Here is a 72,089-nt window from a genome sequence, read left to right on the forward strand (position 1 = left end):
GTTCTGGAGGCCATTGCAAGAAGATTGAAAGCAGATTGTTACTACTGAAACTTACCCAGTGCAGGTCATCCATGCAATCCCACACATACATGCACATGAGAGGAGGCTGGTAGGAGGAGCTATAGGAGGACGGGCTCATTGTAATGGCTGGAATGGAATAAATGGAACAATCAATCAATCAATCAAATGTATTTATAAAACCCTTTTTACATCAGCTGATGTCACAAAGTACTGTACAGATACCCAGCCTATAACCCCAAACAGCAAGCAATGCAAAATTAGAAGCACGGTGGATAGGGCCCTAGAAAGGCCAGAACCTAGAAGCACGGTGGATTCTGGCCCTAGAAAGGCCAGAACCTAGGAAGAAACCTAGAGAGGAACCAGGCTCTGAAGGGTGGCCAGTCCTCTTCTAGCTGTGCTGGGTGGAGATTATAACAGAACATGGCCAAGATGTTGAAACGTTCATAGATGACCTACAGGGTCAGATAATAATAATCACAGTGGTTGATGAGGGTGCAACAGGTCAGCACCTCAGGAGTAAATGTCAGTTGGCTTTTCATAGCTGATCATTCAGAGTTGGAGACAGCAAGTGCGGTAGAGAGAGGGTTCAAAACAGCAGGTCCAGGACAAGGTAGCACGTCCAGTGAACAGGTCAGGGTTACATAGCCACAGGCAGAGCAGTTGAAACTGGAGCAGCAGCATGACCAGGTGGACTGGGAACAGCAAGGAGTCATCAGGCCAGGTAGCCCTTAGGCATGGTCCTAGGGCTCAGGTCCTCTGAGAGAAGAGAGAGAGAAAGAGAGAGAGAGAGCAAGAGAGAGAGAGAAAGAGAAAGAGAGAGAGAGAAAGAGAGAAAAAGAGAGAGAGAATTTGAGGGAGCATACTTAAATTCACAGAGAACACCGGATGAGACAGGAGAAATACTCCAGATATAATAGACTGACCCTAGCCCCCCGACATAAACTATTGCAGCATAAATACTGGAGACTGAGACAGGAGGGGTCGGGAGACACCGGGGCCCTGTCAGACGATACCCCCGGACAGGGCCAAACAGGCAGGATATAACCCCACCCACTTTGCCAAAGCACAGCCCCCACACCACTAGAGGGATATCTTCCACCACCAACCTACTACCTTGAGACAAGGCCTACGAAGAGCTCCCCCGTGGCACGAACCCGAGGGGGCACCAACCCAGACAGGGAGATCACGTCAGTGACTCAACCCACTCAAGTGACACACCCCTCCTAGGGACGACATGGAAGAGCACCAGTAAGCCATTGACTCAGCCCCCATAATAGGGTTAGAGACAGAGAATCCCAGTGGAGAGAGGGGAACCGGCCAGGCAGAGACAGCAAGGGCGGTTTGTCACTCCAGTGCCTTTCCGTTCACCTTCACACCCCTGGACCAGACTACACTCAATCATAGGACCTACTGAAGAGACGAGTCTTCAATAAAGACTTAAAGGTCGAGACCGAGTCTGCGTCTCTCACATGTATAGGCAGACCATTCCATAAAAATGGAGCTCTATAGGAGAAAGCCCTGCCTCCAGCTGTTTGCTGAGAAATTCTAGGGACAGTAAGGAGGCCTGCATCTTGTGACCGTAGCGTATGTGTAGGTATGTACGGCAGGACCAAATCAGAAAGATAGGTAGGAGCAAGCCCATGTAATGCTTTGTAGGTTAACAGTAAAACCTTGAAATCAGTCCTGGCCAGGAACAGGAAGCCAGTGTAGATTGGCAAGCACTGGAGTAATATGATAAATGTTTTTGGTTATATTCAAGATTCTAGCAGCCGTGTTTAGCACTAACTGAAGTTTATTTTGTGCTTTATCCAGGTAGCCGGAAAGTAGAGCATTGCAGTAGTCTAATCTTGAAGTGACAAAAGCATGGATTAATTTTTCTGCATAATTTTTGGACAGAAAGTTTCAGATTTTTGCAATGTAACGAAGATGGAACAAAGCTGTCCTTGAAATATTCTTGATATGTTCGTCAAAAGAGAGATCAGGGTCCAGAGTAACGCCGAGGTCCTTCACAGACACTGTAGAGAGAGGCTGTGTCTCCTGAACACTCTACTCACCACTACAATACACATCTGCCTCTGTCAACAGCTGCAATTAACTACTTGTACCAGGCCCATGATAACGGCTATTGTCATTCCCCCCTTAACAGTAAGTGTGACAATGAGGTGAACAGAGTGTGCCAATGATGACATGTTGGCGGTTAAGGCAAAAGTTCAGCTTACATCATAAAGCTGTTCCATCTAGCTATATCATCAAACATACCCCTGCAAAAACACCCTCCACTCTGTTTCTTCTGCATAAGGCTGATACACATAGGGCTAGTTTCCCAGACCCAGGTTACTGCTAAGCACCATCATGACAAATAATATTCATAGTGATGATTCATCTTTTTAAATTATCACAGTTACTCTGGTACACCGGGACAGATGTAGACAGCTATGCTACTCCCAGGGTGTGTGTGTGTGCGTGTGCGTGTGCGTGTGCGTGTGCGTGTGTGTGTGTGTGTGTGTGTGTGTGTGTGTGTGTGTGTGTGTGTGTGTGTGTAAATGTCTGTCCAGAGTAATCACCAACCCACCCACTGTGGGATATACCAAGTTTATTCCTGGACAGTGAGAGAGGCTACGGTATGATAGACCCTTTGCTGCCGACACGGAGCCCCGCCGATCCATCACGACTGGTCTACCGATGTAACCGTCCGAGGGGGTTTCTGTCCCAAAGCAAGCACCAGTTAGCCTGGAGCTAGCCTGGAGCTAGCCTGGAGCTAGACCCATCTTCCAGGCTAGCCGAAGAGATCCATCAGATAATTCCTGGGCTTCAAAACCTCTTTTGCCAATTGGCCTGGACCCTTTTCTGCCGACACAGAGCCCCACCGATCCATCACAACTGGTCTGCCGGCGTAACTGTCCGAGGGGTTTCAACAGGCTCTCTTGTTGCAACGTCTCCCTGAGGCCCATCTGCTAGCCTGCTTGCCCCGGCCTGCTAGCTGTCTGAATCGCCGTGCCTCCAGCTCGCCTAGCTACTCACTGGACCCTATGATCACTCGGCTACACATGCCTCTCCCTAATGTCAATATGCCTTGTTTACTGCTGTTTTGGTTAGTAATTTTTGTCTTATTTCATGTAGAGCCTCCAGCCCTGCTCAATATGCCTTACCTAGCCCTTTTGTTCCAACCCCCACACATGCGGTGACCGCACCTGTCTTAAATGGTGCCTCTAGAGACAAAACCTCTTTCATCATCACTCAATGCCTAGGCTTACCTCCACTGTACTCACATCCTACCATACCCTTGTCTGTACATTATGCCTTGAATCTATTCTTCCGCGCCCAGAAACCTGCTCCTTTTACTCTCTGTTCCAAACGCACTAGACAACCAGTTCTTTTAGCCTTTAGCCGTACTCTTATCCTACTCTTCCTCTGTTCCTCTGGTGATGTAGGCCCTGCAGCCCCCAGCATCACTTCCATTCCCCAGGTGCTTTCATTTGTTGACTTCTGTAACCGCAAAAGCAATGGTTTCATGCATGTTAACATTAGAAGCCTCCTCCCTAAGTTTGTTTTATTCACTGCTTTAGCACACTCCGCCAACCCGGATGTCCTAGCCATGTCTGAATCCTGGCTTAGGAAGGCCACCAAAAATCCTGACATTTCCATCCCTAACTATAACATTTTCTGACTAGATAGAACTGCCAAGGGGGGCGGAGTTGCAATCTACTGCAGAGATAGCCTGCAGAGTTCTGTCATACTATCCAGGTCTGTACCCAAACAATTTGAGATTCTACTTTTAAAAATCCCCCTTTCCAGAAACAAGTCTCTCACCGTTGCCGCTTCTTATAGACACCCTTCAGCCCCTAGCCGTGCCCTGGACACAATATGTGAATTGATCGCCCCCCATCTATCTTCAGAGTTCGTACTGTTAGGTGACCTAAACTGGGACATGCTTAACACCCCAGCCGTCCTACAATCTAAGCTAGATGCCCTCAATCTCACACAAATTATCAAGAAACATACCAGGTACAACCCTGAATCCGTAACCATAGGCACCCTCTTAGATATCCTCCTGACCAACTTGCCCTCCAAATACACCGCTGCTGTCTTCAACCAGGATCTCAGTGATCACTGCCTCATTGCCTGCGTGCGTAATGGGTCCGCGGTCAAACGACCACCCCTCATCCCTGTCAAACGCTCCCTAAAACACTTCAGCGAGCAGGCCATTTCTAATCGACCTGGCCCGGGTATCCTGGAAGGATATTGAACTCATCCCATCAGTAGAGGATGCCTGGTTGCTCTTCAAAATTGCTTTCCTCTCCATCTTAAATAAGAATGCCCCATTCAAAAAATGTAGAACTAAGAACAGATATAGCCCTTGCTTCACCCCAGACTTGACTGCCCTTGACCAGCACAAAAACATCCTGTTAGTCACCGCGATATGCAACTTTTCAGGGAAGTCAGGAACCAATATACTCAGTCAGTTAGGAAAGCTAAGGTTAGCTTTTTCAACAGAAATTTGCTTCCTGTAGCACTAATTCCAAATAGTTTTGGGACACTGTAAAGTCCATGGAGAATAAGAGCACCTCCTCCCAGCTGCCCACTGCACTGAGGATAGGAAACACTGTCACCACCGATAAATCTACAATAATCAATAATTTCAAAAAGCATTTTTCCACAGCTGGCCATGCTTTCCACCTGGCTACCCCTACCCAGGCCAACATCTCAGCACCCCCTGCAGCAACTTGCCCAAACCCTCCCCCGCTTCTCCTTCACCCAAATCCAGACAGCTGATGTTCTGAAAGAGCTGCAAAATCTGGATCCCTACAAATCAGCTGGGCTAGACAATCTGGACCCTCGTTTTCTAAAATTATCCACCGAAATTGTTGCAACCCCTATTACTAGCCTATTCAACCTCTCTTTCATGTCGTCTGAGATCCCTAAAGATTGGAAAGCTGCCACGGTCATCCCTCTCTTCAAAGGGGGAGACACTCTAGACCCAAACTGTTATAGACCTATATCCATCCTGCCCTGCCTTTCCAAAATCTTCAAAAGCCAAGTTAATAAACAGATCACCGACCATTTCAAATCCCACCGTACCTGCTCCACTATGCAACCTGATTTCTGAGCAGGTCATGGGTGCACCTCAGCCACACTCAAGATCCTAAACAATATTATAACCGCCATCGATAAAAGACAGTACCGTGCAGCCGTCTTCATCGACCTGGCCAAGGCTTTCGATTCAATCACCGCATTCTTATCGGCAGACTCAATAGCCTTGGCTTCTCAAATGACTGCTTCGCCTGGTTCACCAACTACTTCTCCGAGTTCAGTGTGTCAAATGGGAGGGCCTGTTGTCCGGACCTCTGGCAGTCTCTATGGGGGTGCCACAGGGTTCAATTCTCAGCCGACTCTTTTCTCTTTATATATCAACCATGTCGCTCTTGCTGCTGGTGATTCTCTGATTCTCTGATCCACCTCTACGCAGACGACACCATTCTGTATACATCTGGCCCTTCTTTGGACATTGTGAAAACAAACCTTCAAACAAGCTTCAACGCTATACAACACTCCTTCCGTGGCCTCCAACTGCTTTTAAATGCTAGTAAAACTAAGTGCATGCTCTTCAACAGATTGCTGCCCACACCCTTCCGCCCGACTAACATCACTCTTCTGACTTAGAATATGTGGACAACTACAAATACCTAGGTGTCTGGTTAGACTGTAAACTCTCCTTCCAGACTCACATTAAGCATCTCCAATCCAAAATTAAATCCAGAATCGGCTTCCTATTTCGCAACAAAGCCTCTTTCACTCATGCCGCTTAACATACCCTCATAAAACTGACTATCCTACCGATCTTCGACTTCGGCGATGTCATTTACAAAATAGCCCCCAACACTCTACTCAGCAAACTGGATGTAGTCTATCATAGTGCCATCCGTTTTATCACCAAAGCCCCATGTACTACCCACCACTGCGACCTGTATGCTCTCGTTCGCTGGCCCTCGCTACATATCCTTCGGCAAATCCACTGGCTCCTCAGCTCACTGGTCACCATAGCAACACCCACCCATAGCCCGCACTCCAGCAGGTAAATTGCACTGGTCAGCCCCAAAGCCAACACTTACTTTGGCCGCCTTTCCTTCCAGTTCTCTACTGCCAATTAATGGAACAAATTGCTAAAATCTCTAACGCTGGAGTCTTATATCTACCTCTCTAACTTTAAGTATCAGCTGTCAGAGCAGCTTACCGATCACTGTACCTGTACAGAGCCAATCTGTAAATAGCACACCCAACTACCTCATGCCATTATTATTACTTACCCTCTTGCTCTTTTGCACCCCAGTATCTCTACTGGCACATCATCATCTGCACATCTATCACTCCAGTGTTAATGCTAAATTGTAATTATATCGCCTCTTTGGTCTATTTATTGCCTTACCTCCCTACTTTTCTACATTTGCACACACTGTACATAGATTTTTCTATTTTTCTTTTCTTTTGTGTTATTGACTGAACGTTTGTTTATGTGTAACTCTGTGTTGTTGTTTTTGTCGCACTGCTTTGCTTTATCTTGGCCAGGTCGCAGTTGTAAATGAGAACTTGTTCTCAACTGGCCTACCTGGTTAAATAAAGGTGAAATAAAATAAAATAATACAAGTAGAACACAGGACAGCTCCTGCAAATTCTTTCAATTCTTTCTAAGAAGTCTGAAAACAAGACCTAAAAATGAATTGTGACCAGGGCACAGGATACAGTTACTATATACAGCCAAAGCTTAAAAGCATTGCTTTTGTATTTTTTTCAAGGTCAAAGCACAAGGTAACACATGGTTTCAAAACAAGGGTAAAGAGAGGAATACAATACTATGGGTGCATGCTTGCACATGAACATGCACACACAAACGTACCCACACACACACACACACACACGTTTGTTTTACTATCTTTGTGGGGACCAAACAATTGTTTCCCAATCAACATCCTATTTTCCCTCACCCCTAACCCTAACCCTTAACCTAAGCCTAACCTTAACCCTAACCTTAACACCAAACCCCTAACCTTAACCCTAACCTCCTTAGCCTAAAAAAGCTTTTTCCTTGTGGGGACCTGCGAAATGTCCCTACTTGTCTAAATTGTCCATGTTTTACTGTCCTCACAAGGGACCAACTGTAAAAATCTTCCTAAATGCAAGGAGACACCGTGCACCCCCTCTTTTTTCCATCCCTTTCCACCACTCCCTTTCCTCTCTCTCCTAACCCCTCACCCGCTTTCCAAGGATTTTCCTAGAAAGCCCTACCTAGGCGATCCCTCTATTTGCCTGGCCTTTGTCTTCACATGTAGACTAGCCCAGGCCCTCTCAAGGACAGCAGGGTTGGGAAACTCCAGTCCTCGGGGCCTGATTGGTGTCACACTTTTTCTCCATCCCTAGCAAACACAGCTGATTAATCAAATTGCATTCTAAACTGAAGATCATGATTAGGGGATTATTGGAGTCAGGTGTGTTAGCTGGGGCTGGGGAAAAACTGTGACACCAATCAGACCCCCGAGGACTGGAATTGCCCACCCCTGGTCTACGGGCTTCCTGGAATGAGACTGGGCCCTGCAGAGAGGGGTTATAGTTACAGTATAGTTAGCTGGAATGAGACCTGGCCCGTCCAGAGGGGGGTTATATTATAGCTAGCTGAAATGAGACCTGACCCGACCAGAGAGGGGTTATGTAGTATACTGTAGCTAACTGGAATAAGACCTGGCCTGTCCAGAGGGGTGTTATATAGTATAGCAAGCTGGAATGAGACCTGGCTCGTCCCAAGGGGGGTTATATAGTATAGCTAACTGGAATGAGACTTGGCCCATCTAGAGGGAGGTTATAATGTAGTTTTACAGCTAGTTGGAATGAGACCTGGCCCGTCCCGAGGGGGGTTATATAGTATAGCTAACTGGAATGAGACTTGGCCCGTCTAGAGGGAGGTTATAATGTAGTTTTACAGCTAGTTGGAATGAGACCTGGCCCGTCCCGAGGGGGGTTATATAGTATAGCTAACTGGAATGAGACTTGGCCCGTCTAGAGGGAGGTTATAATGTAGTTTTACAGCTAGTTGGAATGAGACCTGGCCCGTCCCGAGGGGGGTTATATAGCATAGCTAACTGGAATGAGACTTGGCCCGTCTAGAGGGAGGTTATAATGTAGTTTTACAGCTAGTTGGAATGAGACCTGGCCTGTCCAGAGGGGGGTTATATAGTATAGATAGCTAGAATGAGACCTGGCCTGTTCAGAGGGGGGTTATATAGTATAAATAGCTAGAATGAGACCTGGCCTGTTCAGAGGGGGGTTATATGGAATAGCTAGCGGAAGGAGACCAGGCCCATCCAGAGGGGTGTTATATAGTATAGCTAGCTGGAATGAGACCTGGCCCGTCCAGAGGGGTGTTATATAGTATAGCTAGCTGGAATGAGACCTGGCCTTTCCAGAAAGGGGGTTATATAGTATAGCTAGCTGGAATGAGACCTGGCCTTTCCAGAAAGGGGGTTATATAGTATAGCTAGCTGGAATGAGACCTGGCCTTTCCAGAAAGGGGGTTATATAGTATAGCTAGCTGGAATGAGACCTGGCCCGTCCAGAGGGGTGTTATATAGTATAGCTAGCTGGAATGAGACCTGGCCCGTCCAGAGGGGTGTTATATAGTATAGCTAGCTGGAATGAGACCTGGCCTTTCCAGAAAGGGGGTTATATAGTATAGCTAGCTGGAATGAGACCCGGCCCGTCCAGAGGGGTGTTATATAGTATAGCTAGCTGGAATGAGACCTGGCCTTTCCAGAAAGGGGGTTATATAGTATAGCTAGCTGGAATGAGACCTGGCCTTTCCAGAAAGGGGGTTATATAGTATAGCTAGCTGGAATGAGCCCTGGCCTTTCCAGAAGAGGGTTATATAGTATAGCTAGCTGGAATGAGCCCTGGCCTTTCCAGAAGAGGGTTATATAGTATAGCTAGCTGGAATGAGCCCTGGCCTTTCCAGAAGAGGGTTATATAGTATAGCTAGCTGGAATGAGACCTGGCCTTTCCAGAGGGGTGTTATATAGTAAAGCTAGCTCGAATGAGACCTGGCCCGCCCAGAAGGGGGTTATAGTTATAGTAAAGCTAGCTGGAATGAGACCTGGCCCGTCCAGAGGGGGGTTATAGTTATAGTAATGCTAGCTGGAATGAGACCTGGCCCGTCCAGAGGGGGATTATAGTTATATTAATGCTCCAGTATGGTCCAGTATTGATGGGTAGTTAGGTAATTGGTTATTGCTTCCTCCGACATTGATAGCGTGAACTCAAGGACTTGCACACACACATGCACACGCTCACGCGCCTACTGGGGGAAAAAAGGTATGGTGGCCCTGAGGGAGCCATAGGGGACCACAAAAACCCAGACCCCTCTAAATGTCAGGTCCATGTCAAACCCCACCTGTTTGTCAAAGGGGATCCACATGCTCTTCCCAAAGCCCATTCAGTTGCCAAGGGTGGTCAGTCTCCACTCTGCTCTTTTACCTACCTCTCCCCCTACTACTCTTTCTTTCAAAGGCACACAGACGAGAGAGAGAGAGAGAGAGAGAGAGAGAGAGAGAGGAGAGAGAGAGAGAGAGAGAGAGAGCGAGAGAGAGAGAGGAGAGAGCCCAGAACCCAGAACCCAGCTCAATGTGATTGAAAAATCCATCGAATCAAATCACTTCTGGGAAAATTGGAACACACTAAACAATCTCCATCTAAAATGGAGATGTATGGATAAATCACTTCTCCAACCTTTTTGACTATATAACAAAGAAAAAAGCGCAAAAACACTTTACAAAACTTGAGAACCGACTGGATTCTTCCATTACATTGGATGAGCAACAGGACAAAATGCAAACTCTCCAACCCAAAAAGGCCTTTGGTGTTGGTGGTATACTAAATGAAATGATAAAATATACAGACCACAAATGTGACCCGTTTCAAAAAACAAGGCAGCCTTTATTTAATCTTATTGCGTTTCTTGGCAGAAATGCCTTCTGGAACATGTGAACTTTCATGTGTCTTAATAACAAACGTGTATGCCATATGTAAATACTAATAAGTTGTTAAATTATGAGCCTAGTTGATTTAGCCACGGAAAATGGGCAGCCCCCAGGTGATGACGGTAGGAAACAACACCTCCACTTTGCTGATCCTCAACACAGGGGCCCCACATGGGTGTGTGCTCAGCTCCTTCCTGTACTCCTTGTTCACCCATGACTGCGTGGCCACGCACGCCTCCAACTCAGTCATCAAGTTTGCAGACCACATAATAGTAGTAGGCATCCGACATTGCTCATCCTAATATTTATAAACAGTTGAAGTCGGAAGTTTACATACACTTAGGTTGGAATCATTGAAACTCGTTTTTCAACCACTCCACAAATTTCTTGTTAACAAACTATAGATTTGACAAGTCGGTTAGGACATCTACTTTGTGCATGACACAGGTAATTTTTCCAACAATTGTTTACAGACAGATTATTTCACTTATAACTCACCGTATCATAATTTCAGTGGGTCAGAAGTTTATATACACTAAGTTGACTGTGCCTTTAAACAGCTTGGAAAATTCCAGAAAATGATGTCATGGCTTTAGAAGCTTCTGATAGGCTAATTTACATCATTTGGAGGTGTACCTGTGGATGTATTTCAAGGTCTACCTTCAAACTCAGTGCCTCTTTGCTTGACGTCATGAGAAAATCTAAAGAAATCAGCCAAGACCTCAGAAAAAAATTGTAGACCTCCACAAGTCTGGTTCATCCTTGGGAGCAATTTCCAAATGCCCAAAGGTACCACGTTCATCTGTACAAACAATAGTATGGAAGTATAAACACCATGGGACCACGCAGCTGTCATACCGCTCAGGAAGGAGACGCGTTCTGTCTCCTAGAGAGGAATGTACTTTGGTGCGAAAAATGCAAATCAATCCCAGAACAACAGCAAAGGACCTTGTGAAGATGCTGGAGGAAACAGGTACAAAAGTATCTATATCCACAGTAAAACAAGTCCTATATCGACATAAAATAAAAGGCCGCTCAGCAAGGAAGAAGCCACTGCTCCAAAACCACCATAAAAAAGCCAGACTACGGTTTGCATGTGGACAAATATCATACTTTTTGGAGAAATGTCCTCTGGCCTGATGAAACAAAAATAGAACTGTTTGGCCATAATTGTTACGGCTGTCGTTAGAAGGAGTGGACCAAAGCGCAGTGTGGTACGTGTTCATGATGATTTATTAAACAATGAATCACTAGAACAAAAGATACAAAACGAAAAGCCAACAGTTCCGTCAGGTAACGAATACAAAACAGAAAACAACTACCCACAAACACAGATGGGAAAAGGCTGCCTAAGTATGATTCCTAATCAGAGACAACGATAGACAGCTGCCTCTGATTAGGAATCATACTTGGCCCAAAACAAAGAAATACAAACATAGAATGCCCACCCCACACCCTGACCTAACAAAAAGAGAAATAAACCGTCTCTCTCAGGTCAGGGCGTGACAATAATGACCATTGTTATGTTTGGAGGAAAAAGGGGGAGGCTTGGTGGCATCATCATGTTGTGGGGGTGCTTTGCTGCAGGAGGGACTGGTGCACTTCACAAAATAGATGGCATCATGAGGGAGGAAAATTATGAGGATATATTGAAGCAACATCTCAAGACATCAGTCAGGAAGTTAAAGCTTGGTCGCAAATGGGTCTTCCAAATGGACAATGACCCCAAGCATACTTCCAAAGTTGTGGCAAAATGGCTTAAGGACAACAAAGTCAAGGTATTGGAGTGGCCATCACAAAGCCCTGACCTCAATCCTATAGAAAATGTGTGGCAGAACTGAAAAAGCGTGTGCGAGCAAGGAGAACTACACACCTGACTCAGTTACACCAGCTATGTCAGGAGGAATGGGCCAAAATTCACCCAATTTATTGTGGGAGGCTTGTAGAAGGCTACCCGAAACGTTTGACCCAAGTTAAACAATTTAAAGGCAATGCTACCAAATACTAATTGAGTGCATGTAAACTTCACATTGGAATCACTGGGAATGTGATGAAAGAAATAAAAGCTGAAATAATTCTCTCTATTATTAGTCTGACATTTCACATTCTTAAAAAATAGTAGTATCCTAACTGACGTAAGACGGGGATTTTCTACTCTGATTAAATGTTAGGAATTGTGAAAAACTGAGTTTAAATGTATTTGGCTAAGGTGTATATAAACTTCCGACGTCAACTGTATTTCTTAATTCCATTCTTTTACTTTTAGATTTGTTTATTGTTGTGAATTGCTAGATACTACTGCACTGTTGGAGCTAGGAACACAAACATTTCGCTACACCCGCAACAATATCTGCTGAATATGGGTATATGACCAATAACTTTGATTTGATTTTGATTTGATTTGAAAAAGGCATGGACCTTCCCACTAGCCATGTTTGGCTGAAATAATGGATGGGCTGGAAATGCAGAGAGATAAGTTTGGATTGGTCTGCCACGTAGCATGCTTCTTACTATAACGAGAGCTGCTCAGTACGTGAAGATAATCCTGGCTACCGCAGCTTTTTTAAAAGATATAATCTTGGACTGCTCTCAACAACATGGACTGCTCTCAACAACATGGACTGCTCTCAACAACATGGACTGGTCTCAACAACATGGACAGGTCTCAACAACATGGACTGGTCTCAACAACATGGACAGGTCTCAACAACATGGACTGGTCTCAACAACATGGACTGCTCTCAACAACATGGACTGGTCTCAACATCATGGACTGGTCTCAACAACATGGACTGGTCTCAACAACATGGACAGGTCTCAACAACATGGACTGCTCTCAACAACATGGACTGGTCTCAACATCATGGACTGCTCTCAACAACATGGACAGCTCTCAACAACATGGACTGCTCTCAACAACATGGACTGCTCTCAACAACATGGACTGGTCTCAACAAGATGGACAGGTCTCAACAACATGGACTGCTCTCAACAACATGGACTGCTCTCAACAACATGGACTGCTCTCAACAACATGGACTGCTCTCAACAACATGGACTGCTCTCAACAACATGGACTGGTCTCAACAACATGGACTGGTCTCAACAACATGGACTGGTCTCAACATCATGGACTGCTCTCAACAACATGGACAGCTCTCAACAACATGGACTGCTCAAAACAACATGGACAGCTCTCAACAACATGGACTGCTCTCAACAACATGGACTGCTCTCAACAACATGGACTGCTCTCAACAACATGGACTGCTCTCAACAACATGGACTGCTCTCAACAACATTGCTGTCCTGAATTTTAGCAGGCGCTTTAGACAAAGATCATTGGGAAAAGTTTTGAAGGACTACTACTACAGCCAGTTGTGAAAGACTACTTCTACGGTAAGTTGTGATGGACTACTACTACGGTCAGTTGTGATGGACTGCTACTACGGTCAGTTGTGATGGACTACTACTACGGTCAGTTGTGAAGGACTACTACCACGGTCAGTTGTGATGGACTACTACCACGGTCAGTTGTGAAGGACTACTACTACGGTCAGTTGTGAAGGACTACTACCACAGTCAGTTGTGATGGACTACTACCACGGTCAGTTGTAATGGACTACTACTACGGTCAGTTGTGATGGACTACTACTACGGTCAGTTGTGAAGGACTACTACCACTGTCAGTTGAGAAGGACTACTACCACGGTCATTTGAGAAGGACTACTACTATGGTCAGTTGAGAAGGACTACTACTACGGTCAGTTGTGATGGACTACTACTACGGTCAGTTGTGATGGACTACTACTACGGTCAGTTGTGAAGGACTACTACCACTGTCAGTTGAGAAGGACTACTACCATGGTCATTTGAGAAGGACTACTACTACGGTCAGTTGTGAAGGACTACTACCATGGTAATTTGAGAAGGACTACTTCTACGGTCAGTTGTGAAGGACTACTACTACTTTCAATTAAAGGGGTAGCAGTCTGCCCATTGATGTGTTCATCTATGTACACGGGTAAGAGTGTAACTACATTTTCAGGAATGATATGTTTGTAATTTGGTCAGAAAGTCATTTTCATTGCAAGTTAAAGCGTACTGTTAGATAGCTAGAAAATGTTAGCTTGGTGGCTCGTTAGTTAACATTACGTGTATGATCTGTGTAGTAATATTATTTGTACATCAGAAAGCTATTTGTATTGCTAGTTATAGCCTAATGTTAGCTTGCTAGCTAACATTTAGCCTAGTTGGTTAGATTAAGCTACCTGCAGATTCATGCATGATGGCTTGCTGTGACGATTCGTTGTATTGCTAGTACTGTATGGGTTGGGAATTATGTTTATTTGTTTAGCTAGCTACATTTGTTTAGCTAGCTACATGTCTTAACAAAATACTCCACTGATGATGACATGACCCATCAAGTTAGCCAGGTGTGTCTGGGGGTGATTATGACCATCTATTGTATTTCATTAACATGTGTACATGTCTAGACAATAGTGACCCATCCACTTAGCTAGATGTGGCTGGGGGGTGGTAATAGCATTTTTTTCACATGACCCATCAATTTAGACAAGGATGTCTGGGAAAGAATAATCTAATAATTATAAAATATTTATACAATATTAACACATGGCCTCACGTGAATCCTTCAAGAGATGGGTGCAGCTAAGGCTTAAGAGGGTGTGAATGATACAGAATGGGTGTAGACAAAGAAAAGCTCTCCAGTAGGTGTACCAAAATCTTCAAGGGCCATTTTTTCAAAAGTGGGGTTACAAATTTATCAACTTTCAAAGCAGAATTACTTTTACATTGTTCCTCAACTGCAGTGTATGATATACCATTTTCTAGCTATGACTCTCTACTTTTATCCAATGTAAAAAAACACAATTTCAAATTTTGCTACATAAGAATGAATCGAGGCAGTGAGTCACAAATTAAATAGGCTATTCTTTGAAATGATCCTCACCTCTGGCATCTTCCACAATAGTTAGGAACAAGGTCTGATCACCCTAATCCACAAAAGTGGATACAAATTTGACCCCAATAATCTGCATCAACAGCAATCTCTGAAAAAAATCCTCTGCAGTATCATCAACAACACTCCAACATTTCCTCAGTGAAAACTATTTCCTGAGCAAATGTCAAATTGACTATCTACCAAAATACCGTATGACAGATCACGTACATACCCTGCACACCGTTATTGACAAACAAACAAAACAAAACAAAAGTTTTCTATGGTTTGTTGATTTCAAAAAGGCTTTTGACTCAATTTGGCAAGAGGGTCTGCTATACAAATTGATGGAAAGCAGTGTTGGGGAAAAACGTATGACATTATATAATCAATGTACACAAACAACAAGTGTGCAGTTAAAATTGGAAATAAACACATAGATTTCCTTCCTCAGGGCTGTTGGGTGAGACAGGGATGCAGCTTGAGCCCCACCCTCTTCAATATTTATATAAATGAATTGGCAAGGCACTAGAACAGTATGCAGCACCTGGCCTCACCCTACTGAAATCAAATGGCTGCTGTTCACAGATGATCTGGTGCTTCTGTCCCCAACCAAGGAGGGCCTACAGCAAAACCTAGATCGTCTGCACAGATTCTGTCAGACTTGGGCCCTGACAGTGGATCTCAGTAAGACACAAATAATGGTGTTCCAAAAACGGTCCAGTAGCCAGGACAACAAATATCAATTCTATCCAGACACCGTTGCCATAGAGTACACAAAAAACTATACATACCTCGGCCTAAACATCAGCGCCACAGTTAACTTCCACAAAGCTGTGAACGATCTGAGAGACAAGGCAAGAAGGGTCTTCTATGCCATCAAAAAGGACATAAAATTACTTGAATCAGTTACAGAACCCATTGCACTTTATGTGTGTGAGGTCTGGGGTCCACTCACCATCCAAGAATTCACAAAATGGGAAAAACACCAAATTGAGACTCTGCATACAGAATTCTGCAAAAATACCCTCTATGTACAACACCAAATAATGTATGCAGAGCAGAATTAGGCCTATACCCAATAATTAACAAAAGCTGTTAAATTCTACGACTACCTAAAAGGAAGTGATTAACCTGGAGAAGAGTCCCCTGGTGATGGGGCTCTGTTCACAAACACAAACAGACCCCACAGAGCCCCAGGACAGCAACACAATTAGACCCAACCAAATCACGAGAAAACAAAAAGTTAATTACTTGACACATTGGAAAGAATTAACCAAAAAACAGCGCAAACTTGAATGTTATTTGGCCCTAAACAGAGAGTACACAGTGGCAGAATACCTGATCACTGTGACTGACCCAAAATTAAGGAACGAGAAGACAGGCTATGTGCACACTACCCACAAAATGAGGTGGAAACTGAGCTGCACATCCTAACCTCCTGCTAAATGTATGACCATATTAGATACACATATTTCCCTCAGATTACACAGACCCACAAAGAATTAAAAAACAAATCCAATTTTGATAAACTCCCATATCTATTGGGTGAAATACCACAGTGTGCAATCTTGTGACCTGTTGCCACAAGAAAAGGGCAACCAGTGAAGAACAAACACCATCATAAATACAACCCATATTTATTTTCCCGTTTGTAGTTGAACTATTTGCACATCCTTACAACACTATATGGAGACATAATATGACATTTGAAATGTCTTCATTCTTTTGAAACTTTTGTATAATGTTTAATGTTAATGTTTTATTGTTTATTTCACTTTTGTTTATTATCTATTTCACCCCCTTTGGCATTGTAAACACATGTTTCCAATGCCAATAAAATAACTTGAATTGAATTGAATTGAGAGAGACAACAAACTTGCCACCTGTGCCAAGACTAGAAAGGAAAAAAAAGATTGCATTCCACAGCGGAAGGCATCCTGAGATAAGATAAGAGAGAAAAAGCTTCTATTCTGGGCAAGAAATGTACCTGGTAGGTGTCAAACATGCACCACAAATAAGGAGAGGATAGCACACGGGGAGCGGCAGTTTCCATCCACGTCAAGGGATAATAAGGAGACTGGGGGCTTTCAGGACCGACACGGGGAGGTCCCCTCCCTTCATGTCCTTGAGTTTATCTTTGACAGGCCTAGGGAGGGTAGGGTGGGGTGTGACGGAGGCTAATTTATGGAAACATGTCGCTAATCAATAGGAGGCAATGATAAGACAAGTCCTGACGGAAAAAAGTCATGTGGAAAACAACCGTTGTTATGTATTTCAAAGTGAAAAGGCAACCAACATTTCCAGGTCAGGATGTTTAGTTCCATGTGTAATCTGAGAGTATTGGTGTGAGAGAAAAACGGTGACATATTTTCTGTCTGTGCTGATATTAGCAATATTTGTATCATCTAGTCAGATCAACTGTATTCCAAACTCAGAATCAAGCACTCTCTTGTCTGTTTCAGCTTTAATCAAAGTGCCTCTGCTCCTGGTTTAAAAAACAACCGGAGCATGAATGGTTCATGGGCAAGGGACACTCTGCTCTTTGTGTGCCACTGTGTGGAGGAGAGACAAAGAGAAAAAGGGAGAGAGGGAGAGATAGAGAGACTATGTACAGACTCAGTGAGCATAGCCTTGCTATTGAGAGAGGCCGCCGTAGGCAGACAAGAGAAGACAGGCTATGCACTCCCTAACCTCCTGCCAAATGTATGACCATATTAGAGACATATATTTCCCTCAGATTACATAGACCCACAAAGAATTTGAAAACAAATCCAATTTTGATAAACTCCCGTATCTATTAGGTGAAATACCACAGTGTGCCATCACAGCAACAATATTTGTGACCTGTTGCCACAAGAAAAGGGCAACCAGTGAAGAACAAAACACCATTGTAAATACAACCCATATTTATGTTTATTTATTTTCCCTTTTGTACTTTAACAATTTGCACATTGTTACAACACTGTATATAGCCATAATATCACATTTGAAATGTCTCTATTCCTATGGAACTTTTGTGATTGTAATGTTTACTGTTCATTTTTTATTGTTTATTTCATTTTTTATTTTGTATTTTCGGTAGTCAACACACACACACACACACACACACACACACACACACACACACACACACACTCTCTCTCTCTCTCTCTCTCTCTCTCTCCCTCCCCTACCATTTCCAGTTGAAGAGTGGGAGGAAGGTGTGTGTGTGTGTGTGTGTGTGTGTGTGTGTGTGTGTGTGTGTGTGTGTGTGTGTGTGTGTGTGTGTGTGTGTGTGTGTGTGTGTGTGTGTGTGTGTGTGTGTGTGTGTGTGTGTAGGGAGGGAAGAGGTGGGTTACACTGTTTTATGTATTGTAGTTACCCTCACTGTGAACATTGACACACCTACCCTCCTCCCTGTTTAAACTGCTAAATCTGTGTGGCACCATACTATACTGTTACAGGATGTGGTGAGGCTGTGTGGAGCCAGTCTGTGGAACAGGCATCCCCCTTTAGCAGCGAGTGGAATTTGGGCCCTTTGGAAAAGATAGGGATTTCCTGCAATTAGCTCTTACACAAACACACACGCGTATCACGCTCACACGACCTTGTGAGCATAAACAAATGCACGCACGCATGAACACAGACACACACACACATACACACATAGACACACACGCACACACACACACACACACACACACAGGTTCCTTCGTCCACCCCACTCCACAGCACTTCACAGTCCACTTCAGAGTGATTTAAAACCAGACTAGGAAGCATGTATCCTCCCCTCCCTACTTTACTTTGTTTTTTATTGCCTTGGTGCAGTTTTCACAAGTAAGTGGTACATTTTCACAACTCTTTAGTACAAAACTCAAAACAGATCATAAAAAAAGGCAGTTGTTTCAAAACGCTAAGCACATTTTCAATTGACTAAAGTACACACAAGATCATAGCGATTTTCTCACCAAACTTAATCAGTGTTTCATCTAGAAATCCATGTTTCACATTGCAACACATGTCCATATAAGTAATTGCCTTTCACAATTCAATGCTCACATTACTTTTAATATGATTATCTTTTCTTAAAATACATTTACCTAATACTTAGTCCGACTGCTCTGAATTGATGATCACTTAACCGTTTGGTAAACCTATAGACTTGACATGTAAACTGGTTTGGTAAACCTATAGACTTGACATGTAAACTGCTTTGGTAAACCTATAGACTTGACATGTAAACTGGTTTGGTAAACCTATAGACTTGACCTGTAAACTGGTTTGGTAAACCTATAGACTTTACATGTAAACTGGTTTGGTAAACCTATAGACTTGACATGTAAACTGGTTTGGTAAACCTATAGACTTGACATGTAAACTGGTTTGGTAAACCTATAGACTTGACATGTAAACTGCTTTGGTAAACCTATAGACTTGACATGTAAACTGCTTTGGTATACCTATAGACTTGACCTGTAAACTGCTTTGGTAAACCTATAGACATTACATGTAAACTGGTTTGGTAAACCTATAGACTTGACATGTAAACTGGTTTGGTAAACCTATAGACTTGACCTGTAAACTGCTTTGGTAAACCTATAGACTTTACATGTAAACTGGTTTGGTAAACCTATAGACTTGACATGTAAACTGCTTTGGTAAACCTATAGACTTGACCTGTAAACTGGTTTGTCTACTATAGATTTAGACAATGACATAATGAAAATGAAGTTGTCTAAAGTAGAAGAGTCTGTAAACTGTCACACTTACCAAAATGTAATTGACCAACACAGTACTGTAATATATGCCAGAATGATACTGTAATACATGCCAACACAGTTCTGTAATACCGTAATATATGCCAACACAGTACTGTATTACTGTAATACATGTCAATACAGTACTGTAATACATGCCAACATAGTACTGTAATATATGCCAACACAGTATTGTAATACATGCCAACACAGTACTGTAATACCGTAATATATGCCAACACAGTACTGTATTACTGTGATACATGCCAACACAGTACTGTAATACATGCCAACACAGTACTGTAATACCGTAATATATGCCAATACAGTACTGTAATACCGTAATATATGCCAATACAGTACTGTAATACTGCAATATATGCCAATACAGTACTGTAATAGTGTAATATATGCCAACACAGTACTGTAATACCATAATATATGCCAATACAGTACTGTAATACTGTAATATATGCCATTTACGTAGCAGAGACTTTTATCCAAATTGACAACAGTCCACACATTTTGTGATGTGAGTGGGAATCTGGTGTTGCTAATGACATGCTTTTATAAACTGAGCCACGAACAATACCACTACAATACAATTCTGTAAAATACAATACATGATTACAATACAGGTGGAAGATGTATGATTGCCATCCCCATGAGCGTACCATCCTCTTTCAGGCCATGGATGAGGCATACAATGATTTCAATCCAGACCTATGTCAGGCTTGGATTCTCCATGCCAAAAGGTTTTTCCCCAGGTGCATGAACAATGAAGATATTTACTGCGAATTCGATGAGAACCTATGGCCAAATGCTGAAGACAGGCTTGATGCAAACTAGTGCCAGCTAAACATTATGTTTCTTTCATTTCATTAATTTGATTACATTTTGAAAGATGTCTTCAATGATTATACCTCTGATCACACATGAGATAGAAATTATGGAAATTTTAATGGGTAGCATTCCAGGTGAAGCTGGTTGAGAGAATGCCAAGAGTGTGCAAAGCTGTCATCAAGGCAAAGGGTGGCTACTTTGAAGAATCTCAAATATAAAATATATTTTAATTTGTTTAAGACTTTTTTGGTTGCTATTGTACATGGTTATTTCATAGGTTTGATATCTTCACTATTATTCTACAATCTAGAAAATACTAAAAATAAAGAAAAACCCTGCAATGAGTAGGTGTGTCCCAACTTTTGACTGGTACTGTATATTTTGGATCAATGGTTGTGTGGTGAACGATGTCTAACAACATTTATGCACAATGAAAGGTTTTGGATGTAATACTGGATGCGTTACAAATGTGACCAGTTTGGAGTTTTGTATTAAAAGTTTTGAAAATTCACCACATACTTGTGAAAATAGTACCAAAGGGATACAAAAAACTGTAACAGAGCCTCACTGCTGGAGCCTATGGCCCACAAACATAATAGAATCTAAATAGAGGGTCCTTTAGTGTACAGGTGCCATGCATTCCCTATTGGTATTAGTATGTGGGGCTGACAGTGAGCAGACTCTGTCTTGGTAGGGTTCCCCTTATCCTACTAGTAAACACTGAGGAATGCAGTGGTCGGGTGCAGACACTGTCTATGTTGGGTCAGCTATGAACACACAGAGCATAGATACTATGCTGCCAATGATATATCACTGCTGTCTACTTGAAGGTATCATATTGGGAAAAACATAATAACTCGGCCCCATGATTTTGCATTGCAATGCTAATCACAGGGCGTCATTTACTAGTGGGAGGCAGGGGGGCCTCATTTGAAAACCTTCTTACAATACTAAACAATGCAATCTCCCCCCAAAAAATTTAGGAAACATGCTGCTTGTTTTATAGTTTTGAATGCCTATAGGAGAGGCATGTGAGCGAGAGAGAGAGAGAGAGAGAGAGAGAGAGAGAGAGAGAGAGAGAGAGAGAGAGAGAGAGAGAGAGAGAGAGAGAGAGAGAGAGAAGGTTGATTATTGGCATCATTATTGCTGTGGAAGCTGCAAAGTCACCCTGACCAGCGAGTGTGTGTGTCTTGTGACAATGTCATGCTTAATGTCATCAGGGGAATGGTGTGTGTGTGTGTCTGTCAGCCTATCTGTGAGAGAGACAGTAATCGTGTGTGTGTGTGTGTGTGTGTGTGTGTGTGTGTGTGTGTGTGTGTGTGTGTGTGTGTGTGTGTGTGTGTGTGTGTGTGTCTGTGAGAGACAGTGATCACATGTGCATTTCCATGGATCTGCCCTCTCAGTTTGTAGAAACAGAAAATGAAAGAGAGAAGTGGCAGATGGCACGTGCTATCTCAAGGAAAGAGGAAAAATACAGGCTTTCTTTGAAAACAAAAGAACAAGCACCTCTCTATGTTCAGATAAAACATGTTTTATGGTTCTAGGTGTTGTCATGATGACATGGCTGGTTTAAACATGAAACAAGGAGATGGGGTCTAGTCTGCACACTGCCAAAATACACATATCTATTATTTTTCAAATGATATGGTGCAATGTGCAAAAAAGTGCAAAAGAAACAGCAGAGAAACAAATGTTCTACTAACGCAACTACATGAGAAGAAAATCTGAATCAGAGAGAAAAAGAGAGGGAATGCATCATGTCAGTGACAAAAGCAAGAGAGCCAAATAAACACATAACATGCATTAAAGCATTAACACTACTTTATTGAATTGATCTGTTGCGCTCCAAGAACCCAAGGATCTAGAATGCTGAAAAGGCTCAATTTCAAGCCCATTCAGTTCTGTTTAATTTATCCCACTTGGACTTTGCTACTACACTAGGGAGCCTTGTCCAAGGCCAAACTGTTTCTGGTGGAAAACGACCATTCCCATGCCAGATAAACTCCATGAGTCAGGGCTGTTTTGCGCTGTAGTGGGAGTTTTCTGGCCAATGATGTTTGCAGCTCTGTGTGTGTGACGAACTGGGCTGGATGGAGGCTTACAGCAACTCAGTGGCCCAGAGTCAACAACGTTCGTCAAAAGAACAAAAACAGCACTTTTCTGTTTCTTGCTCTATCTCTCTCTCTGTGTGTGTGTGTGTGTGTGTGTGTGTGTGTGTGTGTGTGTGTGTGTGTGTGTGTGTGTGTGTGTGTGTGTGTGTGTGTGTGTGTGTGTGTGTGTGTGTGTGTGTGTGTGTGAGAAAGCAGCTGACAGCTTCGTTCACCACTCACCACCAAGAAACTAGCCCCCATGACTGGAACCTGCCCCCTCCACATCACATCCGTGTCCTCTCCAGGGGCATGCTTGTTTTCCTAATTGTTATTTCATGTGTTTTTCTGAGTCATTTCTCCCATTAATTGTTAATAAGACCCTATTTTTATGGGGAAAGTCCCTCCAACTCACACTCACCAATCCACTCACTGCTCATTGACTCTCATTGCTGAAACTGTTCTCTCTCTCTCTCTCTCTCTCTTCAAAGGGTTTTATTGGCATGGGAAACATGTTTACGTTGCCAAAGCAAGTCAAATAGATAATAAACAAAAGTGAAATAAACAATAAAAAATTAACAGTAAACATTACAATCGAAAAAGTTCAAAAGGAATAGAGACATTTCAAATGTGATATTATGGCAATATACAGTGTTGTAACGATGTGCAAAGAGTTAAAGTACAAAAGGGATATGGGTTATATTTACAATGGTGTTTGTTCCTCACTGGTTGCCTTTTTCTTATTGGAACAGGTCACAAATCCTGCTGCTGTGATGGCACACTGTGGTATTTCACCCAATAGATATGTGAGTTTATCAAAATTGGATTTGTTTTTCGAATTCATTGTGGGTCTGTGTAATCTGAGGGAAATATGTATCTCTAATATGGTCATATTAGGCCTAATTCTGCTATGCATGCATTATTTGGTGTGTTACGTTGTAAACAGATTTTATTTTTGCTGAATTCTAAATGCAGAGTCTCAATTTGGTGTTTGTCCCACTTTGTGAATTCTTAGTTGACATTTACTGAGATTTACTGTCAGAGCCCAGGTCTGACAGAATCTGTGCAGAAGATCTAGGTGCTGCTGTAGCCCCTCCTTGGTTGTGGACAGAAGCACCAGATCATCAGCAAACAGTAGACATTTGACTTCAGATTCTAGTAGGGTGAGGCCGGGTGCTGCAGGCGGTTCTAGTGCCCTCGCCAATTAATTGATATATATGTTGAAGACACTGGGGTCTTAAGCTGCATCCCTGTCTCACCCCATGGCCCTGTGGAAAGAAATGGGGGTGTTTTTCCCCCAATTTTAACCACACACTTGTTATTTGTGTACATGGATTTTATAATGTTGTATGTTTTTCCCCCAACACCACAATTTGTATAGCAGAACCCCATGCCAAATTAAGTCAAATGCTTTTTGAAATCAGCAAAGCATGAGAAGACTTTGCCTTTGTTTTGGTATATTTGCTTGTCAATTAGGGTGTGCAGGGTGAATACGTGGTCTGTCGTATGGTAATTTGATAAAAAGCCAATATGAAATTTGCTCAGTACATTGTTTTCACTGAGGAAATGTAGGAGTCTGTTGTTAATGATAATGCAGAGGATTTTCCCAAGGTTGCTGTTGACACACATCCCATGGTAGTTATTGGGGTCAAGTTTGTCTCCACTTTGTGGATTGGGGTAATCAGTCCTTGGTTCCAAATATTAGGGAAGATGCCAGAGCTAAGGATGATGTTAAAGAGTTTAAGTATAGCCAGTTGGAATTTGTGGTCTGTATATTTGATCATTTCATTGAGGATACCATCAACACCACAGGCCTTTTTGGGTTGGAGGGTTTGTATTTTGTCCTGTAGTTCATTCAATGTAATTGGAGAATCCAGTGGGTTCCGGTATTCTTTAATAGTTGATTCGTTCTCTCTCTCACTCGCTGAGCTCAGCGCTAAGAAATATAGTCTGACCTCAGCAGGACACTCTGACAATGAGCTCATACATGCGTGCGCCTGCCGTCTACACCTTAAACAGTCCTCCTCCTCTCCCGCTGTTCTACTCTCTCTCTCTCTCTCACTCTCTGCCTCTCTCTCTCTCTCCCTTTCTCTCTCTCTCTCTCTCTCTCTCTCGCTCTGTCAGCTGAGCTTTTTCCGGGAAGCTCTGGCGGCACATGTTGGAAACGGAGACAGAAGAGGAAGGGTCAGTGAGAGCAGAGGGAGGGAAGTAGAGAGAGAGGGAGTTGAGGGAGGGAGAGAAGGAAGGAAGGTTAGGGGAATTCATGTTAAATCAATGATCTCATGTGATCGGTGACTGTGTGCATGAGCTCACCCAAGTGCCTGGCTGAACGCTGCCATTGGATTAAGCAGGGAGTGTGCCGGGCTGAATAGTCCAATGGGAGGAAGACAAAGTGGGTGGAGTGAGAATGAGGAAGGGGAAGGGTAGGAGAGTGGGTGATGGGGTCATCCATGCATCATGACGGTGTGGTCACTCTCGAAGCTCCTCGTGGTTGTCTGTTACCTCTTGGAGGGAGGGGGAAAATCAGCACAAGATCAGTGAGAAACCACCTGATGCACAGCCTTCCGTTAGAGCTGTCAATCAAAGCCTCCCTCTGTCTCACAGGTGTTGACACAACAGGGTCATGGCATAGTGGCTACAACAAGCTCTCATACAGAGACAAATAAAGGCTGTGTAGCTGCTAGGACACTGGCTATGGGAGATGGAGAGAAAACAATAGAAGGGAGGGGAGTGGCTATTCAAACCCTCTACATTACATGTAGTGTCTAAACCACTCAGTGATACTGTTATCTCCATGACATTAGTTGTAGTACAACTCCCTCTAGTTTGCTGACTCAGTACAGATGTAGGATCTTAATTTGATTTCCTTGTTACAGGAGAACTTTCCTGCAATGCAGGAAATGTAAAATGTGTAGTGTATATGAGGTTTAAAAAGGCTTCTGTTTGTAATTTCCACTTTGAAATTTCAGACTTGATTTTCCCTTACGAAAAACGTATCAACCCCTACAAGAAATATCCATTAATTATAAACCACATAATAATTCACATGTTCTGTTGCTGCAGGATTATTTTCCTGCTGTAGCAAACTGGCTCAAATTAAGATCCTACACCTGTATGATTCAGGGAAAGCCATGGGGTCTTATGACCAGTGGCAGTTCTAGACCATTTCAACTGGGGGGGCCAAGCTGGGGCCAGTTGTACTGTTAGAGGGGCCAGTTACATTAGACGTTATTGTTGTCATATCGCTTTCTTCACTGCATTGCAGGCATTAGCAGGCAAAAGACCATGTTCATAATCATCATCGTTGCCACTGTCTAATAACGGATGTAAAAAAAGAACGATAGCAAAAATTTGTTATGTAAAAATGATTTCATACTCCACATTTAGGGGGGCCACAAGGGGGTCCAAAATTGTTGTCACAGGGGCACTGCCCCCCCCCCCCCCCCCCCCCCACCTCCCCAGAACTGCTAGTGCTTATGACTCAAAGCTCTACTATAATTTATCATCAACAACAAGGTAGAACAATCTGATACATCACGTCATTGATTTAATAACAGAATCTGAGTCAGTCATCAATAAATGTTAATTGTGTTAGATTGTGAAACCAGAGCCTGCTGGTGACACGACAGTATGGATGACTAAAAGATGGACCCCCATGTCATCATCTCATCTGATGACATCATCCCAGCTGATTTGACCATGGGAAAATCTCAAGTGCATACTCCTCGCATCCTCTCTCCTCGTCTCCTTCTCAAAAACCCATTGGAGGAGAAGGTCAGAGGGGAGGGACCTCTGGCTATATCATCTGATGGTTTTTGAGAAATAGACAAGGAAAGGGGTAGAGGAATCAAGGAGTGTGCAATTCAGATCTTCCCCATGGCTACTTGTTATTATCCTGGGACTATGATGACTATGAGTAATACAAGGTCTTTCATGTCACATGTTGAGACAGATAATTGAGGCTACTTTCTTCTCATTTGAAGAAGACAATATTATTAGTAGATGTAACTTTCTACATGTTTTTCGAAAAAAAACTTGAACACAAATAAAGTCCATGGAATGAATAATAATGCATTTGCCTCTGTCATGAAGATTGGTGATGGTGGGAATGGGTGATCTGATCATTGAACATACATTTGCCTGACGGTTTTGATATCCGTTCATCATGATCCATTACACATCATGGCACAGCAAGCTGCTTACTGTAATACTAACATGGAAAGATAATTGTATTTCTTCAAACATGCATACAACATTGTGTAAAATAATCATAAAGTTAAAAAATATATATAATTACAAACCATCCTCAAAAAATTAGCAAGTTGTTGCAAGAACTTAAAATGATAAAATGTTAAATCACTACATTTTCTCTTCTGTAATTTTCATAAATATAAAAAAATGACAAATCATTGAAATGACTTGAACCCATTTTTAATAAGTATATACAGTATATATATATATAAATACAGAATTCACCTCAGAATCTTTTTTTTTACAGTGCAGGGAGATTTGATAGTTTTGTAGAATGACTGCAATGGTTTCTTTGTGACGTTAAGTAAGACTTATTTTGAGGCTGAATGTTCTATGTTGAGTGACCATGAAGGAGAGAGACTTATGAAAGCTTTTATGAATAGCCAGACTGTTGGGTTGGCCTGTGGTAAGGAGCTTTGCATTTCTGTCTGACACACTGGGGCAGGTTAGGTTGAGCCAGGGCACTGGAGAAGCACACACACACAGACACACACTCATACAGACATACTTATGGACAGACAGACAGACAGACAGACAGACTCATACAGACAGACAGACAGACAGACAGACAGACAGACAGACAGACAGACAGACAGACAGACAGACAGACAGACAGACAGAGAGGGACACACATGAAAGTACCTTTGACTTCAAAAGGCAAACTTGCTGATTTGCTTCCAAAGACTTGCGAAGTGTTCCATTTAGTGTTGTGTCTAGACGGCTAGAGAGAGACATACAGAAACAAATAAGGAAAGAAAGAGTTTGAGAGAGGGAAAAAGAGAGGAGGAAAAGTGGCCAAGGAACACCACGGTCTATGCAGATGATTGGAAAAGAACGGCCAATTCCCAGTCGCTGGCTGGACTTCGCTACTGTCTAGGATCGTTCTGCCAATATAGCGACTAGGAAAGACGATATGGACCAAATCCTAAAGATCTAAAGACATGACATCAACAACATCACAGGGCTCAATTCATTTGAATCCAGACAGGGAATGAGTTGGGTTTTTTGAGGAAGGGAAGAGGGGTTATATGTTAGCTGTTTTTTAGCCTTGAACACTTCCTCATAACCATAGCCAGGTCGTCACGGAAACAGAGGTAGGCTACAGTAAAGATACAGTTTACCAACAAAAGAGCAGTGTCCCACTGACTCCTCCACTACAAAAAAACACATCCAAGACACATCCTTTTGGTGGATCCCCTGTTAGCAGTTCCTCTTTCCACTTGTTTTTACCTCCTTTTGAGTTTTTCAGAAGTCAACTATAGATTTTAATAGTAGGCTAAGGCCTGAGGGGTAAATGTCTCCCTAGTCCCTACCACAATAATAAGCACCTTTCAGACATAGCAAACCAAACAACTGATTTCACTTCCTCTCAGGGAGATGCTAAGATCTAAAGTGGCAGACAGACGACATCCTATAGCCTTCCAATGATCAGAGGAATTGTCTTGTTCAACTCCTATTCTATAGTCAAAAACTGAGAAAAGGATTTTACATGAAACCCAAAACGGTTATACCTGCAACCAAAAGTCAAAAATAGTTCTTCAAAGTGTTCTCCTATGGGGACAGCTAAATAACAATTTTAGGTTCTAGATAGCTCCTTCTTTATCTAAGAGTGTAGTGTCTGCTGGTGTTAGGTTTTTCTTTCATTAAGCGCAATACAAACAGGTGGGGGGAGTTCCTTACTAATCAGTGACCTTAATTCATCAATCATGTACAAGGGAGGAGCAAAACCCAGCAGACACTCTGCCCTCCGTGGAATGAGTTTGACACAAGCTCTAGGGTAAGAGAAGATAGCCTGGTCCAAGATCCGCAATGCAGCACAAACAGATCTGAAACCAGGCTAAAGGGAAGGAATGAATTCAACAAAACCCATTAAAACCACCTAGAGGGATGAATGTTAACTTGATATGCAACTTTTCCCAAAATATTTCTCCCAGCGAACTATATGAAATATGCATTTAAAATCTGAGTTACATGCACCTAAATCTCAAGTTGGTATTCGGGCCTTACTGGTCAATATTTCAACATGGAATAGACAGTCAGTGCTCCTTACGTGAGCGAACAATATTTCAAGCAGCATTTGCACTTTGCAGAAAGGACATTTTTCTTCCCCATTGAAAAGCGAAGCTGGTAGGGTCATATTGTACTGGCACACAAAGCTAGGAGAAGAACAATTTGATTTGCGCAGACATTCTCAGGCTACAGGAGAAAAACTGAATGTGGTAACCACAGAAATCAACAATATCATACTTTCTTCACTGATTTGTAACAACCGTTGCAATGAGGGGACCAAGGTGCAGCATTGTAAGTGTTCATCTTGAATTTATTTTAAATCAGAGCACTTAAACAAAATAATAAACAATGATAAACGACCGTCACGTCTTGCAGGCTAAATACGAGCAGTACAAAATAAGATCCCACAACTCAAGGAGGGAAAAGAGCTGCCTAAGTATGGTTCCCAATCAGAGACAACAATAGGCAGCTGCCTCTGATTGGAAACCATACCTGGCCAAAACATAGAAATATAAACCATAGAATGCCCACCCCACACCCTGACCTAACAAAATAGAGAAATAAACCGTCTCCCTCAGGTCAGGGCGTGACAGTACCCCCCCAAAGGTGCGGACTGCCGGCCGCAAACCTGAACCTATAGGGGAGGGTCCGGGTGGGCATCTATACTTGGTGGCGGCTCTGGTTCGGGGCGTAGCCCCCACATCGCCCGCTGATCCCCCCGCTTCTGTGTCGCTGGAGGAACCAGACCGTGGATCAGCGCCGGAGGCTCTGAACTGCCGACCGCCACTGAAGACTCTGGGCTGCAGGCCGCCGCTGAAGACTCTGGGCTGCAGACCGCCGCTGACGACTCTGGGCTGCAGACCGCCGCTGAAGACTCTGGGCTACAGACCACCGCCGAAGACTCTGGGCTGCAGACCGCAGCCGAAGACTCTGGGCTGCAGACCGCCGTTGAAGACTCTGGGCTGCAGACCGCAGCTGAAGACTCTGGGCTGCAGACCGCCGTTGAAGACTCTGGGCTGCAGACCGCCGCTGAAGACTCTGGGCTGCAGACCGCCGCTGAAGACTCGGGGCTGCAGACCGTCGCTGAAGACTCGGGGCTGCAGACCGTCGCTGAAGACTCGGCGCTGCAGACCGTCGCTGAAGACTCGGGGCTGCAGACCGTCGCTGAAGACTCCGGGCTGCAGGCCGTCGCTGAAGACTCCGGGCTGCAAGCCGTCTCAGGAGGCTCCGGACTGGGGAGCGTCGCTGGAGGCTCCGGACTGAGGAGCGTCGCTGGAGGCTCTGGACTGGGGAGCGTCGCTGGAGGCTCCGGACTGGGGAGCATCACTGGAGGCTCCAGACTGGGGAGCGTCGCTGGAGGCTCCGGACTGGGGAGCGTCGCTGAAGGCTCCGGACTGGAGAGCGTCGCTGTAGGTTCCTGACTGGGGACCGTCGCTGCAGGCTCCGTGACATGGATCATCACTACAGGTTCCACACATTGGATCATCACTGGAGGCTTTGTGCCATGAATCATCACTGGAGGCTCCGGGCCATGGATTATCACTGGAGGCTTCGTGCCATGGATCATCCCTACAGGCTCCGGGCACAGGGTGTACTGGGCCGTGGAGGCGCACTGGAGGTCTGGAGCTTAGGGCTGGCACACCCCGTCCTGGATGGATGGTTATTTTAGCCCAGCAAGGGCGGAGCGCTGGCACAGGACGAACTGGTTTGTGCTGGTGAATGAGGGGTACCGTGCGTAGAGCTAGTGCTGGATAACGGTCCCGTGTGGCTCAGTTGGTAGAGCATGGTGCTTGCAACGCCTGGGTTGTGGGTTCGATTCCCACGGGGGACCAGTACGGGAAAAGATTTATGAAATGTATGCATTCACTACTGTAAGTCGCTCTGGATAAGAGCGTCTGCTAAATGACTAAAATGTAAAAAAAAAAAAATAATGTAAATGTAAATAACCTGGGCCGAAGAGATGCACTGGAGACCAGGAACGCTTCTTCCTGGCTGACGGCCAACTCTAGCACGGCAACGGTGAGGAGCTTGCACCAAGCGCACCGGGCTGTGAGTGCGCACTGGCGACACAGTGCGCATCACCGCATAACACGAAGCTTGCTCGGTCACTCGCTCCCCACGGTAAGCACGGGGAGTTGGCTCAGGTCTCAACCCCGACTTCACCAATATCCCTGCACTGCCTCTCGGGCTTCCGTTGTTTCCTTGCCTGTTCCTCCCAGTATCGCTGCCTCTATCTCCTCTTGCGGACGGCAATACTCCCCAGGCCTTGTCCAGGGTCCTGCCCCATCCAGGATTTCCTCCCAGGTCCAGTCATCCGGCCCACACTGCTTGGTCCTTTGGTGGTGGGATCTTCTGTAACGATCGTCAAAAGGAGTAGAATAAGGTGCAGCGTGGTATGTGTTCATCTTGATATTTATTTTAAATCTGAACACTTAAATAAAATAATAAACAATAGAAAAACAACCGTCACGTCCTGCAGGCTTTACAAAGCAGTACAAAAATAAGATCCCACAACTCAAGGAGGGAAAAGGGCTGCCTAAGTATGGTTCCCAATCAGAGACAACGATAGGCTGCCTCTGATTGAAAACCATACCTGGCCAAAACATAGAAATATAAACCATAGAATGCCCACCCCACACCCTGACCTAACAAAATAGAGAAATAAACCGCCTCTCTCAGGTCAGGGCGTGACATGATTAGATAATGAGTCATGCCACAACATTTCAACAAGCCATGACTGTTCAATTCAATTAGGCAACTGTTTGCTTTTTAAGCATACTTTCAAAAGCTATAGGCCTGTGTCTCCAATATGGGTCATTTCATTTCAGCAAGCCATGACACCCACCATCTCAGATTGTTCTTAAAGCGACTTCAATGGCTAATTTCTATGAACAGGGAAACAAAAAACAATCATATTCACAGGGAAAACATTACCGCCGTATATTACATTAAAGTTAATATAATCCTGCAGCAACAGGAATTGTTATGTGGATTATATAAAGAATATGCATGTCCTGCTGTGCAGGAAAATTCTCTGCGACAATAGAGTGATCAAATTAAGATCGCTGATCTGTACATAGTATGAAGAAGCAATAATCCAAGCAGCAGCTGCATACTACTTGTCAGACATAGAGAACCGATACTGTATACTGGTTGTTAGGGTGGGATTGGCGTGGGGTGTGTGTGTGTGTGTGTGTGTGTGTGTGTGTGTGTGTGTGTGTGTGTGTGTGTGTGTGTGTGGGGGGGGGGGGGGGGGGTTGATCTTTTTTTTTTTATTCCTTATGTCTGACTCATTGTTATATATATTTGAAGTTTAGATAAATCCTATAAATTAAAATGACCAATTTGGGTGCAATCAATTAGCTTCATTTGTCAGAGATCAAATGATGTATATATTTAAAAAAAAAATAGTTTCAGGAATGCTACAAATCCTCTTCCTTGTGCTATTTGAGTTGGAACGACCCTGATGTGAACTGCTGAATAGCAAAACAAGCTCATCAATTCAAAGACTAACTTTACTACCAACAACACAAAACAAATCGAGTTGCAGCCAGAAGTGTTGACCGGTGCAAAATCTCAGTGATTCTTTGGCGTCCCATCAGATGCCTGAGATAATACCTCCGTTATTTAACACGGGGGCGACTCCCGTGTAAACAGGCTTGGTATTGGGCCGCCACTTTCCCAGGCCTCTCCCTGACTGACTCCCTTTTCTCTCTCTCCTCATCGTTTTCTCACAACTCATAGTCATGTGATACTGGGCACCCTGCCTGCTCCAAGCCCCCCCCCCCCACACACACACACACACCCTCCTAAAGGCTGTTTTTGGGAGACTCGGGAATGGAATCCCATAAGACTGAAAGGAATGTTGTTTCAACATCGACAGTTAGGAAATAGAGAGAATCTTTCTCTCACGAGATATGACTATTTGTTTTCCCGTCATAGCCAGCAATGGAGTTTCCTCCTAATAACATTAGAAGGACTTGTTTTGCATGACTGACTTGACACCCTGTGTGGAATCCCCACTAGAAAGGTCAAAGCTAGAGTCAAGGCTGCTAATGTTTTGAATTGGGGAAAGCTGATTTCCTTTCTCATATTTTTGAAATTAATTTAATTGTATGATGGAGAGTGAGAGCGTGTTCAAATCAATCTGCATTGGAGTTCTGTATGTTGCAACTTGATCTCACTGTTTTACAAATTGTAATTCAGATTCCGATGTTTGACCACGTTTCTCCAAATGTCAAATTTTGACTGCTAAGTTTGGGATAGGGTTATAGTTACAAAAGAAAGAGCTCGGCAGTTACGTTTAGGCATTCATTCCAAATGGTTAAGGTAAGGGTTAAGGTTTGAGATAGAAACCTAGCACTGTGATTGAACACGCTATCCTCAGAGCCGGAGCTCGTGGCTTACTCCCATCCACCATCCCCGTCCACAACTGACTAGCAAACCGCAAAACTAGTTGATTGTAATAGTGCTCACCGTTACCCTTAACGGACGGTTAAGTCATCTCCCGAAATCCTGGGTACCTGGACGGATGTCGAATTTCGTCTTGGATCTTGAGTGACCTGGCTGCACGCACACACACACCCTCTTGACGTGCTTCCTGCACTCTGACCTGTCAATTTGTAAGTCGCTCTGGATAAGAGCGTCTGCTAAATGACGTAAATGTAAATGTATATTTCTGGGAATCAGAGAACAGAGAGAAGTCCGGAGACACACATAGGCACGGAGGCAGAAGGAAACAGGGATCTGAGTGTGTGTGTGTGTGTGTGTGTGTGTGTGTGTGTGTGTGTGTGTGTGTGTGTGTGTGTGTGTGTGTGTGTGTGTGTGTGTGTGTGTGTGTGTGTGTGTGTGTGTGTGTGTAGCAGGAAGCACAAAACGTGTCCAAACAGCTGAGGGAACAGGCCGGTCACACACACAGTCACACACACACAGTGGCAATCTGGCTCGCATTAAGCACAGTGAAAGAGGTGGGCGAGGGACACTAACTCCCTCCTCCCCTCTCTTCATGGTTCTGTTGAAATTGGTCTGGCTTGTATGTGCTGCCGCCTTGGCAAAAACCACATCCTCCCTATTGGACTTATCAACACTCCCTCTTTCTTATCCAGTGTGTGTGTGTGTGTGTGTGTGTGTGTGTGTGTGTGTGTGTGTGTGTGTGTGTGTGTGTGTGTGTGTGTGTGTGTGTGTGTGTGTGTGTGTGTGTGTGGTGCACGTGTGAGTTACTCCCCGCCACCGCAATTAGCAATGCGTAGCGTTCTTGATAACCTTTTTGTTACATTAAAGCTCAATGAGTGTTACAGTGGTCTAGTAGTCATTACCCCTCAATGAGAAGGAGACCACACCAGAGCCATGTGGGCACAGACCATGGAGATAAAAGGACAGGAAGGGGAGGAGAAATGTTAACAGGGCATAGCCTTGAACAAGAGGTTAAAACGAGAAATAGACCAAGACCTTGATGGACAACATGAAGTACAGAACATTTAGTGTTTAGTAGTATCACAGTGAATGAGCTATCTTTGTGTGAAATGTAATGCTAACAACATATACAGTAGTATTGTATTTTCAAGTTCTCTCTTTGAAATTGATCTCAGGAAACTTCGCTGTTCAATAAAGATTTAAGAAATTATAGTCTGACCACATGAAAGTGCTTCGAATTATCCAGTTACCATATCGTACATAAAATATAAGTGTTTTCGAAGTCACCACAAGTTACTTTACCATCAGAGAAGTAGGGGGCAAGAGAGGTAAAGAGTATTTTCCCACGTCTCTTGCAGGGAACCGGAGCAGAAAAAGAGAGAGGGAAGGAAGAAAAGAGGGAGGGAGAGACAGAGGGAGGGGTAATACTCCTTCCCAGTGGAAATATGATTGGGAGCAGAAACCTGTTGAACCTGGTGAGGACAGAGAGAGACAGGTAGAGAGAGACAGGCAGAGAAAGAGAGACATGTAGAGAGAGTGAGACAGGTACAGCAGGACAGACCAAGAGAGACATGTAGAGAGAGACAGGTAGAGAGAGAGACATGTACATCATGACAGACCAAGAGAGACAAGTAGAGAGAGACAGGTAGAGAGAGACAGGTAGAGAAAGAGAGACAAGTACAGCAAGAAAGACCAAGAGAGACATGTAGAGAGAGACAGGTAGAGAAAGAGAGACAGGTACAGCAAGACAGACCGAGAGAGACACATAGAGACAGGTACAGCAAGACAGACCGAGAGAGACATCTAGAGAGAGACAGAACAAGAGAGACAGGTCTAGCAGGATAGACCAAGAGAGACAGGTACAGATGGACAGATTCCAAGTACAGCTGGACAGACCGAGAGAGACAGGTACAGCTATACAGACCAAGAGAGACAGGTACAGCTGGACAGACCGAGAGAGACAGGTACAGCTGGACAGACAGAGAGAGACAGGTACAGCTGGACAGACCAAGAGAGACAGGTACAGCTGGACAGACCAAGAGAGACAGTACACCTGCACAGATCGAGAGAGGGAAGATCACGAGCAGAGAGAGATAGAAAGAACGAGAAAGAGAGAGTTAAGAGAGTAGCCTCAGCCTTGGGCTACAACTGTGGGCCTTCTCCCATAAAGGACAAACGAGGGAGCTCTGGAAAGCTTATCTCCCACAACCAAGTCTTCAGACAAGACAATAAGCGACAGGATGTGTTGTGTGGTGTGTATACCCCATGGCTCAGTATCGAGTCCAGGGCAAATTCTTTACCCAGCCATTGTTACCTTCAAAGAATGCACAAAAGACTATGTGTAGCCCTGTCCCGTGTGGCTCAGTTGGTAGAGCATGGTGTTTGCAACGCCAGGGTTGTGGGTTCGATTCCCACGGGGGACCAGTATGGGAAAAAAAATGTATGAAATGTATGCATTCACTACTGTAAGTTGCTCTGGATAAGAGCGTCTGCTAAATTACTAAAATGTAAATGTAATGTGGTACCAAAGTATCATCCTTTGAGCTTGATGTCACAGAGAATTCCTTCCCACATAAGTCTTAGGTAAAGGTCATAAATGATTATCCAAAGGAATGGCATGCCTGTAATTATTTTTTAAACTGTTCGTACCTGCACACGTAGCATTGCATTGAAAATGCAAATGAAGTGGTTTTTATTGGGTTGGCCTTGGGGGAACAAAAAGGAGTACAATCATCTCCTGGAGGAGGTAGATGTATTTGCATACAGGTACAGGTGCTTGGTGCCTGTGTGTGTCTTGGCCCCAGGATGTATTCTGTAGGGTGTGTAAGTATGCTCTGAATAGGGCTTGCTTTTGCATAGGACAGTGATTCTTTGGGCCCCCCCAAAGTTTTTCGGAAAAAATGTAATTATTATAATATTTGTTGGATTTTAGTTTTGGTCAAAAAGACTGTAAAATCACCAGTTTAATTTAGGAAAACTGTTCCCAAGGATTCCCACAAATAAAAAAAGAGATATATGTAAATGTGTCTCAATGTAATCAAGGTAAGAAATTATTATTTTCAAATACAATCTATTTTGGGGTCAATTATAATTGACCCCCTGACCATCCACGCTGACAAACATCGTCCCGCGTCTTTGTCTAGTTGCCTAGGAGATCCAGTTAAAGTACACAGGTGGAGACACCTAGCCTCTCTCTAGGCCTTGCTGCTGAGGCGTTCTCAATGAATGCCGGTCCTTATCTTGCTGCTGAGGCATTCTCAATGCATGCCGGTCCTTACCTTGCTGCTGAGTCGTTCTCAATGCATGCCGGTCCTTAGCTTGCTGCTGAGGTGTTCTCAATGCATGCCAGTCTTTACCTTGCTGCTGAGGCGTTCTCAATGCATGCCGGTCCTTACCTTGCTGCTGAGGTGTTCTCAATGCATGCCGGTCCTTAGCTTGCTGCTGAAGCGTTCTCAATGCATGCCAGTCCTTACTCTGTTTGCTCACTTTATAGAGCTACGATGCGACGGCTACGTTTTCCCAACTCAGCCGAAACATAAAGAGAAACACTGTTTACATTAGCACAGACACACACATATGAGCAGGCTACCACATGCACATACACACGCACAAAGCAAGGCACGCTGACGCACATTGCAAGATAACGACAAAGTTCACTATCTTTCTATATCGGTGTCTCAAACAGTTCCTGTAAAGACACAAAGAGTCAACAACAAAGTGTAAATACATCCATTTGCCACCTAGCACCTTAATTTAGCATTAAGATACTGGCATCTGTCAGAAATCAAACACAGCATACAATATAAAAGCAAAGCTAAGACCTGAAATTGTCTTCGCTATAATTGAACCTTTAAGTTCTTAAAAATTTCTCAGTGTCCTCACAGTATCTGCATAAGAACTGCTCACGTTTCACTGTACAAATACAAAATAGCACCCCCACATGTGTCAACATCCATAACTTATCATTCTGTCCCAGGGAGAATCCTTCAAAAGAGACACAATGTTAGTTATTCTCCTTACCTAGTGAACAACATTCACTATCTAATCACATATCAATGAGTTGCATGGAAAACCTCATGAAAAAACGAACAATTTCCCATCCTCTCCATTATAAATGACTAGGAGAATAACACACATTGTTCCTGTCGGATATTGGATGCCTTCTAGTTAGATATGCATTCTAGTTCCTGTCCATGTGCTTCAGCTATGACTTCTCACTGATGAACATTACTCAGGTGACATTAAAACTACAAAGAACCTCATTAGTAATTGGTTCTCCAAATCTTGTATAAATGACCATGGACAAGAGACACATGATGGCAGTGAGAAGGTCAAGGAGGGGACTGGAGTGGAGTGTAGGCTCATTGAATCCCTTCTCTCCTCCACACCAGCAGTACAAAGCACCGAACATACTGGAAGCATCCGTTTACTGGTTAACACTGGCTACTGCTCTCACCCACACACGGAGGAGGAGGAGGAGGAGGAGGAGGAGGAGGGAGGGAGGAGAAGGATTATTAAGCACATTGGTGTGGAGCAAGGTTAGTGATTTTGCAACAGAGGAAGCGCACAGCAAAGACCACTATTATCCGTGGCGCATTCAAATAAGCTGCACTGTAACAGAATAAGAGGGTGCTTGCACAATGTACACTTGTAATACTCCTAAAGGTCAAATAGTGTGCAAACACCTTCTCATATTACAATATTATATCAATATTGGTAGTAGGTAGCCTAGATCGTTGGGCCAGTAACCGAAAGGTTCGAATCCCCGAGCTAGCAAGCTGGAAAAATCTGCTGGTCTGCCGATTGAGCAAGGCAGTTAACCCCCAACAACAACTGCTCCCCAGGCACTAATGATGTGGACGTCAATTAAGGCAGCCCCCCACACCTCTCTGATTCAGAGGGGTTGGGTTAAATGCAGAAGCCAGATTTTGGTTGAATGCATTCAGTTGTGCACCTGACTAGGTATCCACTTTCCCATATTTGTTGTATTTTATACAATTTCAACATTTTTTTTTTTTTAAGATATGCATGCAGTTCCAATTGCACGTGCAGACAGATAAAACCAAGACAGATAAAACCAAGACAGAGTAAGTACCCAAATGGCACTCCATTCCCTTTATAGTGCAATACTTTTGACCTGGGCACAGAGAGGCCGGCTTTGATAACCGTGTGTTTACGTGTGTATACGTGTGTATACGTGTGTGTGTGTGCGTGTGTGCGTGCGTGTGCGTGTGCGTGCGCGTGCGTGTGCGCGTGTGTGCATGCGTGCATGCGTGTGCGTGCGTGTGTGCGTGTGTGTGTGTGTGTGTGTGTGTGTAGACTGGAGGGAGGTCAGGGCATGTTTTAGGAGGGAGAGAGAAGAAGGAGGAGGAGGGAGAGGGGGATCTGAGTAGATTTAACTAACACAGATCTAACTGCATACCTCTGATGCAACACACAGGACTGCTCAAACTGGTTCTGGGGTGAAAATAGGACATGCTTTCCGAAATACAGAAAATGTCATTCCTTACCAGTTGAATGCAGACAAATCATTTCATGAATTTCAGTAGTCTCTGTTTCTTTGTGAACAAGTCCTGATTTGTTAAGATGTTTTTGCCAATAAAGAAAACATTATGTCGTGCATATGATTTCTATATGCATCTGCATGACATTCTGCATGACCCCACATCTGTATTTTATAGGTCATATATGATTATAGGTTAAGATTGGGAAACCTTTGCATGTGAAAACCTTTAAGAACAAATAACAAAAACAGAAGAGAACAGGACATCTAGTTTTATTTTTACAGTATATTATTGGCTTCGTGATTGAGTGTCAATGTTCTGCCAAGTGCCCTAGAGTAGCTAAACAGTGTGTGTGTGTGTGTGTGTGTGTGTGTGTGTGTGTGTGCGTGCGTGCGTGCGTGCGTGCGTGCGTGCGTGCGTGCGTGCGTGGGTGTGTGTGAGAGAGAGAGAGAGAGAGAGAGAGAGAGAGAAACGAAATTGAGAGAAAGAGTGGGGAGGGAGAAAGAGAGAGTGAGAGAGAGAGAGAGAGAGAGAGAGAGAGAGAGAGAGAGAGAAATGAAGTGACGAACCACATTCACTCCACTCTGCAGCACCAATGTCAGTTGAAGCATGCAACCCAGAGACCGGTGCAACCATATAAGGACCGAGGAGGAAACTAGACCAGGAAGTGGAGAGTCCTGCATGTGGGGAGCCATATGGTTTCCTGTATTCTGATGCTCCCACTGATACAGACACACAGAGCAAATCACTGCATTTGAACAACACAAATAGCTCTAGACAGCCAATAAAATGATTGTACAAAAGTAAATTGTAAACAATACAGCATCTCATCTGAAGAACAAGACAGTGGGGAAATTAGGCAAGCCAGGTGTGGTGTTTCTCACCCTCTCTCTTGGACAACTGTTTGGGAAATCATTCAGGATAATTAGTGCCTTTCCAATAATGACATTAAGCACTGTGTTGGAATCTTAACTGTTCGGACATGATGTTCAACGTCCACAATAACGGTAGTGCTCATAGCCTGATGTGTGTGTGCACGCGTGCGTGCCTGCCCTGCCTGTGTGCATATTGTATGTGAATGTCTGTGCGCACATATACTGAGTGTACAAACCATTAGGAATAACTTCTTAATATTGAGTTGTCGGGGCATGGGCTGGCTCTATAAGGTGTCGGAAGCGATAGAGAGAGAGAGGGGGAGAGAGAGAGAAAGAGGGAGAGAGAGAAAGAGAGAGAGAGAGTGGGAGAGGGAGAGGGAGACTGAGCCAAATGGGTAGTTACCCTTTAACAACAATATTCTGAGGTACTTGGAGACCGGATCCTCTCCCTCCTTGAGCATAGCAACTACTGATAAGAGGGCAAAACAAGACACTAAGGTCAAAGTTTCCCCAACAGGAGTCTTACTTTCTATTTGTTTTACACTCTACCACAGTAGACTGCCCTATAGTATACGCTGAGTGTACAAATCATTAGGAACACCTTCCTAATATTGCGTTGAACCCCCCTCAGAACAGCCTCAATTTGTCTGGGAATGGACTCTACAAGGTGTCGAAAGCATTCCACAGGGATGCTGGCCCATGTTGACTCCAATGCTTCCCACAGTTGTGTCAAGTTGGCTGGATGTCCTTTGGGTGGTGGACCATTCTTGAGCATGAAAAACCCAGCAGCGTTGCAGTTCTTGACACACTCAAACCGGTGCACCTGGCACCTAGTACCATACCCCGTTCAAAGGCATTTGAATCTTTGTTTTGCCCATTCACCCTCTGAATGGCAATCATACACAATCCGTATCTCAATTGTCTCAAGGTTTGAAAATCATTCTTTAACCTGTCTGCCCCCCTTCATCTACACTGATTGAAGTGGATTTAACAAGTGACATCAATAAGGGATCATAGCTTTCACCTGGATTCACCTGGTCAGTCTATGTCATGGAAAGAGCAGGCGTTCCTAATGTTTGTACACTCTGTGTAGATATATATATATATATATATATATATATATATATATATATATATACTGAGCCAGACATGTACTGCATGCCTGGCTTGGTCTGTCCTTGGTCTGGCTGGAACATAGCAGGGGGCCAGCATGGCTGGGCTGAGCTCTACAGAGCTCTCGTGCGTACAGAGATGACACAGAGCCGCCACCAGTCAAGGCAGCCGCTGACGTCTCCAACCCCAGAATCAACGCACCACAGCAGTGCATCCAGCCACCCCGCCTGCCCCAGCGCTGGCTCCAGGCAGCAGGCAGGCAGGCAGGCAGGCAGGCAGGCAGGCAGGCAGGCAGGCAGGCAGGCAGGCAGGCAGGCAGGCAGGCAGGCAGGCAGGCAGGCAGGCAGGCAGGCAGACAGACAGACAGACAGACAGACAGACAGACAGACAGACAGACAGACAGACAGACAGACAGACAGACAGACAGACAGACAGACAGACAGACAGACAGACAGACAGACAGACAGACAGACAGACAGACAGACAGACAGACAGACAGACAGACAGACAGACAGACAGACAGACAGACAGACAGACATTACTAAATGGCCCAGGGTGGGGACACTACCAGTCCAGTATATGCTCCTTGTCTAATGAGTTGCTCTTATCACAAGGACTATAGTTCTGGGCTGGCTGTCATTCAATCAGATACGACCCTTCATCCAAGGTTAGGCATAGTTCCAATCACAACAATTCATGCAAAGAATTTAGAATGAATTCAACATGGGGTGAATTGTGGGTCATTATCTGTATTCTGCAGAAAGGTTCACCATGTTTTTCAAATAGGTATTTTTTCAATTGGTGCATTGAATTTCCCTTTCATTCATTCCCTTAATGACAGAGTGGTAGTGAATGAAGCAAAACCTACCACTTACCACTACTCTAGAACTACCTAGGGTTGTCATGAGAACTGGGACACAGTAGATTTGAATGAATATTGACAGTGTGTGTGTGTGTGTGTGTGTGTGTGTGTGTGTGTGTGTGTGTGTGTGTGTGTGCGTGCGTGCGTGCGTGCGTGCGTGCGTGCGTGCGTGTGTGCGTGTGTGTGCGCGAGTGCGAGTGCGAGTGCATGACCATTGGAAATGTGATATGTTTCTAAAGAAAAGGGGAAATGTCTGTGCTGCTGAGTGTTACAGTAAATATGCCAGGAATCAGGATTGTGTACGCCACAGTTTGTTCCTCAGAAGGGAGGCTGGCTGGCTGCTGGCTGGATGGCTGGCTGCTGGCTGGATGGCTGGCTGTGTGACTGAGGAATACAGAGCATTCTTATCATGCTATGAGAATAAAGGCCTACATTTGGATGTACGACAATCAACAAAACTATATTGGCACAACATCATTTACAGCGCCTTCGGAAAGTATTCAGACCCCTTGATTTTTTCCCACATTTTCTTACGTTACAGCCTTATTATCAAATGTATTAAATAAATAAAAATCCTCAGCAATCTACACACAATACCGATAATGACAAAGAGAGTATTCAGACCCTTTACTATGAGACTCGAAATTGAGCTCATGTGCATCCTGTTTCCATTGATCATCCTTGAGATGTTTCTAAAACTTGATTGGAGTCCACCTGTTCTAAATTCAATTGATTGGACATGATTTGGAAAGGCCCACACCTGTCTATATAAGGTCCCATGGTTGACAGTGCATGTCAGAGCAAAAACCAAGCCATGAGATCAAAGGAATTGTCTGTAGAGCTCTGAGACAGGATTGTGCCGAGGCACAGAACTGGGGATGGGTACCAAAAATATTTCTGCAGCATTGAAGATCCCCAAGAACATACTGGCCTCCATCATTCTTAAATGGAAGAAGTTTGGAATCACCAAGACTCTTCCTAGAGCTGGCCGTCCCGGCGAAACAGTGCAATCGTGGGAGAAGGGCCTTGGTCAAGGAGGTGACCAAGACCCCGATGGTCACTCTGACAGAACTCTAGTGTTCCTCTGTGGAGATAGGAGAACCTTCCAGAAGGACAACCATCTCTGCAGCACTCCACCAATCAGGCCTTTATGGTAGAGTGGCCAGACGGAAGCCACTCCTCAGTAAAAGGCACATGACAGCCCTCTTGGAGTTTGCGAAAAGGCACCTAAAGACTCTCAGACCATTAGAAACACGATTCTCTGGACTGTTGAAACCAAGATTGAACTCTTTGGTCTGAATGCCAAGCATCATGTCTGGAGGAAACCTGTCACCATCCCTATGGTGAAGCATGGTGGTCACAGCATCATGCTGTGGGAATGTTTTTCAGCAGCAGGGACTGGGAAACAAGTCAGGATCGAGGCAAAGATGAATAGAGCAAAGTACAGAGAGATCCTTTGTGAAAACCTGCTCCAGAGCGCTCAGGACCTCAGACTGGGGCGAAGGTTCACCTTCCAACAAGACAATGACCCTAAGCACACAGCCAAGACAATGCAGGAGTGGCTTCGGGACAAGTCTCTGAATGTCCTTGAGTGGTCCAGCCAACGCCCGGACTTGAACCCGATCTAACATCTCTGGAGAGACCTGAAAATAGCTGTGCAGCAACATTCCCCATCCAACCTGACAGAGCTTGAGAGGATCTGCAGAGAACAATGGGAGAAACGCCCCAAATACAGGTGTGTCAAGCTTGTAGCGTCATACCCAAGAAGACTCAAGGCTGTAATCGCTGCCAAAGCTGCTTCATGGTCTGAAAACGTTTATAAATGTGATATTTCAAAACCTGTATTTTGATTTGTTGTTATGGGGTATTTTGTGTAGATTGATGAGGGATTTTTTTTCAATCAATTTTAGAATAAGGCTGTAATGTAACAAAATGTGGAAAAAGAGTCAGATTTTTTTCCGAAGGCATTCAACCATGATCACATGCTTCTCCCTCTTTAATTTATTAAATAGGGCACCTTGTCAGTACATTTCTGCAAGGTGGTATGTGTTCTGTTGTGTTTGTGTAGGTGTGTGTGCGTATATGGATAGTGTGTCTAGGTGTATGTGTGTATATACATGGTGTGTGTGTGGTTGGTTTGCCAGCATCACTGTAAGTAAAGCAGACAGAAAGAACATCACCCTCCAGAAAAGGTGACTTTTTAATGTAAATAATGTACGCTGGTCAACCTCAAGTCGAGTCACAATCGAAAGCATCAACAACCTCATGGAATCCCTTTGTCTCTGCTCTCTGGGTGAAATATCATCACATTTGAGGTCATATTCAGAGAGTCGAGCCGACAGGCAAATCCCACTCACAGCGTCACTCACAGACCACGCTTTAATCTTCCTCTACGGTGCAACGGCAGTTAACCGCTCACACACAGTCTTTCTCTATCTCTTTGCGCTCTCAGTCGCCCACGCACAAGGCAATCCCCCTCTGCAGCCCAGCGGGCTGCGTCACTTTTGACATATACACCCCCCCTTCACACTCCCACCCCCGCCCCTCCCTTTACGCACACAGGCGGTCTGTGAGGATGACACACACAGACTAATGTGTTGTTTTTTCAATGTGAAATTCTAGTGCCATACTGCTTCTGTTCTCAGCCATCAGCTGAGAACATGCCACAGGCTTAGTATTTTACTCAGTATAGCGCAGAAATAAAGCAATGAACCATCTATGGAACTGTCTACTGTGTGCATTATAATACTGCACATGTGATTCTTGCACTAGAACTAAAAAGTAGTAGAAATATTTGATTAATTTATTAACAGCTGCAGAGGTCAACCTAAACAGCTGATGTTTTTCGGTGCAGTGCAGAGTGCAGGTGTTATACATTACCAATCTAAGAGCTCAGTCCACATCCCATTCATACCCAGAGATCACAAATGCTTATTAGCTTGACAGCTAAATATTGTGCAGCTACAAGTTGTGCACGGTTCCAAAAAATAAATAAATATATGAAAAATTACTCAGCTTAGTTGTCTTCAGCTCTCAATGGCTGACTGAATCAAGGGTTGAACTCAAGACACTCTGATCGGGCTCCTTTTTTGTCCTAGCTCATCATGCTGTCACTCCCGCTCTCTTTCCCTGTCCCTGGCTCTCCAGCGTAACCTGTGTCACCTTCCAGCAGGCCAGAAAGTTTCAGGTAACCACAGCCTAGGCATAGGCTACTTCCTGTGCGTCGCTAACAAGGGCCCTGACTGCGTCTGACTGGTGGAATGTATATTAATTAAGACACATATAGACATACTGTGACAACTGTATAAATAAAACAACATGGCCATATGAACACAATAGAATAGACAGAATACTCAATCCTACACACATACAATAGTATACCGCCAAAGTATATACAATATACATGACTGAATAGAACAGATCAGGAATTACTGTACAATAAAAGTGTACTGTACTGAGTTATTTTGTACTGTAAAAACTGCAAAACGCAGTATAGAATAGCCTAGTATTTGACAGTGTAGGCACAGAGATAAATACTGACGTATCATGGTATAGGTTTCTACAGAAAATGCGACACTACACAGCAATATTACTGCCATAAAAGAGGGAAGATACGTGGATATATTGGAGCCGGGCAATTATTAATAAAGTGTTTTTAGAACACAGTGACAACAAATACACACGGTCACAATTTATGAAGTCCATTGATTACAACAATAATCATTTAGGGGGTGCTTATATTTGTCTTTTTACACAATTGTGTGATGCAAATGTATTTCTTGCATATCCCAACTCCGCCTAAGACACCCGCAGGGAGTGGAGTCACGGCCAGAAACACCATTGTCCAGTGCCCCGGGGCAATTGGGGTTAAGTGCCTTGCTCAAGGGCACAGCGATAGATTTTTCACCTTGTCTGCTCCGGTATTCGAACCAAATCGAATCAAAGTTCATTGGTCACGTACACAGATTTGCAGATGTTATTGCAGGTGCAGCAAAATGCTTGTGTTTCTAGCTCCAAACGTGCAGTCATTTCTAATTTTAAAAAGGAATCTCTCCAGAAATAAGTCTCTCACTGTTGTCGCCTGTTATAGACCCCCCTCAGCTCCCAGCTGTGCCCTGGACACCATATGTGAATTGATTGCCCCTCCTCTATCTTCAAAGTTTGTTCTGTTAGGTGACCTAAACTGGGATATTCTTAACACCCCAGCAGTCCTACAATCTAAGCTAGATGCCCTCAATCTCACACAAATCATAAAGGAACCCACCTGGTACAACCCTAAATCTGTAAACATGGGCACCCTCATAGATATTATCCTGACCAACTTGCCCTCCAAATACACCCCTACTGTTTTCAATCAGGATCTCAGCAATCACTGCCTCATTGCCTGCATCCGCTATGGTTCCGCGGTCAAACGACCACCCCTCATCACTGTCAAATGCTCCCTAAAACACTTCTGCGAGCAGGCCTTTCTAATCGACCTGGCCTGGGTATCCTGGAAGGATATTGACCTCATCCCGTCAGTCGAGGATGCCTGGTCGTCTTTAAAAGTAACTTCCTCACTTAAATAAGCATGCCCCTTTCAAAAAATGTAGAACTAAGAACAGATATAGCCCTTGTTTCACTCCAGACCTGACTGCCCTTTACCAGCACAAAAACATCCTGTGGCGGACTGCAATAGCATCGAATAGTCCCCACAATATGCAACTGTTCAGGGAAGTCAGGAACCAATACACGCAGTCAGTCAGGAAAGCAAAGGCTAGCTTTTTCAAACAGAAATTTGCATCCTGTAGCTCTAACTCCAAAAAGTTTTGAGACACTGTAAAGTCCACGGAGAACAAGAACACCTCCTCCCAGCTGCCCACTGCACTGAGGCTAGGTAACACGGTCACCACTGATAAATCCATGATGCCCACTGCACTGAGGCTAGGTAACACGGTCACCACTGATAAATCCATGATAATAGAACATTTCAATAAGCATTTCTTCACGGCTGGCCATGCTTTCCTCCTGGCTACCCCAACCCCAGCCAACAGCTCTGCCACCGTCCCCCCCCCCCGCAGCTACTTGCCCGAGCCTTCCCAGCTTCTCCTTCACCCAAATCCAGATTGCAGATGTTCTGAAAGAGCTGAAAAACCTGGACCCGTACAAATCAGCTGGGCTAGACAATCTGGACACTCTATTTCTAAAACTATACGCCGCCATTGTTGCAACCCCTATTACCAGTCTGTTCAACCTCTCTTTCGTATCGTCCGAGATCCCTAAAGATTGGAAAGCTGCCGCGGTCATCCTCCTCTTCAAAGGGGGTGACACTCTAGACCCAAACTGTTATAGACCTATATCCATCCTGCCCTGCCTTTCTAAAGTCTTTGAAAGCCAAGTTAATAAACAGATCACTGACCATTTCAAATCCCACCGTACCTTCTCCGCTGTGCAATCCGGTTTCCGAGCTGGTCACGGGTGCACATCAGCCACGCTCAAGGTACTTGTCACGTCCTGGCCAGTATAAGGGTTAATTGTTATTGTAGTTTGGTCAGGACGTGGCAGAGGGTATTTGTTTTATGTGGTTCGGGGTGCTGTGTTGGTAAAAGGGCGTTTGATTTATTATTTCCGGGTTTTTGGTTTATGGTCTATGTTTATGTATTTCTATGTGTAGTCTGGTTAATGTATTTCTATGTTAGGTTGATTGGGGTTTGGGACTCTCAATTGGAGGCAGGTGCTTCCTCGTTGCCTCTGATTGAGAGTCCTATATATGGGTAATTGTTTGGTGTAGGTTTTTGTGGGAGATTGTTTCTTGTCTAGCGTGTATGAGCCTGAGAAGACTGTTCGGTGATCGTGAGTTTGTTTTGTTGTTTGGTGTTAATTTTGAGTTGAATAAATGTTCAAGATGAACAAACACAGTCCTGCTGCATTTTGGTCCTCCTTCACCAACGTCAACCGTGACAGTACTAAATGATATCATAACCGCCATCGATAAAAGACAGTACTGTGCATCGACCTGGCCAATGCTTTCGACTCTGTCAATCACCGTATTCTTATCGGCAGACTCAATAGCCTTGGTTTCTCAAATGACTGCCTCACCTGGTTTACCAACTACTTCTCTGATAGAGTTCAGTGTGTCAATCGGAGGGCCTGTTGTCCGGACCTCTGGCAGTCTCTATGGGGGTACCACAGGGTTCAATTCTCAGGCTGACTCTTTTCTCTGTATATATCAATGATGTCGCTTTTGCTGCGGGTGATTCCCTGATCCACCTCTACGCAGACGACACCATTCTGTATACATCTGGCCCTTCTTTGGACACTGTGTTAACAGACCTCCAAATGAGCTTCAATGCCATACAACACTCTTCCGTGGCCTCCAACTGCTCTTAAACGCTAGTAAATGTCACGAATTCCACCAAAGTCGGATCCTCTCCTTGTTTGGGCGGCGTTCGGCGGTCGACGTCACCGGTCTTCTAGCCATCGCCGATCCATCTTTCATTTTTCCATTTGTTTTGTCTTGTTTTCCCACACACCTGGTTTACATTCCCTCATGATTTGATGTGTATTTAACCCTCTGTTCCCCCCATGTCTGTCTGCCTCCCCCCATGTCTGTGTGTGGAATTGTTTGTCGTTTTGTGTATGTGCACGTTAGACTGGGTTGCGCTGGGTTATGTCAACCCGTATTGTGTTTAGTGTTCTTAGTGCCGTGTGTTTTTGTTCGCCGAAATAAAAGGCTCCGTTTCCTACCCAAATTCTGCTCTCCTGCGCCTGACTCCCTTACAGCCAGTTACGCATACCTAACAGAATTCCACACCCAAGTATGGAGTCAGCAGGATCAGGTACCTATGGTAGCAGAGTCGAGGAGCGCGTCCAGGAGCACACAGCGTTGATTCACCATCTCGGCGCCACCATGGACCCTTCCCAGTTCACGCCTTAGACAGTCGACCATTAGAGTCAGGGTTGATTAGGGAGGCCACTCCTCTGGGCATGGTGACGCAGGGGGGTCACAAGGAGAGAATCAGTCTCTTCCTCATTGACTCTCCTGCGTTTCCCGTGGTGCTAGGCCTACCCTGGTTAGCCTGTCATGACCCCACTGTTTCATGGCAACGGAGGGCTCTCACGGGGTGGTCGCGAGAGTGCTCGGGAAGGTGTTTAGGGGTTTCCGTTGGTGCTACTATGGTGGAAAGTCCAGACCAAGTCTCCACCGTGCGCATTCCCCCTGAACATGCCGATTTGGCTCTCGCCTTCTCCAAAAAGAAGGCGACTCAATTACCACCCCATCGACGGGGAGATTGTGCGATAAATCTCCTGGTAGATGCCGCACTTCCCAGGAGTCACGTGTATCCCCTGTCACAGGCGGAGACGGCGGCTATGGAAACATGTCTCCGAATCCCCGTGTCAGGGGTACATTCGGTCCTCTACTTCACCTGCCTCCTCGAGTTTATTTTTGTGAAGAAGGAGGGAGGTCTGCGCCCGTGTATTGACTATCGAGGTCTAAACCAGATCACTGTGAGGTACAGTTACCCGCTACCTCTTATAGCCCCAGCAATTGAGTCAATGCACGGGGCGCGTTTCTTCACCAAACTAGATCTCAGGAGCGGTTACAACCTGTTGTGTATCCGGGAGGGAGACGAGTGGAAGATGGCGTTCAGTACTACATCAGGGCATTATGAGTACCTCGTCATGCCGTATGGGTTGATGAATGTGCCATCAGTCTTCCAAGCCTTTGTAGACGAGATTTTCAGGGACCTGCATGGGCAGGGTGTAGTGGTGTATATTGATGACATTCTGATATTCTCCGCTACACACGCCGAGCATGTGTCCCTGGTGCGCAGGGTGCTTGGTCTACTGTTGGAGCATGACCTGTACGTCAAGGCTGAGAAATGCCTGTTCTTCCAACAGTCGGTCTCCTTCCTAGGGTACCGCATTTCCACCTCAGGGGTGGAGATGGAGAGTGACCACATTTCAGCCGTGCATAATTGGTCGACTCCCACCACGGTAAAGGAGGTGCAGCGGTTTCTAGGGATTGCCAATTACTACTGGAGGTTTATCCAGGGTTTTGGTCAGGTAGTTGCTCGCATTACCTCACTGCTGAAGGGGGGACCGGTACGTTTGCAGTGGTCGGCTGAGGCGGACAGGGCTTTTGGTCACCTGAGGGCTCTGTTTACCTCGGCTCCCGTGCTGGCCCATCCGGATCCCTCTTTGGCATTCATAGTGGAGGTGGACGCGTCCGAGGCTGGGATAGGAGCCGTGCTTTCTCAGCACTCGAGTACGCCACCGAAGCTCCGCCCCTGTGCCTTCTTCTCGAGGAAGCTCAGCCCGGCGGAGCAAAACTATGACGTGGGGGACCGGGAGTTGTTGGCTGTTGTCAAGGCTTTGAAGGCGTGTTGACATTGGATTAAGGGGGCTAAACACCCTTTTCTCATCTGGACTGACCACCGCAATCTGGAGTACATCCGTGCAGCGAGGAGACTGAACCCTCGCCAGGCAAGGTGGACCATGTTTTTCACCCGTTTTGTTTTCACCCTTTCTTACAGATCAGGTTCCCAGAACGTGATGACAGACGCACTGTCCTGGCTGTATGACACAGAGGAGCGGCCCATGGATCCCACCCCCATACTCCCGGCCTACTGCCTGGTGGCGCCGGTAGTGTGGGAGCTGGACGCGGACATTGAGCAGGCGCTACGTGCAGAGCCCACTCCCCTCCAGTGTCCCGCTGGGCATCTGTACGTTCCATCTGTTGTCCGTGACCGGCTGATCTATTGGGCCCACACATCACCCTCCTCTGGTCATCCAGGCATCGGTCGGACGGTGAGCTGCCTGAGTGGGAAGTACTGGTGGCCCACTTTGGCTAAGAACGTGAGTGTTTATGTTTCCTCCTGCTCTGTGTTTACCCAGTGCAAGGTTCCTGTAGGCACCTGCCCAGAGGTAAGCTACACCCCTTACCCGTTTCACAACGGCCTTGGTCACACCTGTCGGTGGATTTCCTTACCGATCTTCCTCCCTCACAGGGTAACACCACGATCCTGGTCGTTGTGGACCGTTTTTCTAAGTCCTGCTGTCTCCTCCCCCTGCCCGGTCTCCCTATGGCCCTACAGACTTTGGAGGCCTTGTTTACACAAGTCTTCCGGCACTACGGGGTGCTTGAGGATATAATGTCTGATCGGGGTCCCCAGTTCACTTCGAGGGTCTGGAGGCTGTTCATGGAACGTCTGGGGGTCTTGATAAGCCTTACCTCGGGTTTTCACCTCGAGATTAATGGGCAGCTGGAGAGAGTGAACCATGATGTTGGTAGGTTTCTGAGGTCTTATTGCCAGGACCGGCCGGGGGAGTGGGCGGCGTTCGTGCCCTGGGCAGAGATGGCCCAGAACTTGCTTCGCCACTCCTCTACGAAACTCTCCCCCTTCCAGTGCGTACTGAGGTACCAGCAGGTTCTGGCTCCTTGGCATCAGAGTCAGACCGAGGCTCCTGCGGTGGACGACTGGTTCCGGCGCGCGGAGGAGACATGGGACGCCGCCCATGTTCACCAGAAAGCCAGCACAGACCGTCACCGCAGTGAGGCCCCGGTGTTCACACCGGGGGACCGGGTCTGGCTCTCGACCCGAAACCTGCCCCTCCACCTGCCCTGCCGGAAGCTGGGTCCACGGTTTGTGGGGCCGTTCAAAGTCCTGAGGAGACTGAACGAGGTGTGTTACAGGTTACAGCTTTCCCCTGATTGCCGTATTAACCCCTCGTTCCATGTGTCTCTCCTCAGGCCGGTGGTGCCTCGTCCGCTCCAGGAGTCTGAGGTGCAGGAGGTTACTCCGCCCCCTCTGGACATTGAGGGGGCCCCGGCGTACTCCGTTCGTTCCATACTGGATTCGAGGCGTCGGGCGAGGGGCCTTCAGTACCTCGTGGAGTGGGAGGGGTACGGTCCGGAGGAGAGATGCTGGGTTCCGGTGGAGGACGTGTTGGACCCTTCAATACTACGGGAGTTCCACCGTATCCGTCCGGATCGCACTGCACCTCGCCCTCCGGGTCATCCCCGAGGCCGGTGTCGGCAGGCGCGCTGCTGGAGCTGCGCGTCAAGGGGGGTACTGTCACGAATTCCGCGGAAGTCGGTTCCTCTCCTTGTTCGGGTGGCGTTCGGCGGTCGACGTCACCGGTCTTCTAGCCATCGCCAATCCATCTTTCATTTTTCCATTTGTTTTGTCTTGTTTTCCCACACACCAGGTTTACATTCCCTCATGATATGACGTGTATTTAACCCTCTGTTCCCCCCCATGTCTGTCTGTGGAATTGTTTGTTGTTTCGTGTATGTGCACGTTAGACTGGTTTGCGCTGGGTTATGTAAACCCGTATTGTGTTTAATGTTCTTAGTGCCGTGTGTTTTTGTTCGCCAAAATAAAAGGCTCCGTTTGCTACCCAAATTCTGCTCTCCTGCACCTGACTCCCTTACAGCCAGTTACGCATATCTAACAGTAAAACCAAATGCATGCTTTTCAGCCATTCGCTGCTGGCACCCGCCCGCCTGACTAGCATCACTACCCTAGACAGTTCTGACCTAGAATATGTGGACAACTACAAATACCTAGGTGTCTGGCTAGACTGTAAACTCTCCTTCCAGACTCATATTATCATCTCCAATCCAAAATGAAATATAGAATCGGCTTTCTATTTCGCAACAAAGCCTCCTTCACTCACGCTGCCAACCACCCTAGTAAAACTGACTATGCTACCGATCCTCGACTTCGGCGATGTCATCTACAAAATAGCTTCCAATACTCTACTCAGCAAACTGGATGCAGTCTATCACAGTGCCTTCCGTTTTGTTACCAAAGCCCCTTATACCACCCACCACTGTGACCTGTATGCTCTGGTTGGCTGGCTCTCGCTACATATTCGTCGCCAGACCCACTGGCTCCAGGTCATCTATAAATCTATGCTAGGTAAAGCTCTGCCTTATCTCAGCTCACTGGTCACGATAACAACACCAACCCATAGCACGCGCTCCAGCAGGTATTTCTCACTGGTCATCCCCAAAGCCAACACCTCTTTGGCCGCCTTTCCTTCCAGTTTCTGCTGCCAGTGACTGGAACGAATTACAAAAATCGCTGAAGCTGGAGACTTATATTTCCCTCACTAACTTTAAACATTAACTATCTGAGCAGCTAACCGATCGCTGCAGCTGTACATAGTCCATCTGTAAATAGCCCACCCAATCTACCAACCTCATCCCAATATTGGTTTTATTACTTTTCTGCTCTTTTGCACACCAGTATCTCTACTTGCACATCATCATCTGCTCATTTTTCACTCCAGTGCTAATCTGCTAAATTGTAATTACTTCGCTACTATGGTCTATTTATTGCCTACCTCCTCACGCCATTTGCACACACTGTATATAGACTTTCTTTTTCTCTATTGTGTTATTGACTGTACGCTTGTTTATTCCATGTGTAACTCTGTGTTGTTGTTTGTGCCGCACTGCTTTGCATTATCTTGGACAGGTCGCAGTTGTAAATGAGAACTTGTTCTTAACTAGCCTACCTGGTTAAATAAAAGTGAAATACATTATTTATTTTTTAAACGCCTAGCAGTAAAACAAACAATACATACATCATCCAGAAAATGTTTTAATAATATAAGCAACCTTTTCGGTTACTGGCCCAACGCTCTAACCTTGAGGCCACCTGGGGACAGCTCCAGAGAACCGGAGCTAAGATGACAATGTCAGCCAAATGCCAGTGTGGAAATATGCCCAGGTGCCAAATGCTGTTTCTAGCAAGGGTTCTCCCCTTGGATTGTAACATGAGCAATGAAGAAGGACGAAACATACACATCTCAGCATACAGCGGCTCTCGCCTTAGAACAACATCCACCGGAAGAGAGAGAGGGAAAGCCCAACAGAGGCAGACTCGGGGCTGGTGTGTGTGTGTGTGTGTGTGAGTGTGTGTGTGTGTGTGTGTGTGTGTGTGTGTGTGTGTGTGTGTGTGTGTGTGTGTGTGTGTGTGTGTGTGTGTGTGTGTGTGTGTGTGTGTGTGTGTGTGTGTGTGTGTGTGTGTGTGTGGTGGCGTGTGGTCTTTCATGTGTGATATGTTGACAGAGCACCTACTTCCACACACTCCCCATGTGCCTTGCAAATTAACATACGGAAATTCATTGGCTAGGCAGAGAGGTTTGTTGTCAGGGTAACAACTCTAAGCTGCACAGAACACTATTTCTCTGGTGTAGTGGAGTGATCAAAGCCCCTAATTGAATTCAAATTGAGGCTCAGTCTACCATTCATACAGTACATATCCTTGTTTTTTTCTGGTGCATAGGAGCTGGTAGACTTATAGGTTAACAATGGCTGCGCATACATACTGACCTCAGATCAGTCTGAACCCAGCAGGGCACAGAGGTCAAGGGTGATTTGAACTAGTGGTAGCAGTAGAAGACCCACATGGCCTAGAGATACTTGGCATCTTCACTCTCTCACACTCCCTCTTTCTCTCTCTACCATTCTCTTTTTTTTTTATCTCTCCATCCGACCTGCATCTCCATCTTACTCTACCTGTAAAGGCGTCCACATCCAAAATAGTTTGTGCATATATTATGACAACGTCTTTGTTAGTTTTGGTCTTCAGAAAGGTTTTTTTCGGCTGCTCGTGCATGCAATTTTTTGGGGGAGGCAAGCTAAAGTTTCGTAGCCCAAGTCTGCGCCCTTCGTCAGTGACTGGTCAATAGTAGGGATTCTTCAAGGAAGTGTTTGTTGTCATTCAACAAGAGAGGACTCGTTTTCATGCATGTTTTTTCACTTGAGAAATATTGCACCAAACATGTAAAATTTTGTGAATAAGACCTTGGCAAAAACGTCAACATTTATTACAGGTATCTTGAGTTATCTTAGATTCATTCAGACCATTTTGAGGAAGCGTACACTGGCAACGACATCTCAAGAGGGACAAATAGTACTACTGTTGTTTTTCAAGTGAAGGTCTGTTAAGGGAGAATGCGAGGCACAGACATTCACTTCGCCTAGTCAAGTTCTGTGAAATAGTGAACATACAGTACGATGTAAGGAAGCATGCTGTGAAATAGTGAAGCATGCTTTATTGATTTCAGCCATTTCCACATAGACAAATAATTATTTTGTGTGATGCTCTTGACAGAATGAAACTCGTATGAATGTGAGTTTCATGAAAATACTGACAGCAATTTTGTTTTGTATTTTCAAGGAAAACTTTTGAAATGATATGATACATGGGAAATTCCACTAGCAACTAATTATGCAACCTGGTAGAATTATATTAGACATAACAGGAAACAATCTATGAATAAACTGTTCAGAATTTCATTATGGCATAGTAACTACCATTCATGACTGAATGAGCCTAAAAGAGCCATCTGAAACCAGATTTTATATATAATATATATATATACACTGCTCAAAAAAATAAAGGGAACACTTAAACAACACATCCGAGATCTGAATGAAAGAAATAATCTTATTAAATACTTTTTTCTTTACATAGTTGAATGTGCTGACAACAAAATCACACAAAAATAATCAATGGAAATCCAATTTATCAACCCATGGGGGTCTGGATTTGGAGTCACACTCAAAATTAAAGTGGAAAACCACACTACAGGCTGATCCAACTTTGATGTAATGTCCTTAAAACAAGTCAAAATGAGGCTCAGTAGTGTGTGTGTGGCCTCCACGTGCCTGTATGACCTCCCTACAACGCCTGGGCATGCTCCTGATGAGGTGGCAGATGGTCTCCTGAGGGATCTCCTCCCAGACCTGGACTAAAGCATCCGCCAACTCCTGGACAGTCTGTGGTGCAACGTGGCGTTGGTGGATGCAGCGAGACATGATGTCCCAGATGTGCTCAGTTGGATTCAGGTCTGGGGAACGGGCGGGCCAGTCCATAGCATCAATGCCTTCCTCTTGCAGGAACTGCTGACACACTCCAGCCACATGAGGTCTAGCATTGTCTTGCATTAGGAGGAACCCAGGGCCAACTGCACCAGCATATGGTCTCACAAGGGGTCTGAGGATCTCATCTCGGTACCTAATGGCAGTCAGGCTACCTCTGGCGAGCACATGGAGGGCTGTGCAGCCCCCCAAAGAAATGCCACCCCACACCATGACTGACCCACCGCCAAACCGGTCATGCTGGCGGATGTTGCAGGCAGCAGAACGTTCTCCACGGCGTCTCCAGACTCTGTCACGTCTGTCACGTGCTCAGTGTGAACCTGCTTTCATCTGTGAAGAGCACATGGCGCCAGTGGGGAATTTGCCAATCTTGGTGTTCTCTGACAAATGCCAAACGTCCTGCACGGTGTTGGGCTGTAAGCACAACCCCCACCTGTGGACGTCGGCCCTCATACCACCCTCATGGAGTCTGTTTCTGACCGTTTGAGCAGACACATGCACATTTGTGGCCTGCTGGAGGTCATTTTGCAGGGCTCTGGCAGTGCTCCTCCTGCTCCTCCTTGCACAAAGGCGAAGGTAGTGGTCCTGCTGCTGGGTTGTTGCCCTCCTACGGCCCCCTCCACGTCTCCTGATGTACTGGCCTGTCTCCTGGTAGCACCTCCATGCTCTGGACACTACGCTGACAGACACAGCAAACCTTCTTGCCACAGCTCGCATTGATGTGCCATCCTGGATGAGCTGCACTACCTGAGCCACTTGTGTGGGTTGTAGACTCCGTCTCATGCTACCACTAGAGTGAAAGCACCGCCAGCATTCAAAAGTGACCAAAACATCAGCCAGGAAGCATAGGAACTGAGAAGTGGTCTGTGGTCACCACCTGCTGAACCACTCCTTTATTGGGGGTGTCTTGCTTATTGCCTATAATTTCCACCTGTTGTCTATTCCATTTGCACAACAGCATGTGAAATGTATTGTCAATCAGTGTTGCTTCCTAAGTGGACAGTTTGATTTCACAGAAGTGTGATTGACTTGGAGTTACATTGTGTTGTTTAAGTGTTCCCTTTATTTTTTTGAGCAGTATATATATATAGTGAAGACATATATGAAGACATATATATATACACAGTACCAGTCAAAAGTTTGGACTTTCTTTATGTTACTATTTTCTACATTGTAAAAAAAGTAGCCACCCTTTGCCTTGATGACAGCTTTGCACACTCTTGGCATTGTCTCGACCAGTTTCATGAGGAATGCTTTTCTAACATTCTTGAAGAAGTTCCCACATATGCTGAACACTTGTTGGCTGCTTTTCCTTCACTCTGCGGTCCAACTTATCCCAAACCATCTCAATTGGGTTGAGGCCGGGTGATTGTGGAGGCTAGGTCATCTGATGCAGCTGGTTGAGAGAATGCCAAGAGTGTGCAAAGCTGTCATCAAGGCAAAGGGTGGCTACTTGGAAGAATCTCCAATATAAAATATATTTAGATTTGTTTATCACTTTTTTGGTTACTACATGATTTCATATGTGTTATTTCATAGTTTTGATGTCTTCACTGATTCTACAATGTAGAAAATAGTAAAAATAAAGGAAAACCCTTGAATGAGTCGATGTGTCCAATCTTTTGACAGGTACTGTATATATATATATATATATATATATATATATATATATATATATATATATATATATATATATATATATATATATAATATTTTGAATATAATGAACAACGCTATAATACAGTAATACTATGGCTCATTCCTGGTCAGCTGGGACCTTTAAGGCGTTCTCTTCGTTGAATCATTATGCACTTGAGTGCGAAAAGACATCAGTTGTGGCTGCGAGTAATTTCCTATTGGCAACATTGTGGCCCTGAATCACCAATAGTACTACTGCATTGGAGTGAGGTGCGAGGAGACCTCTGTACCACCACATCGTGGGCACAGAATGATTCAACAGCAATACAACTGACACAGTGGAGATTTGGAGTGTGTCTTTAGGCTTGAGAGGAGGTACTGAGGCAGTGATATTGACTTGTAACGATCAGAGGGATGGGACCGTATTGACACGCATTAGTAATAAGAGCTTGAGCACTTAAGAGGGGGAGGGAGGGAAACAGAAAGAGAAAGGGAGGGAGGGCAGTGGAGGGAAAAGGTTGAAGTGTGTGTATGGTTTGTTTTCTACCGCTCTGAGCTGGCGGGAAGAAATAAAGAGAGAGAGAGAAAGAAGAAGGGAGAGGGAGAGAGAGAAAGAGAGAGAGAGAGCGGGAGAGGGAGAGGGAGACTGAGCCAAATGGGTAGTTACCCTTTAACAACAATATTCTGAGGTACTTGGAGACCGGATCCTCTCCCTCCTTGAGCATAGCAACTACTGATAAGAGGGCAAAACAAGACACTAAGGTCAAAGTTTCCCCAACAGGAGTCTTACTTTCTATTTGTTTTACACTCTACCACAGTAGACTGCCCTATAGTATACGCTGAGTGTACAAATCATTAGGAACACCTTCCTAATATTGAGTTGCACACCCTTTTTTCCTGAGAACACCCTCAATTCATCAGGGCATGGACTCTACAAGGTGTTGAAAGCGTTCCACAGGGATGCTGTCTCATGTTGACTCCAATGCTTCCCACAGTTGTGTCAAGTTGGTTGGATGTCCTTTGGGGGGTGGACTATTCTTGATACACACGGGAAACTGTAGAGCGTGAAAAACCCAACAGCGTTGCAGTTCTTTACACACTCAAACAGGTGCGCCTGGCACCTACTACAATACACCGTTCAAAGGCGCTTACATTTTTTGTCTTGCCCATTTTCCCTCTGAATGGCATACATCTGTATCAATTGTCTCAAGGCTTACAGATCTTTCTTTAACCTGTCTCCTCCCCTTCATCTACACTGATTGAAGTGGATTAAACAAGTGATATCAATAAGGGATCAAAGCTTTTACCTGGATTCACCTGGTAATTCTATGTCATGGAAAGAGCAGGTGTTCCTAATGTTCTGTACAGTCAGTGTATTTGGGGCACTAGGTGGGGTTGGTAATGTCTCTCGTTCTCGTCTGTTTCATACTATTGATAGGATTTCCATAATGGTATATATTAACTCTAACTGGCCCATTGCCACCATATCACAATGTTTTATGTTACCATGCCCAGGACTGTCTCTCTAGACAGCCAGAGAGACAGAGAGGGTAAGGAGGAGCTGTCTAAAGACTCAACACTTTCTCCATCACACTTTGAGTTGAGTTTAATTGTATATTTTGAGTTCAGGTAAATTGTATATCGTGCTAGATGAATTGATTGAAAGTATTCTTTCATATTGATTCAGTGCACACAGAGAATAAACAATCCTCATCACATTTTCAGACAGAAACCATGCTTTTGGTTACTGTCAGATCAAGACAGTGTGATTTCCTGCTGACAGACAACAAAAATCCCCTTAAGGTGCAAGGTGTTTACTTGAAAAGGAGGGTGAGTAGAACTGGACAGATGTTTAATCTCTAGGGTTTGAGTCAAAAGGGGAGAAGTACTTAAGTCCCCATGCCATTTACTGGAATCGCCTCTCAAACCAGAAAGGACATCTTTACAACACTGTAAATATATGCAGTGTTACATCACAATGCACTGTACACATTTCTCAAGACCTCTCATACTCTAGGCCTACACTTTGACATAAGGAAATGCTGTGCAAATAACTCCACTCACATTCTTAATTTGAAATATTAATATGACCCTGTTTGGCACAAAAGGAACTGCGACTTCGGACTTATTTGTGCTACGCAAACACAAAAGGATGTAAAATGCCCTTAGTCGTCACACAGCTCAATGTAACATTACGACAATGAAAGTGATGAATGCAGATTCCACTTTGGCTTCACAGAGATTGTATTAATTCAATTATTCAATGACAAGAGGCTCTACAAAATGGGGTGGTGAGGAAGTAGGATGACAACGTTAGCAAACTGAATGAGCCATTTGATCTAAGGTCCCTCAAACATCAAGGCCCAAGCCTGTCAACAAGGTGAAGTACTTGATGAGAAATGCTTCAGTCACTTGCTTTGCCCAGCATCTGCAGTATATAGGGTTGGCAGGTAGCCTGGCAGTTAGAGAGGCAAGCCAGCAACCAGGTAGCCTAGTGGTTAGAGTGTTGGGCCAGTAGCATTAAAGGTTGCTGGATCGAATCCCCGAGCTGACAAGATAAAAATCTGATGTTCTGCCGCTGAGCAAGGCAGTTAACCCACTGTTCCCTGGGTGCTGTGGAGGTTGATTATGGCAGCCCGCTGCACCTCTCTGATTCAGAGGGGTTGGGTTAAATGCAGAAGACACATTTCAATTGAATGCATTCTGTTGTACAACTGACAAGGTATCCCCCTTTCTGAGTTTGAATTCTCTATCTGACGGGAACAATTGCGTGGGAAAAGAGCTGGCAAACGCAGGGTTGTTCGTATCGAATCCTAGATGCTGTTGCCTGCTGTTGTGCTCAAGCAAGGTGCACAACAACAGCACCCAGTGTAGGGACATTTTGTTAGTCCCCACAAGGTCAAATGCTATTTCTAGAGGTTTAGAGTTAAGGTTAGAATTAGTGTTCGGGTTAGAGTTAAATTTAGGTTTTGGGGTTAGGTTAGGTTACGGTTAGGAGTTAGGAAAAATAGGATTTTGAATGGGACTGACTTGTGTGTCCCCACAAGGTTAGTTATCTTCACTAGGTTAGGGGGCAGCATTCGGAATTTTGGATGAAAAGCGTGCCCAAATTAAGCTGCCTGCTACTCAGGACCAAAATCTAGGATATGCATATTTGTATAGAAAACACTCTAAAGTTTCCAAAACTGTTAAAATAATGTCTGTGAGTATAACAGAACTGATATGGCAGGTGAAAACCTGAAGAAAATCCATCCAGGAAATACTATTATTTTGAAAGGCTGTTTTTCCATTGAAAGCCTATCCACCATACAAAGACTTAGGACCCAGTTCACAATCTCTATGGCTTCTTCTACATGTGGCAAGTCTTTAGGCATAGTTTCAGGCTTTTACTATGAAAAATGAGGGAGATAAAGCACTTTCAATGAGTGGACAGTGGAAATTTCCAGACGTGAGTCCAGCGCGTGATCGGGAGCGCGCCTTTCTTGTTTCTCCTTTTCTATTGACGAAGCTTTTGTCCAATTGAAATATTATTGATTATTTATGACAAAACAACCTGAGGATTGATTTTAAACATCATTTGACATGTTTCTACAAACTTTTAATGTACTTTTTTGACTTTTCGTCTGGATGTTGAGAGCGCGCTTTGTGCCTTTGGATTACTGAACTAAACGCACCAACAAAACCGAATGTATCATGGAGTCCTGGGAGGGCCACCAGATGAAGATCATCAAAAGTATGTGATTAATTTAATCGCTATTTATGACTTTTGTGAGTCCTCTCCTTGGCTGGAAAATGTCTGTATGGTGTTTTGTGGCTAGGCGCTGTCCTAACATAATCACACGGTGTGCTTTCGCCGTAAAGCCTTTTTGAAATCTGACACAGTGGCTGGATTAACAAAACGTTTATCTTTAATCCTATGCATAACACTTGTATCTTTCATCAATGTTTATGATGAGTATTTCTGTCATTTGATTTGGCTCTCTGCAATTTCACCAGATGTTATTTGAGACAATGCATTACTGAACATAACGCGCCAATTTAAACTGAGGTTTTTGGACATAAAAAGGGACTTTATTGAACAAAACAAACATTTATTGTGTAACATGGAGTCCTTGGAGTGCCACCAGATGAAGATCATCAAAGGTTAGTAATTCATTTAATCGCTATTTCTGATTTTTGTGAGTCCTCTCCTTGGCTGGAAAATGTCTGTATGGTTTCTTGTGGCTAGGCGCTGTCCTAACATGTCCTAACATAATCGCATGGTGTGCTTTCACCGTAAAGCCTTTTTGAAATCGGACACTGTGGTTGGATTAACAAGAAGTTTATCTTTAAAATGGTGTATAATACTTGTATGTTTGAGGAATTTTTATTATAGGATTTCTGTTGTTTGAATTTGGCACCCTGCAATTTCACTGGCTGTTGTCGACGTGGGACGCTAGCATCCCAATGATACCAGAGAGGTTAAACAAGACTGTGTGTGTGTGTCTTTCGAAGGAGTTGGGGTAGCGAAAGTCAAATTTCGGTTGCATTTGACAAAGAAAGTGATCTTAATCTTAATCTATAGGTCATTCCCTTCCAACTCAGTGATCAAAAAGAGCTTTGAAGATAGAAGAAAGAAATTAGTGAAGTAGGAAATCATTAACCTCGTACAATCATTCGAGCTGGCGAGATTGATAGCAGAGCGCTAATCAGTCTGGTAACACGAGACTAGAAAATCATTTGACGCCGTTACAAAAGAGAGGAAATTAGAACAAATGTTATCTTTTTCTACCGAAGCAAACTGCAAAAGGTCATGGGCCTGGTTTCCCAAAAACATCTTAATGCTAAATTCATCATTATATTGTTCAATCTCAGAGCTGGTTCCCCCATTGATAATGAAGTTGCACTTAAAAACAACAGTTAAGTGTGGTGTTAGATGCTTTTAAGTCCTCCACTAAAAATCTCCACTAAACACACAATATAGATGTTCATCTGTCTCTATGTGAATGCTGATAACTTCAAAACAAAATTGACTACAAATACAAAGTTGCCAATGTTTCTGCAATTGTTACAAACAAGCGATGGATAAAAAGATGCTTCAAATAAAAACAGAGATAACTGCATTAAAATTATAAATACAGTACAGGCTACATAGGCCTATATATTTCAAACATATTGCAATCAATTTCATGTTCATTAAATGTTGTTATTTGTCAATTACGTCTTACACACATCGGCCACGGAGAGCGAGACAGTCGTCTGGAACAGCTGGTGCTTTCATGCATGGTTCAATGTGTCTTGCCTGGTAGCAAGATATTGAATTACACCCTAATGCACAGAATAGCAATACACTTGTAACACTAGATTAACCCCCAAACTACACTATCTGATATTAGAAACTTTGGAAAGGGGGAGCTCAGTTCTGATGACTTTTTAAAAGGACATTTTACTCCAAACTTAATGAAAATACAAATTATACTGACACCATCTAAAATATAATTGCCTAAGTGGGAGATAGCTAATCATTAGCTAGATCCCACTATTGAGCTAATCATTAGCTATAATGAACGAAAATATAAACGCAATAGGGAAAAAGTGTTGGTCCCATGTTTTATGAGCTAAAATAAAAGATCATAGAAATGTTCCATACGTACAAAAATCTGATTTCTCTCCAATTTTGTGCACAAATTGGTTTTACATCCCTGTTAGTGAGCATTTCTCCTTTGCCAAGATAATCCATCCACCTGACAGGTGTGGCATATCAAGAAGCTGAATAAACAGCATGATCATTAGACAGGTGCACCTGGGGACAATAAAAGGCCACTCCAAATGTGCAGTTTTGTCACATAACACAATGCCACACATGTCTCAAGTTTTGAGGGAGGGTGCAATTGGCATGCTGAGCCACCAGAGCTGTTGCCAGATAACTGAATGTTCATTTCTCTACCATAAGCCGCCTCCAATGTCTTTTTAGAGAGTTTGGCAGTATGTCCAACCGGCCTCACAACCGCAGACCACGGCAGCCCAGGACCTCCACATCCAGCTTCTTCACCTGCGGGATCGTCTGAGACCAGCCAGACAGCTGATGAAACCGAGGTGTCTTTCTGTCTGTAATAAAGCCCTTTTGTGGGGAAATATTCATTCTGAGTGACTGCGCCCCTGCCCAGTCATGTGAAATGTATAGATTAGGGCCTAATGAATTTATTTAAATTGACTGATATCCTTATGTGAACTGTAACTAAGTAAAATCATTGAAAATATTTATATTTTTGTTATAGATCTCAAATGTGATCTTTTAACTAGTTAGCATCATGTTTTTTTTATTTTATGTCCCAAATAACTTGCATAAACACAGTGAATAAAATGTAGGCCTAACTGTTAGGTTAACATGTGGTAAAACGCCACCCGGGGTATACGCCTCCTGCCTATACTTCTCAAACAAACCACTTGAGTTTTTCCCCCCCAAGTTACCCTATAAGTTACCTGTATTACATTCAGCCCCCCTCTCCCCTATACAGTGAGGGAAAAAAGTATTTGATCCCCTGCTGATTTTGTACATTTGCCCACTTACAAAGAAATGATCAGTCTATAATTTTAATGGTAGGTTTATTTGAACAGTGAGAGACAGAATAACAACCAAAAAAATCCAGAAAAACTCATGTAAAAAATGTTATAAAATGATTTGCATTTTTTACATGAGGGAGAGATTTTGTCCCACTCCTCTTTGCAGATCGTCTCCAAGTCATTAAGGTTTCAAGGCGGACGTTTGGCAACTCGAACCTTCAGCTCCCTCCACAGATTTTCTATGGGATTAAGGTCTGGAGACTGGCTAGGCCACTCCAGGACCTTAATGTGCTTCTTCTTGAGCCACTCCTTTGTCGCCTTGGCCGTGTGTTTTGGGTCATTGTCATGTTGGAATACCCATCCACGACCCATTTTCAATGCCCTGGCTGAGGGAAGGAGGTTCTCACCCAAGATTTGACGGTACATGGCCCCGTCCATCGTCCCTTTGATGCGGTGAAGTTGTCCTGTCCCCTTAGCAGAAAAACACCCCCAAAGCATATTGTTTCCACCTCCATGTTTGACGGTGGAGATGGTGTTCTTGGGGTCATAGGCAGCATTCCTCCTCCTCCAAACACGGCGAGTTGAGTTGATGCCAAAGAGCTCCATTTTGGTCTCATCTGACCACGACACTTTCACCCAGTTGTCCTCTGAGTCATTCAGATGTTCATTGGCAAACTTCAGATGGGCATGTATATGTATTCTTGAGCAGGGAGACCTTGCGGGCGCTGCAGGATTTCAGTCCTTCTTGGTGACTATGGTCCCAGCTGCCTTGAGATCATTGACAAGATCCTCCCGTGTAGTTCTGGGCTGATTCCTCACCGTTCTCATGATCATTGCAACTCCACGAGGTGAGATCTTGCATGGAGCCCCAGGCCGAGGGAGATTGACAGTTCTTTTGTGTTTCTTCCATTTGCGAATAATCGCACCAAATGTTGTCACCTTCTCACCAAGCTGCTTGGCGATGGTCTTGTAGCCCATTCCAGCCTTGTGTAGGTCTACAATCATGTCCCTGACATCCTTGGAGAGCTCTTTGGTCTTGGCCATGGTGGAGAGTTTGGAATCTGATTGAATGATTGCTTCTGTGGACAGGTGTCTTTTATACAGGTAACAAGCTGAGATCAGGAGCACTCCCTTTAAGAGTGTGCTCCTAATCTCAGATCGTAACCTGTATAAAAGACACCTGGGAGCCAGAAATCTTTTTGATTGAGAGGGGGTCAAATACTTATTTCCCTCATTAAAATGCAAATCAATTTATAACATTTTTGAAATGCGCTTTTCTGGATATTTTTGTTTTTATTCTGTCTCTCACTGTTCAAATAAACCTACCATTCAAATTATAGACTGATCCTTTCTTTGTCAGTGGGCAAACGTACAAAATCAGCAGGGGATCAAATACTTTTTTCTCCCACTGTATAATCAAAGCAAATTGCGGAGAAGTAACATGCGCTGCTAAAAACTCTGGGTTTAAAATGATGCAGTTCATGCATATTTAGGAGTTGAGAAGTAAATAAAGTGGGAATTGAAAGCTGGGATGCCCCTCTTTTTTAACTAAGGCCATTAAAACTGCTGTTTTCTCTGTGATTGCATTATGAATTGTTGTGAATTGATTGCTTGTCAGAATGCATGTTTCCCTCCCACAAACTTGCAAGTTGAATGCGCCTTGAGAGGAATATTTCTCTCACATAGAACACACAACAACAAGCTGACTAGGTAAATAGATACACTATTCTACTATTGTCACGGCTGTGTGTAGGAACGGACCAAGGTGCAGCGTGAATATCGTTCCACATATTTTATTATAATGTGAAACTATGCAAGACATACAATAAACCATAAACAAAACAACAAACCGTGACGAATAGGTGCTACATGCACTAACTCAAAATAATCTCCCACAAACAAAGGTGGGAAAAACAACTACTTAAATATGATCCCCAATTAGAGAAAACGATGACCGGCTGCCTCTAATTGGGGATCATCCAAAAACCCCAACATAGAAAAACAGAAACTCGAACCAAACATAGAAAAATAAAACTCGAATAAACCCCCCCAGTCACGCCCTGACCTACTCTATCATAGAAAATAAGAGCTCTCTATGGTCAGGACGTGACAGTACCCCCCCAAAGGTGCGGACTCCGGCCGCAAAACCTGAAACCAAAAGGGAGGGTTAGGGGGGATTTCTAGTGTTGGTGGCGGTTCTGGTGCAGTACGAAGAACCTTCTCATCCCGCGGATCCTCCCGCATCGGAGGCGGTTCTGGTGCGGGACGAAGAACCCTCTCATCCTGAGGTTCCGCCAGCATAGGAGGCGGCTCTGGTGCAGGACGAAGAACCCTTTCATCCTGCAAACCCACCAGCATCGGTGGAGGCTCTGGACTGCCGACCGTTGCTGGAGGCTCTGAACCACAGATCGTCGCTGGAGGCTCCGAACCGTAGATTGTCGCTGGAGACTCCGAACCGCAGACCGTCGCTGGACACTCCGGACCGTCGCTGGAGACTCCGGACCGTCGCTGGAGACTCCGGACAGCAGACCGTCGCTGGAGACTCCGGACAGCGGACCGTCGCTGGAGACTCCGGACAGCGGACCGTCGCTGGAGACTCCGGACAGCGGACCGTCGCTGGAGACTCTGGACCGCCGCTGGAGACTCCAGACTGCGGGCCGTCGCTGGAGACTCCGGACCCCGGGCCGTCGCTGGAGGCTCCGGACCGTGGGCCATCTCAGGAGGCTCCGGACTGTAGGCCGTCTCAGGAGGCTCCGGACTGGGAACTGTCGCCGGAAGCTCTGGACTGGGAACTGTCGCCGGAAGCTCTGGACTGGGAACTGTCACTGGAAGCTCTGGAACGGGAAGGCGCACTGGAGGCCTAGTGCGTGGAGCCGGGACAGGTGGCACCAGACTGGTGACACGCACTTCAGGGCGAGTGCGAGGAGAAGGCACAGGACGTACCTGACTGAGGACACGCACTCCAGGGAGAGTGCGAGGAGGAGGCACAGGACGTACTGGGCTGTGGAGGCGCACTGGAGACCTGGTGCGTAGAACCGGTGCAGGATATACTGGACCGTGGAGGCGCACTGGAGGTCTGGAGTGTAGAGCTGGCACAACCCGTCCTGGCTGAACGCTCACTTTAGCCCGCAAATGCGAGGCGCTGGCACAGGACGAACTGGGCTGTGAATGCGCACTGGCGACACTGCGTAGAGCTGGCGCAGGATATCCTGGACCGAGGAGGCGTTCTGGAGACCAGGAGCACTGAGCCGGCACAACCCGTCCTGGCTGAATGCTCACTTTAGCCCGGCAAATGCTGGGCGCAGGCACAGTGCGCACCGGGCTATGAATGCGCACTGGAGATACAGTGCGCATCACCGCATAACACGGTGCCTGACTGGTCACACGCTCCCCACGGTAAGCACGCCCGCTCTGCAGCGCTCTCAACGCCAACACCTCTCTCCAGAATATTTCGTCGAGTTCCTCACTCGACTCCCTGACTGGCTCTGGTTCACCCCTCAGCTCCGCCGACCACTCCGTGTGCACCCCCCTCCAAATTTGTTGGGGAGCTGCCTCTCGGGCTTCCGTTGTTGCCGTGCTAATTCCTCGTAGCATTGCCGTTCTGCTCTCGCTGCCTCTATCTCCTCCTTCGGACGGCGATACTCCCCTTCCTGCCTCCAGGGTCCTTTCCCATCCAAGATTTCCTCCCAGGTCCATTCCTCTTGACCACGCTGCTTGGTCTTCTAGTGGTGGGACATTCTGTCACGGCTGTGTGTATGAACGGACCAAGGCGCAGCGTGAATATCGTTCCACATATTTTATTATAATGTGAAACTATGCAAGACATACAATAAACCTTAAACAAAACAACAAACCATGACGAAGAGGTGCTACATGCACTAACTCAAAATAATCTCCCACAAACAAAGGTGGGAAAAACAACTACTTAAATATGATCCCCAATTAGAGACAATGATGACCAGCTGCCTCTAATTGGGGATCATCCAAAAAACCCAACATAGAAAAACAGAAACTCGAACCAAACAACATAGAAAAATAAAACTCGAATAAACCCCCCCAGTCACGCCCTGACCTACTCTACCATAGAAAATAAGAGCTCTCTATGGTCAGGACGTGACAACTATGGGGTTGTCTGGTTTTTCTATTCATTACTCATTTTGTTTGCAGAGGAAAAGTAAATGTGGATTGCTGTAGCGTCTTCAAAGTGCACCTTGGCAGAAAGTTTTTCATGTTCCATATTTATTTGGCGTGGCAGCAATGATTTTGCCGTGGCGCAGCACCACAGCTAAATGACCGCTGCGGAAACACTGGATTGCACCTTTAAAAAAAGGCCTCTTGAACTTTCTAGTTCCCACCTTCAATCGCTGCATGTGAACGATGATTGGGTAAATATTGTTTCAACAACACTGAAACTTCGGCACTAATTAAGGGTCAGAGGTGAGGAAGTGATCGGTGGCCTGTGACCTTTGAACTCATGTAGATGGAGGATCATTCAGGTGGAGAATTCTCACGTCCTAAAGCTAATAGACTTCATCATTCAAGTCCATTTCAGGGAACCTTATCAATCAATGATGATGAATATAGTATGGGTCGGGGAGCGTTAGGGTTAGGGTTAGTAAAATATTAATGGGTTGCATCAATCTAACACAATTCTGTAAGAACTTTACATTGTAAGGGAGGAACCATCCAAAGTTCACTACAAAGGCACACCATTTTTAAAGGGGCAGTACAGTCAACAATGTGATTATCCTGTGCTTTATATATATTACAACTTAAAAGTGTTAGTGTAAGAGCTGTTTGAAAAGCTTGTTTCAGCTCGTTTAGCATGGGTGGAGTTTTGGCCTGCCTGGCGACATCACCAAGCGGTATTAGTTAATAGAACAATAACAAAGAGAGTTTCAAACCTCTCTGCCAATAACAGCTAGTTTTCAAGTTACATATCCCTCCTATTAGGCTCCTCCAATTAGGTCCCTCACAAACCACTCCCAGAAAGTCCTAGCTAAATTCTTGAGAAATTGCTTTTTGCTAAGAAGCTATTTTTGTTTCTTTTTTACTATTTTAATTGAAACAGTCACAGTAAGGTACTTAATTGTTACCCAGAAATGATTTTATATTGAGATAAAACAGCTGCATTGGACCTTTAAACATTTGAGAGACTTTGAGATAACTAATTATATTTCCTATTGCATAGGGGTGTGTATTGTGATCTTTCAGGGAGGTCAACACTTGGAGAGGTTACCTAATGCCAAGGGTGGGATTGTTTGACTTGTACTTCATATTCTGATAATGATAATAGTCACATAATGGGGGTGATGACTTCACTCTAAAGTCAAATTACATTTTATTTGTCACATGCACCAAATACAACTGGTGTAGACTTTACCGTGAAATGCTTATTTATGAGACCTTCCCAACAATGCAGAATTAAAAATAACAAGCAAAAAAAATTGTAACAAGAACAATAAAATATACAAGAATGAAGCTATACACAAGGCAGTACCATTCTACATCCTGGTTTGTTTGCCCTCGGTAGCCTATCACAGGAGATTGTGTTACATGCTAATTATCATTTTATTAAAGGCAAATTAGAAATTAGATAAACCAGACAAAGGGAAACTGGGGGATGATAGCTTGTTTGGAAAAGAGAAAACATTGTCAAACTAACCAGTGTCCGTGGTGAATTGCAGATGCTTTGAGTGCTTTGGCTTAATCATGTATGGAGTGGTAAGGAAGAGATGGAGCGCCGTCCGGAAGTAACTTAGCATAGTTTAGCCCAGTGGTTTATCCAGGGAAAACAAGCTCGGGACAGGATATAGCTGGGCGTTTAGCCAGGGAAAACAAGCTCGGGACAGGATATAGCTGGGCGTTTAGCCAGGGAAAACAAGCTCGGGACAGGATATAGCTGGTTGCTTAGCCAGGGAAAACAAGCTCGGGACAGGATATAGCTGGGTGTTTAGCCAGGGAAAACAAGCTCGGGACAGGATATAGCTGGGCATTTAGCCAGGTAAAACAAGCTCGGGACAGGATATTGCTGGGCGCTTAGCCAGGGAAAACAAGCTCGGGACAGGATATAGCTGGGTGCTTAGCTAGGGAAAACATGCTCGGGACAGGATATAGCTGGGCGCTTAGACAGGGAAAACAAGCTCGGAACAGGATATAGCTGGGCGCTTAGCCAGGGAAAACAAGCTCGGGACAGGATATAGCTGGGCGCTTAGCCAGGGAAAACAAGCTCGGGACAGGATATAGCTGGGCGCTTAGCCAGGGAAAACAAGCTCGGGACAGGATATAGCTGGGCGCTTAGCCAGGGAAAACAAGCTCGGGACAGGATATAGCTGGGCGCTTAGCCAGGGAAAACAAGCTCGGGACAGGATATAGCTGGGTGCTTAGTCAGGGAAAACAAGCTCGGAACAGGATATAGCTGGGTGCACATGCGCTCTAGGCTAATTCAGGACACAGATTGTAGATTTATGCCCTCATATCAGGAGCTGGTGGCGAAAAGTTTGATTATTAAACAATTCAGAGACTGAAACAAATACATCAGATGAAAAAATATTTAAGGAGAGTGAATCGATATACAACCCCCGAAATCAGCTGTAACTGTCAATAGTAAAACAAAGTTCAGTGAACCTGAATCCAGAAAATGAATGGTGAAGTTGCTTCAGGACACGGTAGACTCCTCCTCCTCACCACTCTATATAAGGAAGAGAGAGTGAAATCTTATTGATTATATAAATAGGACTGGCAAACACAACTTAATTAGATTAATGAATTATTCGCTGCACTTTTAGAAAATTAGCAACATTATCATTACCATTACAAAATGAGCATCACCATTCAGTTGGACACTCCTTACCACCAGACAGAAGTCTCTCAGAAGACAGCATAGGGCTTTTCAACAGGAGAGTCTGCAACTCCCATCAAGACAGACCAGCATTTTACACTTTTAGAAGTTTATTAAACATAATTTAAGGGGATTTTACACCTCTGGCCTGGAACAGGGGCAATACACCCATTCACACACCACATCCAACCCCCTTTTTGGGTCTCTTAATGTCACCCCGACCCCCTACTCTGACCTCGCTGGCAGCTGCCCAGGTGTGACAGTTTTGCACCTCTTCCTTTGCTGAAGAATTTACCCCCTCTCATACAAGGGGAGGCTTTACTCTGCCTGGGAAAACTCAACCCTACTTTAACTGCACTTACACAGGAAAAACAATATATAACTTCTAAGACAACATCTTGAAAACAACTTGAAAGAAAAGTGACTTTTACTGAAATAATCAGAGCCTACTTACATTTTGTAGTGTTAGACTTTCAGCAGTGGCTCTTCTGCAGCGATCATTCAGTACGTATGAAAACAGGTCTGCTGGTATTTATTTATTTTATTTTATTTAACTTTTATTTAACTTGGCAAGTCAGTTAAGAACAAATTCTTATTTACAATGACGGCCTACCCTGGCAAAACCCGGACGGCACTGGGCCAATTGTGCGCCGCTCTATGGGACTCCCAATCACAGGCGGTTGTGATACAGACTGGAATCAAACCATGGTCTGTAGTGACGTCTCTATCACTGAGAAGCAGCACCACTCGGGAGACCAAAAAGCAAAGGCTATATACCTCAAGGCTAAAAAGTGTTCAACACAAGGAGTAAATTCAACATTGGGCATCCATATTAGTCTGGCCGGGCGGTGGCATATATGTGGATTAGTTTGGAGGAAACAACTAATTAGCATTAGCATTAACATTCTCATTAGGTGATGCTATATAGATGACTCTGACACCCTTGAATCCACTAAGGCACAACAAAATACAAATACAACAAAGCCCTGAAGATGCTACGCTTGCAACAGAACAAGGCCCAGGTGTTAGCTAACATGCCGTTTGCACATCTTAAGCTGGAACACTGTGAGGAAAAGTGAGGAAAGCAGCCCAAGCAGTCATTCTGTTCTGGGGGGGTCATTGTGTTGTGTAAGATTTCTCACTATGTAAAAATCCTAAAGCTATGCAGTTAGTATTAACACCTCTTCGCTAATTAAGGGGTTGACACTGAATACTACCTCAAAGTCAGTTTGAGCATTTAACAACACAATACACTACTACACACCGCACCAAGGTATAAAATACCAATGTCATCAGACAGACATGATCATTATTCTTATGCATTGACCCTCCATCCATCTACGTCAGACTTGACACCAACAACAACCATATGACACCTAATAATTAGAAAACCATGAGCTATGCAATAGCAAAAAAAAGCTAAGGGACTACATGTGTATTGAATCAACTATCAAAGAATTTGTTTGGCGAGATGATAATTTTCTTATT

Source organism: Salmo salar, chromosome 16, assembly GCF_965601325.2.
Source record: "Salmo salar chromosome 16, fSalSal1, whole genome shotgun sequence".
NCBI classification, from domain to species: domain Eukaryota; kingdom Metazoa; phylum Chordata; class Actinopteri; order Salmoniformes; family Salmonidae; genus Salmo; species Salmo salar.